This window comes from Prionailurus bengalensis, chromosome B2 (genome assembly GCF_016509475.1).
Source record: "Prionailurus bengalensis isolate Pbe53 chromosome B2, Fcat_Pben_1.1_paternal_pri, whole genome shotgun sequence".
Taxonomy (NCBI): domain Eukaryota; kingdom Metazoa; phylum Chordata; class Mammalia; order Carnivora; family Felidae; genus Prionailurus; species Prionailurus bengalensis.
In genome coordinates, this window is record NC_057349.1 from 34,514,271 (window position 1) to 34,568,665 (window position 54,395).

General features: G+C 47.3%; 1 protein-coding gene across 2 annotated transcripts; it reads right to left on the reverse strand.

Moving 5' to 3' along the window:
* Nucleotides 1-1,040: 1,040 nt before the first annotated feature.
* ETV7 (ETS variant transcription factor 7) lies at nucleotides 1,041-27,944 on the reverse strand. Of its 2 annotated transcripts, none has more exons than XM_043592983.1 (8): nucleotides 27,209-27,944; nucleotides 25,517-25,646; nucleotides 11,357-11,521; nucleotides 10,857-10,982; nucleotides 8,543-8,758; nucleotides 5,523-5,665; nucleotides 3,611-3,711; nucleotides 1,041-3,497 (listed from the first exon to the last, which is right to left on the reverse strand). In XM_043592983.1, the coding sequence occupies exons 1-8, from the start codon at nucleotides 27,701-27,703 to the stop codon at nucleotides 3,392-3,394; spliced, it is 1,482 nt and encodes a 493-aa protein (XP_043448918.1). In that variant the 5' UTR covers nucleotides 27,704-27,944; the 3' UTR covers nucleotides 1,041-3,391. The 2 variants fall into 2 exon arrangements, with proteins under 2 accessions (XP_043448918.1, XP_043448919.1); XM_043592984.1 differs by lacking the exon at nucleotides 27,209-27,944 and adding an exon at nucleotides 26,312-26,739.
* Between the last annotated feature and the right edge of the window lie 26,451 nt (nucleotides 27,945-54,395).

Below are 54,395 nucleotides of genomic sequence, written 5' to 3' on the forward strand. Positions count from 1 at the left end.
TCTATATATATATATATAATTTTGTTAATGTTTACTTTTGAGAGAGAGAGAGAGAGAGAGCCAAGGAGGGGCAGAGAAAGAGGGAGACACAGAATGTGAAGCAGGCTCCAGCCTCCGAGCTGTCAGCACAGCACCCGACGCGGGGCTCGAACCTACGGACTGCGAGATCATGATCTGAGCCGAGGTCGGACGCTTAACCCACCGAGGCACCCAGGCGCCCCAAAACAACATACTTTTTTTTTAATGTTTATTTATTTGGAGGGAGGGTGCAAACAGGGGAGGAGTGGAGAGAGGGGGACAGAGGATCTGAAGCAGGCTCTGCACTGACAGGCTGACAGCCGAGAGCCCCACGTGGGGCTGAACTGCGAGATCACGACCTGGGCAGAAGTCAGATGCTCAACTGACTGGGCCACCCACGTGACCCCAGAACAACATACTTTTTAAACTCTTCCCCTAAATCGTGGAGCTATCCCTGTGGCAGCTGAGTCCAGAAGTCCCAGTGAGGGGCCAAGCCAGCACAGAGGAGGGGACCGGGCTCCTTCTGAGCCAGGAGCACCTTCACGTTCACCGCCAGATGCTGGAGAGTTGGGGGTATGAAGACCTTACTCTGGAAACGTACGTGTTTTCTGTTCATGTCTACAAAACTTCAGAGAGAACACTTGGGTAGAAAATGTGGATTAACCTCATGGGGAGGGACCAGAGGAAGAAGCCAAGAAAGGTCGTCGCCACTAGGCTCCTCCGCGAGAGATGATGGGTCGCCGGCATCGAGGAGCCCGAAGTGCGGCAGAGTCACCAGGGTTGAAGGAAGCGCTAGATGTCGTCACAAACGTACACCGTGTTACATGTCAATCATCCCTCAGTAAAGCCAGGGGGGTGTGGAATTTCTTTGCGAGGGAAAAAGACTGTTGGCAAGAATCCACATAGCAGAGAAGATGGAGAACAATGGAGCCTGTGCTCCTGGGTTAGTGTGGTAAGTGGTTTGACCGGACGGAGAGAGTGACTGGTGTCATTTATTTCATTAATGAACCTCTTAACACACGCACTTTTGAAATAAATTGTTTATCGACTGTTGACTTTAATAGTATCTGGCAAAAAAAGAAAAAGAAAAAGACAGACATGGCTGGCTACTTTTTCAAATCATGAGCATATATTTCCTGCTCTGTAAAATCACTTGTGAGGAAGCCCATTCTGACATGGTTCCAGTGACCCATCACTTTTCAAGAATCCGACTATGTAAAAACTGGTTGTAAACCCAGAGCCTCCCCTGACGCCAGGTACACAGCAAGTGCTCCATTGATGCTGGTGGAGGGAAGGGCTGAATGAATCCCGAGGTGTATGTTCCAGACCAGCGCCTGGGGAGATGGGGAAAGGGTGGAGATCCCCCTCCCCGGGAATGAGTGGAGAGGCCAGGGCTCCGGGCTCCTCCGGGGTGGTAGACTTCTGCCCAACCCAGGCCCCAGTGGTCCCAGCACTGGGGTGAGATTCATCACCCCCTGGGTGAAGAAGACACAATCACTGGGATAAGCAGCTGTTAACAACCATTAACAAACACATCCCCAGGCGATTGCCAACGGTTCCCTGGAAGAAGTAACCGATGAGACCCCATTAGGAGTCAGCAGGCTGAGCTGGGCTGTGTGTCCTTGAGCAGGTCAGTCCCCCTCTCTGGCCTCAGTTGCCTTATCAATAAAAGGAGTCTGGACACGCTGACTGTGACAGTCTTTCCCAGCCCAGTTGTGTAGTTGTGGGTTAAAGAGGATGAGAAAAGCTATGGGGCATGGGTTCATCCTGGAACAAAGTCAAGGAAATGGAACAGTCTGAAGGAAGATGACAGCGGCCAAGGATTTTCTTACTGAACCTTTTGGACAAGGCCACTTGCCCGGCCTCCTCTGGTGTGGAACTGTCGAGGGCCCCGGCTGGGGGGGGTGGGGGGGTGCGGGGAACTAAGCCAGGACATAAGCCCCGCTCAAGAGTGGTCACAGTTCTGAGGGCCAAAGTCTGAGAATCCTTATCAGTTTCTGCACAGTGATTCAAAGCCAGTTCAGGCTCAGCCAGAAGGGGGATTTCCTGGCCTGCTGGGGACGAGAGGCAGGAGTGGTTTCCTCCTTCCAAGAAAGAAGATGTGACTATAAGAAGTTCTGTTTTCAGCGAAGTGAAAACACTCCCTTCCCTTTCTCCCCCAAACCTTACTGGACGGGTCGCCGGGCAGAGGTTCTGACCCCCTCGGGAGGCTCCAGCCAGTCTGGAGGCAGGGGGAAGGGGGGGGGGGTATGGAGCAGAGAGAAGCTGAACCCATAGCACAGAGGCATTTCCCTGCTTTAGAGCAGCTCTGGGTTTGCAGAGTCCTCTTGGCTAACACGGATTCCGTACTCCTTACAGAGCAGGTGCCCACTAGGCATGTCACAGACGCTGTCTTAGGAAGATTTCCTGCAATGCTGAGAGGTCAGGGCAGGACTAGCCTCTGCATTTTGTGGCTGAGAAGCCTGAGGCTCCAGAGAAATGAAACAACTTGCCCAAGGTCACACGGCAGGTCCAGGAACGGGCGACAGGAAACCACAGGTGGAGAGGGAGTGGAGATCTTCACTCGGTCACTGTCACAGAGGCACCAAAGTTCCGAAAACTCGGGAAATGGAGGTTGGGCCAAGTGAAATGAACTGTTCAGCAGAGACGCTGAGGGCAGAGAGGTAGGGCCACGGCCTTTGCTTGAGAAGTGCCCAATACATTCAGAGTCACTAAAACCAGCCAACCAACCAAGTAATAGCACTGGGTTTTGGAGACACATCCCAGCTCTGCAAACCTCTGCCTCCATTTCCCCATCTTTAAACTTCAGGGGTTTGGAGTGTGAGTTGAATGACATAAATTATAGGAAGGACCCTTAGCACAAGGCCTGGCACATAGTAAACACTTAAATGTCAGTTACCATTATTATTACTAAGACTGACAAAACAATACTCCTTTTTCCCAGCCAGGATCAGCCCCCTGAGGTCAGGTTGTCATGAGCTCGTCCCTTTCACAGATGAGGAAACTGAGGTCCAGTAAGGGATCTCCGCTTCCTTCTTCTGTAAGTTGAAGGAATTGGGCTGGATGCTCTCACTCCCAAGCTGGGCAGGCAGCAAGGGGTAGGGCAGAGAGAGGGATCACTCCCTGCCCTCCACTGAGCCCCAGGGCTGCCCTACCAAAGAATGATGCCCCCCGACCATGTCCTGAATGTGAGGCTTTCCAGTTCCCAGCCTCCCAGGTGCCCAGGCAGCTTTGAGGTCAGAGACAACAGCTGTGATCCCTTGAGTGCAAAACCTGCTGGGGATCCCTGCTGCCCTGGGAGGGAGGAGGAGGCCACCGTGCGGCCAGGTGCCTTCCCGGGAGACTCGGTTGGTACCCAGAATCCACCTGCCCCTCAGGGAGAGACTTGCAGCATCTCCTCGTTGAAATCCAACCTGCCCTGCTCCGGGCTCTCTGGTTGCTCCCTGTCCTGGACGACCTTCCTGGGCGTCTTCAGAAATCTGGAATTTGGGCCCCAGGAGCAAATCAGCCCTTGCCCTAGCCGCAGAGAGTTTCCAGCCCGCCCAAGCCCAGCCCTGTTTCCCCTTTTCACCTCGGCCCCTAGGCTATTCACCTGAACAGGAGCTTCTGCCCAGGCTCTTTCTTGATGATGTTCAGCTTATAGTAGTGTCGCAGGGCACGTGACATCTTCTCGTAGGTCATGTTCACCCGGTTCTAGAAGGCAAAGCAGTCCCACGTCACCCTCCGCTCCCTACCTTGCTCCTTCCAGGACTTGGTTTCCACACCTGGAAAGGAGCAGGTCGAACTGGATGGTTTCTTAAGCCCCTCAGCCCAGGGTTCTGTGAGGGGTTACAAGAGTTCTCTTGAGTTTGGGAGGAGAAAGGCAGGGGAAGGTCGGAGGACAAATACGGGGCTGGAAACCATGGGGCAGGAGTGACTCACACATTGCTTTTAAATAGCCAATGTCACAAGTAGTAACAAATAAGTATATATCTAGTTGGAAATGACGACGGCCGGCTCGGTAAGGGGCATATAGTAAGAATAGCTCCCCACAAGCTGCGTGACTTTAGCCAAGGTATTTCCTTCTTCTCTCTCTGAGGGGTGGGCAGTGCAGAGGAAGGGCAAAGAGGCTGGGTTTTGGGGTCAACATAAAGCAGCTGCGTGACCTCGGGTAAGTTTCTTTACCTCTCTGCATCTGTTTCCCCGGCTATAAAATGAGGATAAGAACATCCATCCCACAGGTTTGTTTGAGGATTAAATTAGCTAATCCATAGAGCACTTAGCACAATGCTTGGCAGGTAGTACACGTTCATGGAATGGAATTGTTGCTCTCTGGGCCTCAGTTTCCCTCCCGGTACTATTTGGGGATTGGACCAGGTAAGCACGCCCAAACTTTAGTCCATTGCATCCTTCCAGCCCCCAGACCACTGAGAGGCAACAAGAGGGGAGCATTGAGCCACACTCTCTGTGTTCAGCCCCCGCTCTGCCATCCACTGCCTGCAAACTCTGGGAAAAACTGCTCTGTGCCTCCATTTGCCCTCTGACGCCTACCTCATGACGTCACCTGGGAATTAAATGAGTTACTACGGGGAAAGCTCTCAGAGCAGCGCCTAGCAATCAAACGCTATGCCATTTTAAGAAATGCCATCTCCTGTAGATCACCATTATTGCTAATAGTTTTTTTTTTAAGGCTCCTTTTTTAGTTAAATGACTTTATTTATAGACAAGGACACTTGCTTTATATCACCAGTGTCAATCAAGAAACTGACATCGTAGTTAAAACTTTTCATCTTCCTTCTTACTAAAATAAATACTTAATTATTAGAATTTGGAGCCAACCACCTAAAGTCGTCTGGCAGGTGCCCTTTTTAGGTATAGGCGTCCCTCACACCGGGAATGCTGGCCCCAGGGGTTCCCAGGCCTTTCCAGCCCTGACGCCTGATGCTCCCGCAGGGCCTGAGACCGGGATTTCTACCCCAGCTGCCCCCCGGAAACCAGTTTCCTCATCTGGCCCAGCCGCCCCGCAGCAGACGTGGCACCACTCATGGAAACATGCTTTGAAAGTCTCATGGGGCGCCTGGGTGGTTCAGTCGGTTAAGCGTCTGACTTCAGCTCAGGTCATGATCTAGTGGCCTGTGGGTTCAAGCCCCGCCTCGGGCTCTGTGCTGACAGCTCAGAGCCCGGAGCCTGCTTCAGATTCTGTGTCTCCCTCTCTCTCTGCCCCTCCCCAGCTCACACTCTGTCTCTGTCTCTGTCTCAAAAGTAAATAAACATTAAACAAAATTAAAAAGGTCTCAAGTGCTAAACAAGTAGAAGGCAAGATCCCTGAACTTCCCCATCCTCAAGAAGTAACTTCCTGTCCCTCAGTCTCTCCTAAAATAAAACCATCCCGACACATCTGGAGCTGCTGGTGAAGCCCCCGTCCATTGAGGACCATCCCTTAGTGCTGATGGGTCCACTCTGACCCCCTACCCTGTCCTCTTCTGGATGTGTGGAGGTCATCCCACCTGGTGGCTGAGGTTTACCTTGTGGTTTCCCCAGAGTCTGGCAAGCCCGTTTGGATCCACAACTCTGAAGATCTTGGCGTTCTTGTCTTCCCACCTGATGTAGGGCTCGTACCTGGTGTCAGAGAGCAGCTGGTACACATAATCCCACAGCAGCCGGCAATCTGCAATAGAGCACAGAGGGTAGGGACAGGGCACTCTCCTGGAGCTGTGAGGACAGGCATTAATTAGTAAGGTGCTTTGGGGCTCATAAGGCCCGGGCCCAGCCATGCGGCAGGATGGTCAAGACGACAATACTACCAGAAACAGCCACTTGTGGGGCGCCTGGGTGGCGCAGTCGGTTAAGCGTCCGACTTCAGCCAGGTCACGATCTCGCGGTCCGTGAGTTCGAGCCCCGCGTCGGGCTCTGGGCTGATGGCTCAGAGCCTGGAGCCTGTTTCTGATTCTGTGTCTCCCTCTCTCTCTGCCCCTCCCCCGTTCATGCTCTGTCTCTCTCTGTCCCAAAAATAAATAAACGTTGAAAAAAAAAATTAAAAAAAAAAAAAAAGAAACAGCCACTTGTGGGGGCTTATTGTCTCTTTGATTCGCCTTAACTCTAGGAAATGGCTACCTTTATCCCCAGGAAGACATAAAGAATTGGGCTCAGAGAGGGGTTGGACATGTCCCGGGCACGGAGCTCCTCAGCGGCAGGCAGACCAAGGAGTCTAACTGTTAAACCCATCCTGTCAAGCACCCTGGTGAGAGGCCTGGGAAAATCAAACATGCCATCGTGGAGAGCAAGCGGCAGAGGGAGCCTGGGAACAAAAGCTTAAGTCCCCCTACCTGGGCCACCTGGCTGGGTCATTTCAGGCAGGTTCCCTAACCTCTTCCGAGCCACAGTTTACTTGTAGGGGATGATATGACAATTAAGTAACATAATATATCCCAAACTCCTTAGCACGGTGCCTGGTACAGAGTAAGTGCTCAAAGAATGTTAAGCACTGTTCTGTAAAAGATCAAATACTTGTGTCTCAGTGATCCCCAGTTGTTTTTGATCCAGAAGCCAGGCTCCTGCCCCCTCTGTGGTGTCTTAGAATAAATGGAGTTACTCTGCCATGGCTAACCAACACACCTTTGGAAAGGCAGCCCGTTTATCTGTCAGTCTGTCTGGCAGCCTGTTAGTCAACCCTTTAACGATGAATGTAGAAGGAGCCAGACCGCCTGGGTTCACGTCCCAGCTCTGCCACTTATTGCTGTGTGATCGATCGTGGGGGAGTCCCTGAACCTCTCTGTGCCTCATTTTCCTTACCTGTAAAATGGGACTAATAAGACCAGCCTCAAAAAGCCAACGTGGGATTAAATACAAGCCTCAGAATCGCACGTGGCACATAGGAAGCACCCAACCATTTATAGATAGATGAATAAATAAATAAATAAATAAATAGCCAGGGTGGCTTAGTCAGTTGAATGTTCGACCTTGGCCCGGGTCATGATCTCGAGGTTTGTGAGTTTGAGCCCCACGTCGTCTAAAGGAGAGGAACACGTTTTGCACTGCTGGTGGGAGTGCAAACTGGTGCAGTCACTCTGGAAAACAGTTATGGAGGCTCCTCAAAAAATTAAAAATAGAACTAACCTGTGACCCAGCAATAGCACCACCAGGAATTTATCCAAAGGCTACAGGAGTGCTGAGGCATAGGGGCACGTATACCCCAATGTTTATAGCAGCACTTTCAACAATAACCAAATTATGGAAGGAGCCCAAATGTCCATCAAGTGATGAACGGATAAAGAAGATGTGGTGTAGGGGCGCCTGGGTGGCTCGGTCGGTTGGGCTTCCGACTTCGGCTCAGGTCACGATCTTACGGTCCGTGAGTTCGAGCCCCGCGTCAGGCTCTGTGCTGACGGCTCAGAGCCTGGAGCCTGTTTCAGATTCTGTGTCTCCCTCTCTCTCTGCCCCTCCCCTGCTCATGCTCTGTCTCTCTCTGTCTCAAAAATAAAATAAAAGCATTAAAAAAAAAAAAAAGAAGGGGCGCCTGGGTGGCACAGTCGGTTAAGCCTCCGGCTTCAGCCAGGTCACGATCTCGCGGTCCGTGAGTTCGAGCCCCGCGTCGGGCTCTGGGCTGATGGCTCAGAGCCTGGAGCCTGTTTCCAATTCTGTGTCTCCCTCTCTCTCTGCCCCTCCCCCGTTCATGCTCTGTCTCTCTCTGTCCCAAAAATAAATAAACGTTGAAAAAAAAATTTTTTTTTAAATAAAATAAAAAAAAAAGAAGATGTGGTGTATATATACAATGGAGTATTACTCAGCAATCAAAAAGAATGAAATCTTGCCATCTGTAGCAATGTGCGTGGAACTAGACTGTATTATGCTAAGCGAAATAAGTCAGAGAAACATAAATATTATATGAGTTCACTCATCTATGGAATTTAAGAAACTCAACGGATGAGCATAGGGGAAGGGAAGCAAAAATAAGATAAAAACAGAGAGGGAGGCAAACCGTAAGAGACTCTCAAATACGGAGAACAAACTGAGGGTAGCTGGAGGGGTGTTGGGTGGGGGATGGGCTAAATGGGTGATGAGCATTAGGGAGGGCATTTGGGAGGGGCACTGGGTGTTCTCTGTAAGTGATGAATCACTAAATTCTACTCCTGAAATCATCATGACACTATATGTTATCTAACATGGATTTAAATTAAGAAGAAAAAAAGAAATTTCACTGAATATCTAACCAAAAACTAAAATAAAATATATAGAAAATTAAAAAAAAACAGATTTTTAAAAACAAAAACAAAAGAATAAAGGAGCGGAATACTCACCCGTGCCAAGCTCACTGTCTGACTAGGACTGGCTGAACTGGAGACAGGGTGGGCTTGGCAATCCTGGGGAGCCCTGACTGCTGTGGCTAGATTATGGCCAGTACACAGGACAGTCACCCCACACTCCAATAGCCCAGCACAGACCCTCTCATCACCCAGCTCGAAACAACCCTCCTCCCTCTCACTCATAACCCCCTGGGACTTGGCCTCCTCCCTCCTGGCCAGGGGCACACAAGCCTCCTACTCACCAGCGATCCTGCCATCAATGGGAGCCTCCGGCATCATGGGGGAGGAGCAGGCTCCCTCAGCCCTGCAGCTGAGCTCTGAACAGTGAGATACGTTGAGGGAGTCCTCCCTGCCAAGGGGCCACCTGGCCAGGTGGCTCAAGGAGCTGGCAAACCCCAGGTGTGGTGGCTGCTGCAGGAGACCCGTTCGGGGGGCCAATTGAGGTCGCCCAGTCCCCTCTGCAAGCAGATGAGCACCGTTGATTCTGCGGGCCCAGGGCCTCCCCCAGCCCCTCCATGCATGCCTGGGATCCCCGTGGGGCAGCACTCCTAATGCTTTTCGTCCGTCCAGTTCCCAGCTGGAAGGTCAGGGAGGCAACGGAGGACATGGGGGAGGGCCAGACAGCCCAGTGCTAACCCCAGCTCCCAGCAGGCAAGTGACATAATCTCTCAAACCTGTTCCCTCATCTGTAAAGTTGTTTGCAAAGCCAAGGGGTGACAGAGCCACATCCAGAATCCAGGTGCCTTGTATCTCAGTCCTTTGTCCTCTCCATCCACCCAACAAATATTTACTGAGAACCTTCTGTGAGCCAGGCATTGTTCTAAAAGTCTTGGGGACATATCACTGAACTCAAAACAAGCCCCTGCCCTCATGGAGCTTATATTCTAGCAGTGGGGGAGTGGGAGATTGGAAAGGGAGGGAGATGGTTGAAATAAAGAAGAAAATAGGAAGAGTATACAATGGGGTGGGGGGCGGGGCGCAGGAATAAAGCACTCTAAGGCAGATAGGGAATCCCAGGAAAGATAGAGAGCTACGTGATGGTAAGGGAAGGCCTCACTGACGTGTTAACATCTAACAGACATCTGAAGAAAGTAGAGGAGTGAGCTATGTGGGTATCAAGAGGAGAGAATGCCAGGCAGAGAGAGCAGCGAATGCAAAGGCCCTGAGGCAGGAGTGTCTCTGGTTTGTTCCATGAACATGGAGGCCAGAGTGGCTGAAGCAGCAAGAGCAAAAGGGAGAGGGGCGGGAGAGGACAGCAGAGGGCAGGAGGTCATTGTAAAGACTGTGGCTTTGACTCTGAGTGTGATGGGAGCCATTGGAAGATTTTGAGCAGAGAAGCGACACGATCTGCCTTATGAATCTCTCTGGCTGCTCTATTGCGAATAGATCATAGGAGGTCAAGAGCAGAGCAAGGAGACCAGTGAGGAGGTTCTCTAGAGGTGATAGAGGCTGGGCCACGGACAGCAGTGGAGGTGTGGGAAATGGCTTGGTTCTGGATAGATGTTTTTAAGTTTATTTATTTTTGAGAGAGAGAGAGCAGGGGAGGGGCGGGGGGGGGGCGGGTAGTGGGGACAAAGGATCTGAGGACGGCTCCGCACTGACAGCAGACGGCCCGATGCGGGGCTCAAGCTCACAAACCACGAGACCATGCTCTAAGCCAAAGTTGGACACTCAACCAACTGAGCCACCCAGGCACCCCTGGATAGATTTTGAAGGTCGAGTCAACAGGACTTGTTGATGGTTGGGATTCTGTGATTTGGGCAGGAAAGAGAGAAAACAATCAAAAGTGACATCCAACGTTTTGGCCAGAGCAATTGGAAGCATGAAGCTGCGGTTTGCTGAGACAAGGAAGCCCAGGAGAGGAGCAGGGTTGGGGGGAGGGACAAGAATCAGGTGTTTGCTTTAGGAGCTTTTAGGGTTGAGATGTCCATTAGACATTCCAGGGGAAGTGTGGGGTGCAAACGTCTGGAATTCACAGAGGTCCGGGTATCTGTAGGAATCATCAGTACCAGATGGTATAAACACCCGATACTACATGAAATTACCTAGGTCTGAGTGCAGATAGAGGAGAGACCCCCTGAGTCTGGGGCTACCCCAACATTTAGAAGTAGGGGAGAAAATGAGAAGCCAAGAGGCTGAGAAGGAGTGACCGTGGGGTGTTCTGGAAGCCAAGGGAAGAGTCTGCGGGGCGGTCATGAGAGGTGACAGTGAATAAGGACCAACATTGGACGCGGACATCCCCACGTTCAGGTCTCTAGAGTCCCTGACAAGAGCAATTTCCACAGGGAGATCAGGAGGAGAGGAAATAGGGACACCAGAAAACAACACTTCGCTAGACAGGAGAGCAGAGAACTGAGGAGATGGGAGGCTGCAGCCTGGAGGGCTGCCAGGAGGCTCACAGGGGCCAGAGGTGAGGGTTGAGGAGGCAGGGCAGAGGGAAGCGGGGGCTTGGCCCACACAGCTGCCTCTTCCATTCCTTTGCCTGGAGGAAGGCCTGCCCTCCCAAAGAGGCCGACTGAGGGGAGGTCCCAGAGCTCCGAGAAGAGCCTCCCTCACCTTCCAGGAGGCAGGGGCAGCGCTGAGGGGGCATCTTCTGCCTGAAGGCCCCTCCGAAAAAGGGCCCACACACCAGGGCTTGCCGCTGGGTCTTGATGTACTGAAGCAGCTCATACAGGACGTCACCTGGGGGTGGGGGCAGGGGGCAGGTCAGTCACCTGCCTCTCAGGGGAGGGCCGGCGTCAGTCACAGCTTCACGCAGACGAGATGAGAGGTGGCAGGATGGAAATGGGTAGGGGAGATGAGAGCCACGGGGAAGGGGAGGGGAAGCGACAGCAGGACAGGACACTGGGGACTCTGCAAACAACAGCCAAACAGCTTCCTGCAGGCCCGCTCTAGCGAGGGCCCCCCCCCCCCCGGGAAACATTTACGGAAAAGGGGACATCTGCCATGCTGGGAGGTGAGCAAGCTCCTCCAACCAGTGCGTCCATCATCCCCCCCTGGGCCTACGTGGGTCTCTGTCAGCACGTTTTAGAGGGAAGCCAGCGAGTTTCCCTGACCTGAACCAGGTGCACGAAGCCGGAAGTCATCCTTGGTGAGGATGCAGAGGGCTCGGCCGTTCATCTCGAAGCCGTGCTCCCCCGTGCGCTGCAGAGAGTACTCCTGCTCGGCCCAACGCAGCCAGTGCAGCACGTCCTCCCTGCTCCAGAGTGCCGGCTGGATGCCTGCAACCACCGTGAGGACAGGGACTGGGAAAGGGCACAGGGTGGGGGCAAGGGCTCTCCCCTCAATAATCGCTCATGCTTGCTCTTCAGGAGTGTCACCTCCTCCGAGAAGCCCACCCTGAACGCTACACCTGAGCAGATGCTCTTCTGTCCTGCCCCCCACTTTGTCACCACGTCCTGTTCTTTTCCTTCCTGGCACCTTACTCTCCTTGTCATTACATTTGACGTACATGTTTAGGTTTGTCATTATCTATGCCTTATGTTTGTGTTCAGTTATTTTTTTTTTTTATTTTTTTAGTTTCTTTATTTTTGAGAGCGTGCGCGAGAGAGCATGAGCAGGGGGAGGGGCAGAGAGAGAGGAGACAGAGAATCCCAAGCAGGCCCCGTGCTGTCAGCACAGAGCCCTATATGGGTCTCGAACTTACAAACGGTGAGATCGTGACCTGAGCTGGAGTCAGGAGTCAGACGCTTAACCGACTGAGCTACCCAGGTGCCCTGTGTTTGCCTATTTTGTTTTTGGTGGCTCCTCCTACCAGCCCAGCCCGCTTTCCAACTATTAACTCAGCAAATGTTTACTAAGGAACTATTATGTGCCAGGCACTGGGCGGGGTGTGCTGGGGCACGTTGTTGTATGTATTCAGCACCCAGGACGGTGCCTGGACCGTAGGAAGTGCTCCCTAAACAGATGTTGACCGATTGCATGTATGATCAAACGGTCCTACAAAGAACGCGTGTTGCTGTTACTGTTTTCCCAATGAGGAAGTTGAGACTCCCAGAGGTTAAGTGACTAGCCTCGGGTGACACAGGTAGCACAAGGTACGGCCGGGCCCAGAATCCAGGTCTGTCTGGCTGCCGCACCCTTCAGCTCTAATGAGCCAGCTCAGGTCTGGGCTTGCTCAGGGAACCGCCCAGCGGACAAGAAAGTCTCCTACACCCATTTCAGCGTGTGTGTTCTTCTCTCTGGAAATACCCAGACAAGCAGTTGCTTTATTTGATTCCTTCCTATGCTTCTACTCCGCCTGGGTCTATGAGGCAACCAATGCCAAATATTTACCCCACTAATCTGGGTTGTGTTTAACAAGGCCACATTACGGCTTCCTGGACCCTTGGGACTCTTGCCTTCCTAGGCCCCTTCCTCCACTAAAAAATATTTAAAATTATATTTTATGACTGCATTGCATAAAGGCGAGTGCATCGTGATATATTAAAACGTTTTCTTCTGCCTAAAAGTTCATATTTTTTCTCTTGATTTCATTTTATTTTTTAAATTTTTTTAATGTTTATTTATTTTTGACAGAGAGAGAGAGAGAGAGACAAAGTACGAGCAGGAGAGGGGTGGCAGAGAGGGAGGGAGACACAGAAACCGAAGCGGGCTCCAGGCTCTGAGCTGTCAGCACACGGCGTGATGTGGGGCTTGAACTCATGAACCATGCGATCATGACCTGAGCCAAAGTTGGAAGCTTAACCGACTAAGCCACCCAGGTGCCCCTCTCTTGATTTTAAAAGCAGTCAGAACATTTTTGTGGGCCCCTAAACGTATTGGAGCCCCCCAGCCTTGTGCCCACTGTGATGGCAGCCTGGTGCTGCACTTTGTGTGGTTCTTGTCCTCCCGAGAGCTTTTCGGCCCTGTCAGGACCCTGGCCACGTGACAGCGGAAGGCGCCCAGCTCATCAGGGCTGGTGTGCCAGGTAGGCAAACTGAGACGGAGGAGGTAACTGTCCAAAGACTAAACCAACCTGTGACTGCCTTGGTCCCAAATTAGCGCAAGAGAGAAGACCAGTTTTCCCGTTTACCAAAAAAGAAAACGTGCATCTGCTTGATCATCGATTCAGCCAATATCTAATGAGCACTGGCCATGTGCCAGGCACTGTGCCACGGCTGGGGACATGGCCCAGGGGGAGGCTGGCAGGAGCGAGGCAACCAGTGACTAAGGACCATTCCTGCTCAGCTGCACAGAGGGACGGGGCTCCAGGCTACAAACGCAGAAAGCAGGGCAACACAGCCCGGCTTGAGTGGAAGGAGAGGCTCCCCTTACTTTATTTTGGGACCTGAGAAGGAATAATAAAGAAGAAATATCTGAAATTGAGTAAAAATTTAAGGGGAAAAAAAAGAATAGAAGTGGCAACTGACGGGGCGCCTGGGTGGCGCAGTCGGTTAAGCGTCCGACTTCAGCCAGGTCACGATCTCGCGGTCCGGGAGTTCGAGCCCCGCGTCGGGCTCTGGGCTGATGGCTCGGAGCCTGGAGCCTGTTTCCCATTCTGTGTCTCCCTCTCTCTCTGCCCCTCCCCTGTTCATGCTCTGTCTCTCTCTGTCCCCAAAATAAATAAACGTTGAGAAAAAAAAATTAAAAAAAAAAAAAAAGAAGTGGCAACTGACCTTTGCGGTATGCAGCACCATCAAGATCTGATGCTGTTACCTAAGACTGGCAAGTAGCATTGGGACAGAAGGAGCCAGGAGATGTGTGTATATTTGCACGCGTGCACACGCGCGCGCGCGTGCGTGTGTGTGTAAATTTAATACATGATAGAGATGGGATTTTAATTCAGTGGGAAAGGTTAAGACAGGGTAAAACCATGACTGGTTTGCCACCTGGTAAAAATATATTTGGATCTTCACCTGTCACCATTTATCGAAAGCAGTTCCAGGTGGATTAAGACCTAATGAATACAACGATAGAAACCTGAATAGAAGTGGAAATAGGGGGTGCCCGGCTGGCTCAGCCAATGGAGCATGTGACTCTTGATCTCGGGGTTGTATGCTCGAGCCCCACATGGGGTGTGAGGTTACTTAAAAATGAAATCTTTTAGGGGTGCCTGGGTGGCTCAGTCGGTTGAGCATCCGACTTCGGCTCAGGTCATGATCTCGTGGTTTGTGGGTTTGAGCCCCTTGCCGGGCTCTCTGCTGACAGCTCGGAGCCTGGAGCCTGCTTCCGATTCTGTGTCTTCCTCTAGCTGCCCCTCCCCTGCTCACACTCTGTCTCTCTGTGTCTCTCTCTCAAAAATGGAAAAACATTAAAAATTGTTTCAAGGGGTGCCTGGGTGGCTCAGTCAGTTGAGCGTCCGACTTCGGCTCAGGTCATGATCTCGCGGTCCATGAGTTCGAGCCCCGCATCGGGCTCTGTGCTGACAGCTCAGAGCCTGGAGCCTGTTTCAGATTCTGTGTCTCCCTCTCTCTGACCCTCCCCCGTTCGTGCTCTGTCTCTCTCTGTCTCAAAAATAAATAAACATTAAAAAAAAAATTTTTTAATGTTTCAAATAAAATCTTTTACTTTTTTAAAAAAAGTTTATTTATATTGGGAGAGAGAATGGGAGCAGGGGAGGGGCAGAGAGAGAGGGAGAGAGAAAATTCCAAGCAGGCTCCGCACTGGCAGTTCAGAGCCCAATGCGGGGCTCAAACACACGAACCCTGAGATCATGACCTGAGCCAAAACCAAGAGTTAGACATTCAACTGAATGAGCCACCCAGGCACCCCTTAAAAATAAAGTCCTTTTGTTTTTATTTAGAAAAAAATTTCTTAATGTTTTATTTATTTTCAAAAGAGAGAAAAAGAGAGAGTGAGCAGGGGAGGGGCAGAGAGAAAGAGAGAGACACAGATCTAAAGCAGGCTCCAGGCTCTGAGCTGTCAGTACAGAGCCCAACGTGGGGCTCGAACCCACAAACCCACAAACCGTGAGATCATGACCTGAGCCGAAGTCGGACACTTTACCAACTGAGCCACCCAGGTACCCCTAAAGTCTTTTTTTTTAGGTGTAAATAGGAAACCCATATGCATTAAACATGGGTAGGTGAGCCCTCAACCACGACAGGAAATTCAGAGGCTGTAACAAGTGAAAGATACATTTGATTACGTAAGTTGTGTGTGTGGTAAAAGACACCATAAACGAAATTAAAAGAGGACAGAATAAAGAGAAATATTTACAATGCAGATAACAGATAAAGGGCTAATGTCAGGGCGCCTGGGTGGCTCAGTTGGTTAAGCATCTGACTTCAGCTCAGGTCATGATCTCAAGGTTCACGTGTTTGAGCCCCTCGTCAGGCTCTGTGCTGACAGCTCAGCGCCTGAAGCCTGCCTCAGATTCTGTCTCCCTCTCTCTCTGCCGTTCCCCTGCTCTCACTCTCTCACTCTCCCTCTCTCTCTCAAAAATAAATAAACATTAAAAAAAAAAGGGGGGGGCTGGGATGCCTGGGTGACTCAGTCGGTTAAGCGTCCAACTTCCACCCAGGTCATGATCTCGCAGTTTGTGGGTTCAAGCCCGCTTCGGCCTCTGTGCTGTGTGCTGACGGCTCAGAGCCTGGAGCCTGCTTCGGATTCTGTGTGTGTGTGTGTGTGTGTGTGTGTGTGTGTCTGCCCCTCCCCCGCTCATGCTCTGTCTCTCCCCCCCTCTCAAAAATAAACAAACATTTAAATAAATAAATATTTTTTTAAAAGGGCTAATGTCTATCACAGAGGAAGAGCATCTCTACACTGATTTTTTTTTAAGACAAAAAAATCTTACCAGCAATTCACGGTGGAGCAGGATTTCTCAGCCTCAGCACTACTGACACTTTGTACCTGATAATTCCTCCCTGTGGAGGCTGTGCTGAGCTTTGTGGAATGCTTCCCAGCATCCCTGGCCCCCTGCCCACTAGATGTCAGCAGCAAACACACACACACACACACACACACACACACACACACACTGCCCAACAAGAGTGACAACCAAAAATGTCTGCAGACATTGCCACATGTCCCCAAGGGAGAGGGGCAAAACCACTGCCAATTGAGAACTTCTGCAGTAGAACAAATCCACTAATACTCATGTGGCAGGACGTGACACCTCACTGGTCCCCGACAGGCACAATCAGAGAAGAGTGAGATATCATTTGAACGATAGCACCCACAGCTGGCAGGAATGCAGGGAACGGAATGCCTGGCTGATGGAAATAGAAATGAGGAGCCTCCAAGGGAGGTCAGTCCAGTGGCTGCAGAAGTGACCGAGACACAAAAGCTGCGTGGTGTGAAAGCTGGAGGCCACCCGACAGTGAGATTCAGGAGTGCCAGGGGCAGGCCTATGAGCCAGCCAGGGCTTCTGGGGCTCTGGGGGCCAACTGGCCATTGCATTTTTCTTGTGGGATTGCCTATTCCATGATCTTGGAGGCTGTCGACCTGAAAATTCAAAACTATGATCCTGAGTCAGAAGGGTGCGTTGTCCCGTGTGTGGCCAGAGGGCTGGGATGGATCCCACACCCCTCTCGCTGTCCTGCCTCCATGGAAACACTAACACTGCACGAAGGCGGGGACATCGTGAACTTGGCAGACAGTATCAACCACAGGTATGGTCCTGCTACCAGGTCCAGAGACATGGGCGGGGGACTTCCCATGCTGTCCCCGAGGGACTCTGAGGTCCCACAGTAGCACTTGAAAATGAAGCCTGTCATCACCCTGCAGTGGGATTTGGTTTTTCTTTCACTACCTCTTGCTCACTCCTACCCTCACCTTTCATCCCTTTACTGCCAGCTTCTCAGGTCCAATAAATACAGAAAAGGGACCTTCCTGTTCCTTATGTCTTCAAAGAATCCCCAGGTCAAAAGGCTTTCCAATAGGACTCGAGACCCCAGGGAAGGACCAAGTTCCAAGCTCGGATGAGCCACCCAGCTCTGGGCTAAATCTCCAACCCCAGGATCTGGGTCCCAGCTCGGCCCCTTGCTAGCCAAGTCACCTACAAGCTGCTCAGACTCGCTTAGCCTCAATTTCCCCCTCTGTGAAATGAGATAAAACACTGCCCCACTGGGCTACTGTGCTGTTTGAGGGGCAGGGTGGCGTAGGGGTTAGGAGCCCAGGCTACATCTGTACAATCCAGCAACTCACCCCTGAGTGAAGACCTAAGAGCCGTGGTGGGAATACGCCCTCCGGAAGACGTGTATGCGAATGTCCAGTGGCTCTAGTCATAGTAGAAAAGAACTGGAAACATCAGGCAGAGGACGGACGATCAAATCGTGATGTTTGCGGACAATGGAATGCTGCTCGACCATAAAACAGAGCACAAGGGGCTGCTACATGTGACACGTGGATTAAAGCTCACAGATACTACGGTGAAGGAAAGAAGCCAGATGTAAAAACACAATCAAGAATAGACGCTAGTCTAGGGAGAGAAGACAGAATAGTGGTCGCCCTTTGGAGGGGAGTGGCCTGGGGAGAGGCGCAAGGCACCTTCCTGGGGCACTGGAAATGCTCTAGCTCCTGATCTCAGTGGTGGCTGCTCAAGTGTATACATGCATAAGCATTTGTACACTCAAGATTTGTACACATGACTGTATGTAAAGTATGCCTAAAAAAAAAAAAAAAAAAAAGGAAAAGGAAAACCATGCAACAATAAGGATCGAAGCTGGTGCCAGGCCAGCTGGAAGCTGGCTAAATGACCGTGTTTCCATTTCTTCACCTGCAAATCAAGGGTGACAAATACAGTACTAGCGACGTGGGGCTGTCACAGGATTCTACGAGATAATCAATTTGAAGACCAGGGCCTGGCAGGTCGTATGCACTTTCCAAGGTGAGCGGAGCTCTTGCTGTTAGCTGGGGTGACACGGGTAAAGTGCTTGGCACAGGGCCCAGCACACCTCAGAGCTCAGCAATTGCTGGCCAGTGTGATCTAAGGTGCCCACCGCCCCCCCTCCTCCAAGACGTCTTCCTGACCTGGTTACTGGGATGAGCCCAACTGAGTCTCCCCTTACTGGTACAACCACACCCAGGGGCTTCACCCCAGAGCAGCCCATGCTTCTCCCTCTCTTGGCTGTGACCCACCGTATTTTCAGTTCCTCACACCAACCATCTTTGCCTCTCAAGACTCCAGCCTGATATCGCTTTCCTCTCCCTGCCCCAGCCACTGGCTCCCTGGGGATTTCCAGCTTGGCTAGTTCTAAGCTTCTGGGACAGATCTGGACAGAGACCCTAGCAGGGGAAGCCGGAGGGGCTGTGTATCCAAGACACCATTGGGGGGTTTGAGTATCTCCCTAAAGAGTTAGCACTGTCTCCCATGCACACCCAGAACAGGGTGGGACTTGAAGGCCCCCCTCCCCATCCTGGGCTGCATCTCCCTCCACTGCCCTTATCACTGAGCTTCCAGCTTCCTTATGTCGTCACTGCAGCCCCCGCTAGAATGTCAACTCCTTGACCACAGACTTTGCCAGTCTCAGTCACTGCTCTCTCCAGCACCTACAGCAATGCCCGGGACATAGTCGATGCTCAATAAATATAAATGGCCTACATGAGTGCACTGAAAGACTTCCAGGCATCCTGATCTACCCCTCTCTGGCCCCCCAGTGCCACCCCAACAAGGTCTCTCTTCCCACAAAACCCCTTTCACTCTTTTGCTCAAGAAACTGACGTGGCGGAGCGGCTGGGTGACTCCGTCAGTTAAGCGTCTGACTCTTGATTTTGGCTCAGATCATGATCTCACGGTTTGTGAGTTCGAGCCCCGCATCTGGTTCTGCACTAACAGTGTGGAGCCTGCTTGGGATTCTCTCTCTCTCCGTCTCTCTCTGTTCCTCCCCCACTTGTGCTTTCTCTCTCTTTTTTAAATTAACTTAAAAACAGGAAGGAAGGAAGGAAGGAAGGAAGGAAGGAAGGAAGGAAGGAAGGAAGGAAGAAAAGAAAGAAAGAAAGAAAGAAAGAAAGAAAGAAAGAAAGAGAAAGAAAGAAAAGAAAAAAGAAAACAAAACAAAACAAAACAGAAGAAAAGAAAAGAAAAAAAAAGAAACTGACATGGCTCTCAACTCTCCACCCCAGCAAGTCAACACTCCTCTGTCCTTGTTTCAAGAGCCGCCTCAAGCTGCCCCTCCCCCCCGATCAAAGCTATTTCCCGGGTACTCTCCTCACCACACCCCCACAGTCTGCTAGACAGAGTGACTTCCAGAACAACAGAGCTGGGCCTACCTTTAACAATCAAATCAGAACTACCAAGTTGGCTTCTACCTCCCTGGCAGGGTTCCAGGAGGAACGTGGGAGACGGTAAAGTGCTTGGCCAGTCCTCTAAAAATGGGAGCTGTCATCATCCCACATTGGAGGCTTTTGCTCAGCCTAAGTGACAGCCGCAGGTTTGGAGGTACCTGGGTTTGAATCCCAGCCCCACCAGTTTCCTGGGGGGTGACTATGGAGAAGGTAATTCCCCCAATTCCAAGCCCAGTGTTCACATCTGTAAGGTAGGAATAATAAAAGAAGCCACCCTCCAGTCCTATTTAAGTGTATTCAATCAGTGCGTATGATATGCCCGCCATAATGCCTGGTCCAGAGTAAATACTCAGCAGATAGTATTCATTATGATTATCAGCATCCTCATTGGTGGAGCCCGCCTGGAAATAGAGGGACTAGCTGGTTTCTCTGCCACAATGACTGCAGTTTAGCAATCGCCATTTTCCGTGGTTTACTGAGTGTCACTGTCTGTCCGGAGTCCCCTCAAATCCATCACCCTATTGTCTATCCTGGTCGTCCTGGCTGATATTGCTTTTCTTGGTAACCACATTCAGTTTTATGGTCACCAGGCCGTGGGGCAGGGCCCGCGCATACGGTTGTGTGGTGTCCTACACAAAGGCACCACTAGAGAGAAGGAATGGGAGGGTGTGGGAGAAGCCAACCCATGCCCTGGCTGGGTTTGGCTTGGCTTCTTCCCAGAGGACGGGTCTTTTCAGTCTGCACAGAGATGCACATGGTCTAGCCCAGGCCCCGACTTTAGGGAGCAGGAGGCTCTTTGTCCCGAAATTGCTGGCTTTGGGAATCTCCCATCCGTTTGTTGTTTGCCATATTCCCTTTCACTGGCAGGTGACAACATCACTGTCAATACTCAAAGCTTCCCAAACACCCACTTCTAGTCTCCAGCCTCCCCACTCCACCCCACCCCGCCTCTCCCTTGGCTCCGGCTTCCACCTAACTTACTGCTTCTCTTGCCTTGATCTAGGGCAGTTCCTCAGACCATTCTAATTGCAACCCGCAGTAAAAAAAAAAAAAAAAAAAAAAATGCATTTTACATCATGACCCACACAAGCATGTACTTATAACGAGCCAAAACAAAGTATTCATGAGATCACAGCTACCTTTACTATTTATGATGTACTGTGAAATGTTCTATTTCATTAAAAAAATTTTTTTTTAATTTTTTAAAATTTATTTTTGAGAGAGAGAGCATGAGTAGGGGAGGGGCAGAGAGATAGGGGGACAAAGGATGTGAAGCAGGCTCTTCGCTGACAGGGGCAAACCCGATACAGGGCTCGAACCCACGAACCGTGAGATCATGACCCGAGCCAAAGTCGGACACTCAACTGACTGAGCCACCCAGGCGCCCTGTTCTATTTCATTTTTTTAAAAATGCTTATTTTGACCCACTAAACTGATTTTACTCCTTCGTCCTGGCCAAATGCTTCGTTTTTTGTTTTAAGAAGATAGAAGTTTATTGAATACACCGCAACGAAGGGGCAGGCAGGACAGCAGAGGAGGGGCTGTCTGCCCTGACCAAACACTTGGGAAAGCACTGTTAGGACACAGCTGTATAAAACGTGGCCCTTGAATGTATTTCCGGGAGCAGTGGTGTCACCCAAGAGTTTACTAGAGGCATAGCTTTTACTAGAGGCTCACCCCAAACCTACCGAATCAGAATCTGCATTTCTATAACGCTCCCAGGAGACTCACGTGCACACGAAAATTCGAGATGCCCTGGTCTAGGATGGCAAGAAGCCACTCTGTTAGAATTGACTGTTGGGGCGCCTGGGTGGCTCTGCAAGTTGAGCATCCCGCTCTTGATCTCGACCCAGGTCATGACCCCGTGGCCATGGATTGGAGCCCTGCATCAGGCTCCATGCTGACAGTGCGGAGCCTGCTTGGGATTCTCTCCCCCTCTCTCTGCCCCTCCCCCACTGACACTCTCTGTCTCTCTCAAAATAAATAAATTAATTAAAAAAAAAAAGAATTGTACACATTAACATAAGTGCCTGGGGACTCTCTATAAGTGAAGGCTATGAACTTGAGCAGCAGCATGAACACCTGTCGGAATACCCCAAGGGACCTTCTCCCGTGTTGTATGCTGCGAGGGCGTTGCAGAAACGTGTCCTCCCTCTGCCCTCGACGTCTGAAAATCAGACGTGGCGCTCTATGGTCTCCGCCCGTGGCTTGTTCACAACTAGGAGCTTTGAAAGTCAATTTCTAAACGCAGAGATCTCAATTCTTCTGCATTCAACCGTGGGAAGTTCACAGAGATTTTTTTTTTTTTTTTTTTTTTTTTTTTCCCCAGAGAATCAGCTCCAGGAAAATGTGGCAGCTCAGGACCAGGAACTGAGAGTCTGAGGCATGAGGCCTCATCTGGCCGCTAGCTGCACAGAGTCTCAGTTTCTCTGTCCTCAAACGCGGCTGTGCTGGTGACCATCTCAAAACTGCCTCCCCAAAATCCCCCGAGCTGTCCCTAGAGGCTGCATCACCGCCCCCAAGACCCTCCCTGGGACCTCAGCCCGGCTCCCTGGGACCTCAGCCCGGCTCCCGCAAGTGGTCCCAGGGCCTGTACTGCCTTCACGGCTCCCGACTCACCCCTGACCTTGGGGAGACCCTCACGGATGCAGCCTGGGGGAGGGAAGGTATGAATCCCCTTTCACTCTCCACTTCCGCAGAGGGAAGCCTCACTGTGAGTCTCCTTTTGTGCGTGCAGAGCCTGGGGGATCCAGCCCCTCCGTCTCAGCCCCCTTCCTGTCACTAGACAGGACAGTCACCCCCAGAGTGGACTCTGCCCTGCTCTACCGCACATCTTTGTCGGGCAAACAAACACGGAAACGTAAGCTCTGCAGGGAACTTGTGTGTGCCACTTGGCACCCACTCACAAAGCTAAGCAAGATTTGTTTTGTTCGTTCACCTTCCTGCTGAGGCAAATCACCCTGCTGATGAGAAGAGGAGCTGGAGGTGGAGGAGGGAAGGGGGGTGGGTGACGGGGGATAAATGTCAGAGAGATGCCCAGAGACGGAAACTCAATTTCCAGAAATGTAAGAAAGGGGCATGACATCACCACAGCCATCTGAAAGGTCAACCCCTCACGGGGCGGGGGGGGGGGGGGGGGGTCAGCAGTTCGCTCATCTGGGACGCTGTTGACAGGAAAATGAGTCATTTAGCGCTCCCAGTCTTGGAAGACTGCTAGATATTTACCAAAGGCCAGGACTTGTTGCCTGAATACTTTCAGAAGTAAATATGAGTCATGAAATCTAAGAAGTACAGAGGACGCTGCTGGTGCCCTGCCCATGGCCCTTGGCTCTCACCTCTACTCTCTGATGGCCGCCAGATGTCGAATGTCAGCACCTGACTCTGCGCCTGACTTAGCCAGCGCAAAGGGCAACTTGGAAAGGGAAGGTGGGGATGAAGCCGAGCCAAGCCGGCTGGGTTTGCTAGCTCCTTCCCAAAAGGGGGTCTTTTCAGTTTGCAGTGGAGTCAGTGGAAGCAGCCTCACCGCATCACGGATGGGAGGCAAGTGAATGAAAACCCAGCTTCCTTCCCCCCGGGCTGGGATAGCTCAGGGTGTGCTCTCACTGTCCCCCACAGGTCCCCACTGGTAGTGAGCCCCCGTACAATTTACATTTAAGTTGGATTTCAGGAGCACCTGGATGGCTCAGCCGGTGAAGCGTCCGACTTCGGCTCGGGTCATGATCTCACAGTTCACGAGTTCGAGGCCCTCATCAGGCTCTGTGCTGACAGCCCAGAGCCTCCTTCAGATCCTCTGTCCCCCTCTCTCTGCCCCTCCCCAACTCGCACACACACGCACTCTTATTCTCTCTCAAAAATAAATAAACATCAAATCAAATAAAAAATAAATAAATTGGATGTCCTTCGCTCCTCTGTGGGGAAGTACTTCAGGGCCTGTTTCTGGAGAAATGTAGCCGGAGGCAGTAGGACTAGTACCCCAGGAGGTCTAAATCGGCACCCTGAGTTGAGTAACCAGGGAACAGGCTGGCTGAAGAGAAGAGGAAATTCTTGTCACTAGAAACGTGCAGGAACACCTGGTGACCGACTCAGAGCGGCCCCACCGAAACGGGCCTCAAAAAATGAAAAGTCTGGTGTCGTTGTATTTGCCAAGGTGATGACTACATTTTCTAAAGCCCCACTCCTCTTATATCCTCTTACCCAGTAACTCTGAGCTAGGCACCCCAAAAGAGGGAGGTAACTGAAGGTTACTTGACTTTGGGCAGAACACAACTTTCTGGCCCCCAATTTCCTTATTTGGAATGCAAGTGAATTACCTGAGGGACACCTCAGGTCTCTGCAGTGTTGATCTTCTAGGACTTGGTGTGCCAGTTAGGAGAGTGGACTTTGAATATTGGGGAGGTAACGGGGGATGATAGAGGGCCTCGTGGGACCTGCAAATAAGCCCCCCCAACCACCACTGAGGCTTGGTGTCCTCAGCTGCCATGAGATGTCATCAAAGGTCCTTCTTCACAGCAACACTCAGGGTCTTCAGCTCTGTCCCCAAAGTCCCATTTTTCCTCATCACCACGGTTTGGGTTGTGAACAGAACCCAAATCCTACCCTCTATGTAACTGTTGCCAAACATCTCCTTGGAACAGCCCTGAGCTCCAAGCTACCTACCGGTCAGGGCTTGCACTCGGACAAGACAAAACAAGAGAGGTTCCTCACAGAGCCCCTTGTCCCTGTCCCCACAGCACACTCCCGCTTCCCTCCACTGCTGCTCTGAGGCGTGAGGGCATCCATGTTCTGTGGTTCTCTCGTATCCATGAGTCCCCGTCTTCCCACAGGCTGCATTCCTCGCTAAGAGAATGCCACACTGTTTCCAGCAAAGGCAGCCAGGTCCCCCCAAGGCCTGTGAAGTCATGCCCGCTGCTCAGTCCTGTCAGCAGCTCAAAAAGTAGGTTGTGGCCAGGAAATCAGAAGGGTATGAAATCAGTTAAGCAGTGTTCCAGCCCCTGGATGAGCCGAGCAAGAAGTGGCCTGGATGCTTCACAATCCCAGTCAGATGTACCCGCCCACAGCCGCCCCAAGAACCGCCTCCCCCCACCCCAGATTAAGACCTCCTACTGGCAGTCAGCTTGCTGCCTATCTTATGATTCCCTTGGCTTAGGAAGTACATTTAAAAATCTCTTAGAGGATTATCAGCAGGACCAAGGGTTGGCCTTAGCATGGAGAGCCCATGTGCTCTGGAGCATGTCACTTCGCTTCTCCACCCCTCAGCTCTGGCAACTGAAACAATCTACAGCCTGTTCTATGGTTAGGAGTTTCCTCGGGAAAATGAAATAAAAAGATATGGCCAATATGTCTCCCATGGCTCTCCTTGGGTGGGTTTGATTGTTTTACATATTCTTCTGCTTCCCTGCCATTTCCCAATTTTTGACAATAAGCATATGCTACTTTAGGAACAGTAAAAATGAAGCACAATCATTTAAAAGAGAGTTCTACATACATACAACTATGGTTCACTGTTTCACCTCATCTGGCTTCCTCATTGGCAACATCCCCAATCCTTTGTCTTTAGGCTGGAAGAGACCCCATAGCTCATTTGATCCCAACCCTCATCTTACTAATGAGGAGACTTCTCGTCTTCACCCTTGACCATGGCAGCTGCCTCACCGCAGTGAGAATTCACATTGACCTCCTCTGACTTCCTCACCAAGGAAAAGTTACAGAAAACCCAGGAAAGAAATAGCAAATGGAGGGAAGGTATTCTCTTGGGTAAGAAGTCCATGTGTCACATTTATGTCCTTTAAAAACATCAGCCTCTGGGGCTCCCGGGTGGCTCAACTGGTTAAGCATCTGACTTTGGCTCAGGTCAGGATCTCACAGCTTATGGGTTCAAGCCCCACGTCAGTCTCTGTGCCGATAGCTCAGCAGCCTGGAGCCTGCTTTAGATTCTCTCTCCCTCTCTCTCTCTGCCCCTCCCTGGCTTGCATCTTGTCTCTCTGTCTCTCAAAAATGAATAAACATTTAAAAAATTTTTTTCAATAAAAAATATAAAAACATCAGCCTTTCTCCTCCCCTCTACTCACGGAGTCTTCCTGGCAGCTTGCAGATTCCCCCTTCACCCAGCAAGTCCATTCCAGCTTCACATTTGGCCTGGGTGCCTGGGGGTGGTGTGGCTGCCTCAGGGCTCACAGAAAAACTGGCCAACTCTCCCTCCTAGAAAGTAGAAAAGCCAGGGCAGTCAAAGAAGAGCCTTCTTGGTGAAGGCTCAGCCATCCTTACATGTATTAAGATTTTTTTTTTTTTTTCCAATGGAAAGAGCAACCATCTCTGCATCTGCCTTAAAGGCAGGAACCGTGTATGTCTTCAGCTTGGTTCCTTCGACATCTTGTACGCAGTGGGCACTTGATCAATTTCACCTTTCTGATTCAAGTTTTTCACGAATGTGCCGAACCCCACCAGAAGGCTCCCCTGCCAAGATCTGATTGTACGCTGAAAATCTAAGAGCCTAGGGATGCTCTCTGGGACCTTGGTGAGAGGACACAGGGGACCTGAGGGGCCAGGATAAAAAGATCTGAAGTCAGAAATAAACAAGCAACCAAGTAAATGCTGTTTTCAAGAGAGAAAAGGGAAGGATAAATTTCTAAATCCCAAGGTCCCACCAAGGGAAGCCTATATCTTTACAATTTTACAACCAGCTTCGCCCCAGAGGTATTCGGTTCATCTGTTAGGATGAGGGCATGACAAAAGTGACAGGATTTTGTAGAAACAGGAGGATCCTTGGGACTTATGCCCAGTCACAGGTGCCACCCTGTGAAAAGCAAAAGTGAAACCAGTCCCAGCAAGTCATTTTCCCGATCTAGGATCTTCAAGAGCATTACCTTCATCTCTTGGTGTCTGAGGAGGGCAACCTGCAGTGAAAGACTGGGGATTTGGAGCCACACAGCAAACTCCAGAAGCCTGCAGAGGAGGATTTGACAACTTTTGGGGTAGCTCTGAGGGCATTTCTGGCTGGGACCCAGCCCCCCTGCTCCCATGGGTGCTGTTTCCCAGGTAATCCAGCCTCCAAGGGAGGGAGGGCTTGCCAGGCTGGAGAAGGGTCTAGGGTCTAGGGCCTGATACTCACAGGAAGCTCCTCGTGGACTCTTCAGCCCTCTTCCAAGCATTCTAATACCAGCCAATTCCGGGGTTTTAACTGCCTGGGAAATGCCAGCCAGGGAGCTACTGAGAGGGGTCTGGGCCTCAGCAGGAAGGCCAGGGAAAGGTCTGATAAAATATGGATATGTATCTGAAACTTGATCATGGAGAGAGGAGGTGGAGAAAGGCCTTGGAGGTGGGAAGAAGAGGGAGCCCAGCTCTGGGGCGGTTCTGAGGCTGCTGGGGAAATACGGCAAAGGCGGCAAAGGCGGAGGGACTGCTAAGGAGTGAGGGGGGTGGGGGGAGGCCTCCGCGGTCGCGTTTGCCAGCTGTGAGGGTCTGGTTTGTGCAGGAACCTCCTGGGACATCACAACTGGTTGATGGAGGGGGTGAGAAGAAGGTGTGGAGGAGCAGTACATAACACAGAAGGGCTGGAGGTGAGTTAGGAGGAGAGAGGGCCGGCGAGAGAGGGATGGAGGGTGAAGTTTGGTTATGTGTTGGAAAGCGAGATTCCAGCCAGGAAAAAGTTCTGACAAAATGAGTATGGAACTTGATTGAGGTAATGGAGAAGGGATGGGGGGCAGGAGGCTCAGTTCGCGCACTGCGCACTGCGGGCTTCAGCCCAGCCGCTGGGCTCTTACCTGCATCACAGGTGGAGAGGTGAGGGAGCCACCGGCTGTCCGTCGTGAGCGCTCCGCCGGCTGCGGCTGCTGGGCCTCCTTCCTCCAACCCCTAACTCGACTCCCAAAACTGGAAGGTGGCCTAGGAGGAAATCTCTTTCGAGAAGAGAAGCGCCGGGTGGCCTCGGGTTCCCGGGCGAGCAGGCTCACAAGGGCGCTCCGGTAATCTCTATCCTTCCGGGAAACGAAAACGAAAGAGCGGGATCCGGCTTCCACTCCCGCCCCGGCGGGCTCCGGGGAGGCAGGGGCCGGCCCTTGCGGGAGCAGAGCCGCGGGCGCTGTCTGCTTGCCAGCTCGGAGGCGTGGGTCCTGCCGGCGTGCCCCCGCCAGTGGACGGACCCTCCTCGGGCCAGCCTGGCCCTGGTTCCCAGGGGCATGGAGGTGAGATGCTGCGGGATCGGGGGAGCCGAAGGAACCCCTGGTCTTGGGCTCAGGACAGCAACAGACCACCTTCATGTCACCCCTGTGTGTCTCCGCATTCGGATGGGGACGGGTCCTCCGATGCTGTCCGCCTGCACCAGGTGCCTCGCCCCTTAGGGATGGGTGACTTTCTTGGCCCTGACCCCGCCTCTGCCTGCCGTTTGGCCCGGCGGAGCCCCACCATCAGAGGGGCTGTGGTACCCCCTGCTGCCTTAGACCCCAGTACTCAGTGGAATCCCCCTACACCTTTTCCCAGGCCGCTGGCTTCTCCAGGCAAACCAACACACTCACCCGAGGAAAAGGAGAAAGCCTGACCTTGTGCAGAAATTCCCAAGGGGTAGATGCTGTGGCAAATGCTTACTTAGCACTGATACGCCATGAGCTCCTAGAAACTAGTAAGAACAAGGCCAGAAACCCAACAGAAAAAGGAGCAAAGGATATGAATAGAAAGTCCTCCTAAAACAAAATGCTGAATGGCCCCGGAATATAGAAGATGCTCAGACTCACTCATTATTAAGGTGTGCAAAATAAAGTTTTCTGAGGGGCACCTGGGTGGCGCAGTCGGTTAAGCGTCCGACTTCAGCCAGGTCACGATCTCGCGGTCCGTGAGTTCGAGCCCCGCATCAGGCTCTGGGCTGATGGCTCGGAGCCTGGAGCCTGTTTCCGATTCTGTGTCTCCCTCTCTCTCTGCCCCTCCCCCATTCATGCTCTGTCTCTCTCTGTCCCAAAAATAAATAAACGTTGAAAAAAAAAATTTTAAAAAAATAAAGTTTTCTGAGATACCACTTTTTTTACGTGTTAATCGGGCAAAAATTCAAAAGTCTAATGACATAATCCACTGGAGAGGCCGAGGGGAACAGAGAACATTGGGCAAGCCCACGGAAAGTATTAAGACAAGATCTGGCAAAGTTACAAATGCACGTACCCTTCAGCCAGCAGTCCCACTGCCGGAAATGTGTTCAATGAATCCAACGCACCTATCCAAAATGTACATGTTGTTTATTTCAGCATGGCTTATGATAAGGAACAATTAGAAACGATCCAGGCATCCATTAAAAGGGGGCTGATGAAATAAATTATGGTAGATCCATTTAACAGAACACTGTCTCATCTCTCTGTGAGGGATGGCAAGTTCTCCAAGAGGCAGTACAGCACAGTCTTTAGGAACCTAGACTCAGGACAGTCCACCCGGCTTAGAACTCCAGCTGTCACGGGGTGCCTGGGTGGCTCCGTCGGTTAAACGTCTGACTTTGGCTCGGGTCGTGATCTCCTGGTTCGTGGGTTTGAGCCCCACATCTGGCTCTGTGCTCACAGCTCAGAGCCTGGAGCCTGCTTCGGATCCTGTGTCTCCCTCTCTCTCTGTCTCTCCCCGACTCACACTCTGTCTCTCTCTCTCTCTCAAAAATAAACATTAAAAATTTTTTAAAAAAAGAAAAGAAGAGCAAGAGTTTTCATTGAAGCCTTTTTATATGTTTTGATTTTTAACCATGGGAACAAATACCTATCAAAAGAGTAAAAATAAATAAGAAAGATGTTTAAAATTTTGTTTAATGTTTATCTATTTTGGAACTGTATAGGCATGGCCTGAGACAAACTGAAAAAATGAAGACGTTTCCCTTTGGAAGGGAATGCTACATATGATCAAAATCTACAAACTTTTGAACCCATATGCCAGAAACCAGTGGAACCCCTCCTTCGCAAAAGGAACATGCACAGGTGTTTCATGCTCAAAAATATAACAATATTTATTTCATTTCTTAAATTATTAATTTTTAAAGAACACTCTTCCCACAAAGAACTCAAAATGTATATATAGGACTTATAATTTATAACCAGAAACTTTCTTAATGCTTCCAAAAGGGGGAGAAGAGAAGGAAGGTGAGGTAGACGGAGAGGTCTAAGAACAGGGCACTGCAGGTCTGGACACAGGCAACAAGGGTGGGGCCAGCAGGTTGCTGGAGGGCCCAGCACCCAGGGAAGGGCCAGGAGAAAGCACCCATTTCCGTGACCTCTGCTTTGAGAACAAGGTTCAATTTCACTCATGAAAGAAAATGCTTCAGGTTGCTTTACAAAGAGCACCGGGGACCGTCCACAGCACTGGTGGTAGAATTCTAAGTGGCAAGGACCCCTGGGGCTTTACCGGGGAGGCAGTCACAGACGTCTCGCGGCAGGTGGCTCTGAACGGACAAACGGCCAGTGAGTCTGCAGTCCTCCAAGAAACCGGGCGTGAACCAACAGTGATGAGTAAAAAGAGAGGGAGACAGAGAAGGGTCTGCTTCCATCTGCCCCAGTGGGATTCTTGTTTTCTCAGAGGTTAGAAGGTGGCATTTACATTTCTTTCACATCCAACGGATATTCCAGAGAAAGTGCTGCAGTGCGTGAACTCCTCCAAAGAAAACCAAGACACAATGAGCCAGTGCCTCCCTGACTTCCTGCTGAAGAAGATCCTGTTGAACAGAAGAGCGAGAGAGAGAAGCTTTTTTAAAAAGTCAATAGATGGGGCTCCTGGGTGGCGCAGTCGGTTAAGCGTCCGACTTCAGCCAGGTCACGATCTCACGGTCCCTGAGTTCGAGCCCCGCGTCGGGCTCTGGGCTGATGGCTCAGAGCCTGGAGCCTGTTTCCGATTCTGTGTCTCCCTCTCTCTCTGCCCCTCCCCCGTTCATGCTCTGTCTCTCTCTGTCCCAAAAATAAATAAACGTTGAAAAAAAAAATTTTTTTTTTTAAATAAAATTAAAAAAAAGTCAATAGAATAGGGGCGCCTGGGTGGCTCAATGGGTTAAGCGTAAGTCTGACTCGGGCCCAGGTCATGATCTCACAGTTCGTGGGTTCAGTAGGACTCTGTGCTGACAGCTTGGAGCCTGGAGCCTGCCTCGGGTTCTGTGTCTCCCTCTCTCTCTCTCTGCCCCTCCCCAGCTCATGCTCGCACTCTGTCTCTGTCAAAAATAAATAAACTTAAAAAAAATTTGTTTTAAATCGATAGAATAATCCAAAGGTAGAAACTCAATATTAATTCAACGAATGCCACAAACAAGCTTCCTGGGCTGCTTGATGAATTGTATGAGCAGGAGGATATGTGGGTCTGTTCCTCCACCCGCCTTGGGAAGCTTCGTCTGGATTTATCTTTTCCATCCGAACCATCCGCACATGGGGGCACTCTTTCCGGGGCTGGTAACCTCTGCCTCTGGCTTTGCAGGGCACTTTCTTAGTCCTTTCAAAGAAGCCAGGTGTTTGCTTTGGGGTTGGAAGAACGGATAGGACTTAGATGAGCGTAGGGGGGGAGTGAGTATGAGCGAAGTGGGAGGTGACAGCACAGCAGGTTTGTGGAGGAGTAAGTAAAGGCCGCTGTTTATTCTGGAACATCAGAGAAGAACACATGGCTCTCCCTGGCCCTGCCCCTCCTCCTGCAGTCTATTCACCACACAGCAGCCTTGGCGAACAGTGAAATGTGCCTCCTGTGCTCAGTGCTCTCCCATGGCTCTGCTTCAGTCCTCAGGGGGACCTGGGATCCTGCCTACCCTGCCCCAACCAGCCGCTCTGACCATACTTTTTACTACTTTCTCCCTTACTCGGCTTCCTTCGCTGCCTCCTTGCTCTTCTTCAAACATGCCAGACATGCTCCTGCCTCCACGTCTCTGCTTCCCACCCCCCTTCCGCCTCCACTGCTCTCCCCCTCCAGAGATGCACGGCTCCCTCCTACACCTCTGTCAAGGTTTCACTCAGAAGTCATCCTCGCAGGAGTAAGGCCTTCCCCCTCTACTTAAAATTGTAAACCCCCCAACACTCCTCCTTCCTTTCCTTGCTTTATTTTTCTGCACAATATTTGTCATGGACTGATAAACTGCATACTTTATTTGTCTGCTTATAGTCTGTCTCCCCTTTTAGGATGTAAACTCCAAGAGGGGCCCCTGGGTGGCTCAGTTGGTTAAGCGTCTGACTTCAGCTCAGAGCATGACTTCACGGTTTGTTCAAGCCCCACATCGGGCTCTGTGCTGTCAGCACAGAACCTGCTTCAGATCCTCTGTCCCCCTCTCTCTCCACCCCTCCCCTGCTCTCTCTCTCTCTCTCTCAAAAATAAATAACATTATTTTTTTAATGTTTAAAAAAAACAAGCATATAAGCTCCATGAGATCAAGGAGTTTTCTCTCTTTTAATCACTGCTATATCTCCAGCACTTAAACGGATCCTGACACATAATAGACAGTATTCTATAAATATTAGTTACATAAATGAATGAATGAATGAATGAATGATAAACCAACAGTGGCAAGCTAAAGAATTTAGACTTTGTCCTGTCAGCAACTAGGAATCATTAAAGGTTTTTTTTTTTTCTCTTTTATAGTTGGTATCAGTTAGGAAAATGGAATGGATTTCCTTCCAGCAAGGTAGATGAGAAAAGGTACAGAGCACCAAGTCTCATATATTTAAATTCCAGCTTTAGCACTTAATTGCCAAATGACCTTAGGTCACCTAATCTCTCTGAACCTCAACTGCTTCTCATGAAGTACTAATCCACTAATCCATAGAGTTATTGAGAGAATTGACTACAACACATAAGAGTCTCTCAAAGAGTACCTGGAAGAAATTGTTTAATAATAAATGTTAGTTTCCCTTCCCTCTTTTAAACAAACTAAGAAATTCCGTATGCATTACTGTACCAGTCAGGGTCCCAGAGGAGACAGATGGCACACTCAAATTAGGATAATTCAGGGACAGTTAAATAAAGAGACTGTCTACAAAGGTGGGGAGCACACAGGTGGCGCAATACCACGTGGGCTGGTAACGTCTGAGTTGTTGCCTGTAGTGTTGGGGATACGGGGTGGCACAGTTACTAGAACCCAGAAGGAGAGAGTCCTATGGAGAAAAAATTCCAAAGACACATTTAAGATCCTAAAAGCAATGGGAAGACTATTTTAAAACATAGTTTATATCTAGGAAAAGTACATGCTCCAGATTTAACAAAAAAAAAAAAAAAAAAAAAGACCAGGTCCTTGAACCAAAATCCCTCCAAAACCCTAAATAGCAAAATAGAAGACGTTATTTTGAGAATCAAGGCCTGCTTGAAAACAAAGAACACTTGCTTACGTGAAAAGAACAAGAGACCAAGCTTTGTAGCAGCTCAAGAGAGATCTACTCGCAGACAAAAGCAGAACTTGGTGAACTCCTTGCTAGGGAGCTCCAAGCGCAAGAACGAAAGTTTCCTTACGCCAAAAGCAGGAAGACATCCGGAGGATCAGTGTGACCGCTTGATTAAACAGAATACAAAAGGGGAATCCGCGATGACTATATACAAAAGAAATACATCATTCCAGATTTGAAATTCTGCTGCAGTTGCTTGATTTAAGTCTTGAAGCAGCAGAGTAAAAAGCCTTGAGCATTTTAGAGCCACACTTAGGAGGAATTTTTACTATTATTTTTTAGACGCACCGTGAGCTACTTAAAGGTGACCTAAAATGCAATTTTGTGGTCCAGGCCAAGGTACCTTTCAAAGCCTAGGGCAAAGCCGACTTTGTGAAATGCTGCAGGAAACGCTAGGGCAGGCATAAGGATAGACATGTAGATCAATGGAATAGAATGGAGAGCCCAGAAATAAACGCTCACATTTACAGTCAATTAATTTTCGACAAGGATGCCAAGGCAATCTAATAGGGAAAGAATGGTCTTTTCAACAAAGGGTTCTGGGACAACTGGATGGATACCCACATGCAAAAGAATGAAGATAAACTTTTAACTCACAGCATACACAAAAATGGACCAAAGACCTAAATTTAACAGCTAAAACTATAAATCTCTTAGAAGAACACATAGGTGTAAATCCTCATGACTTTGGATTAGGCAATGGTTTCTTAGCTATGACCCCTAAAGCAGTAGAAACAAAAGAAAAAATAGGTAAATCGAACCTCATCAAAATTTAAAAGTTCAGTGCTTCAAAGAACACCATCCAAAAGTGAAAATGGGAGAAAATATTTGCAAGTAATATATCCAATAAGGAACTTACATCTAGAATGTATAAAGAACTCCAACAGCTCAATCATAAAAAGACAAATAAGCCAATTTTAAAATGGGCAAAGGATCTGAACAGACATTTCTCCAAAGAGACATCCAAATGAGCAGTAAGCACATAACAAGATACACAACACTAGCCATCAGGAAAGTGCAGATCGAAACCACAATATGAGGGGCGTCTGGGTGGCTCAGTCAGTTAGGCATCCAACTTCGGCTCAGGTCCTGATTTCTCGGTTCCATGAGTTCCAACCCCACATCGGGCTCTATGCTGACAGCTCAGAGCCTGGAGTCTGCTTTGGATTCTGTGTCCCCCTCTCTCTCTGCCCCTCCCCTGCTCGTGCTCTCTCTCTCTTTCTCTCTCTCAAAAATAAATAAACATTAAAAAAAATTTTAATGATAACTTTATGGAAAAATAAAATTTACATACCGTATAATTTTCCTGTTGAGTAATGTACAGCTAATGGTTTTTAGAATATTCACAGAGCTGTACAACCATCATCAGAATCAACTTTAAGTTCAGTTATTTATTTTTAAGAGAGAGAGAGAGTATAAGTGGGGCAGGGGCAGAGAGAGAGGGGGACAGAGGATCTGAAGTGGGCTCTGCTCAGAGAGCCCGAGGAGGGGTTGAACTCACAAACTGTGAGGTGCCCCTCATTTTTTTAAAAAAAAGCTAGGGAGTTCAGTGTCAACTTATTAAGCTGTAGGGGTCAATTTAAGACACAAGTAAATTATAACTTCAAAGGCAAGGGAAAGAAAGAAAGGGAGAAAAATGGAATAGGAGGCTACAGAGAGCAGTGACCTCTTGATTGGGTTGAGGCAAATACAGAAAATAGTTGGTTGTGATTTGTCCTCTGTCCTCTTCAGAGAAAAAATTAGAAGGAACCATGAGTATTCAGAATTAGCAGATAAAGAGGCAGGGAAGATACACTAAGGGCTTTCTTAGAATGCATAAAGTCCAGTCATCAGTGAAAACTTTCCTACAGAGGAAACTGTAGCATAGAAAGGAAATGGTAAATATCTCGAGCCTGCTGGTAAATGATCCATAGCCCAGAGGTGGTCAACTCCAACTGTTTTATGGTCCAGGGCACAACTATTAAAAGGGCAAAGGCAGGAAACAATTTTTTGTTCGAGTTAACATTTATTGATCATTTTCCGTGGGTCAGGTTCTGTTCTAAGTGATTTACAAAGATTATCTCATTTAATTTTCACAACAGCCTACTCTCTGCTCGGCAGCCAGTACCCATTCTAAATGTGAATCAGCTCACAAAGCTCTCCTGCTCTCCCTCTCCAGAAGCTTCCTTATGTGTAGGGTAAAACCCAAACACCTTATCATTGCCTCTACTACTGAAGCCAACTCCTGGACCTCAACTCACTCCATTCCAGCTACTCTGGCCCCCCTCGCTCTTCCTTAGGCCTGTTCCTATCACACGCGCTCCCTGTTCCCCTGCCTGGAACACTTGTCCCCCAGGTATTCCCATGGCTCACTCCCTCACTTCCAGTCTCAGCTCAAATCTTGCCTCCCCAGGGAGGCCTTCCCTGATCACCCATCCAAAGTCACTCTCCATCACTCGGTATCCCCAATCCTGCTTTGAGCCTGCATCCCTGCCTGACTAGTCATCCGCTTTACTGTTCAGCACGAGTTCAATGAGAGCAGGCTCCCCTTCTGTCCGGCTCTCTGCTGTAGCTACCAATGCCTGGAACTGAGTCTTGCATATAGTACGCACTAAATAAAATTTGCTTGGATGAAATCGGTCCGTCAGGTATTTTATTTGACTCTCTGTGTTTCTTCCCTCTTTGTTTCCTTCTTACTTTCAGTAGTGTTGTTGTTGGGACCGTTCATTCATGTTTTGTTTCAGGGAACGTTTTACCTGGGGGAAAGGCTGAGTATTAGCCACATTTGAACCAGAGCATAAAAGAGGACATGGCATCCCTGAAACCAGCATGATGGCAGCAGCAGTGATGAATCCTCACAGGACAGGTACTTTTGAGGGGAAGAAGTCGGGCTCTGAGGGGCAGCCCCCTCCCCCGTGGAGCCTCACATATCATCCTCTCTCCACTGCCGACTATAAGTTATTCTAGTGGACTTGAGCTCCTCTAAGATCTCAAACAGTAACCATTATTCTTTCCCTTATTATCTCATATAATAATCAGGAGAAACAAAGAAATCAGCAGGAGTGGGGCTTAGATCATCACCTCTGGGTCCGTTCAAGGAGGAAAACCACAATTAAGGGTTTTCTCCTCCCTGAATGGGCATTAGATTCACCTGTGGAGCTTTTAAAGTACCTGATGCCCAGGCCACACCTCTTGACAATAAAATTAGAATCTCTCAAGGTGGGGCCCAGGCATCTGTAGTTCTTAAAACTTCAACGGTGATTCTAATATGCACCCTGGTTGGAGGGTGTGGAGCAAAGTCTCTCGCACTTTAATGTGCATGCAAACCTCTTGGGGTGTGTGTAAAAAAGTAGATCCTGACTCTGGCATTGTGGCTGGGGCGTGAGCTTTTGCATATTTGACCAGATGCTACATGATGCTGATGTTGCTGTCCACGGACCACAGTTTGAGTAACAAGTGTGAGATCAAATATTGGCTTTGACTCAGGTTCACAATTTTCAGATCTAATGTTTCAGCATTTGGACATTATTAATCCTCATGTTCTGCTAATTCCTGGGCGTCCCAGCCACTCGGCAGTCATTGTTCTGTTTGCTCTTCCTTCCTACCTGACTGGCTGTTTCTGGGGAAACTGAAGACGTACCTCTTGAACCATCCCACGATCGATGCTGTCCCCAATGTTTCTTAACTGCATGGCCAACTTGTGGATTATTTCCTCCTGGTGATGGTTCTGGCCAATGCTACTCTCCTTGGGCTGAGAAGGCAGATTGTGATCTACGTGGAACAGTAAAGAGTTCAAAAGAGAGTATTAACTATAAATCACTCACCACTAGTCACTAAAAACTGTCTTAGACAATGAAAGGGATGAAATCTCATCATCGATGACTATAGAAAAGCAAAGCCTTGCATTGGAATAGATTAGTTCTGTTCAATGGGAACATAATTCAAACTACACATTAATTTTAAATTTTCTAGTAGTAACATCAGGCAAAAATATTTTAGTAATATATTTTACTTAAGACAATACATCCAAAATATTATCATGAAACATATAATCAATACAATTTTTTTTGAGAGAGAGAGAGAGAGAGGGAGAGTGAGAGCAGGGGAGGGGCAGAGGGAGAGGGAGAGAATCTTAAGCAGGCTCCATGCCCAGCATGGGCTTGATCTCACGACCCTAATATCATGACCTGAGCTGAAATCAAGAGTCAGACGCTTAACCAACTGAGTCACGCAGTCATCCCCAAATTACCAACAATATGTTTTGCATTTTTTATAGTTAAGTCTTTCAAACCCAGTGTTTATTTCATACTTACAGCACATCTCAATCCAGGTGCTATCTTTTCATTGGAAAACCCTGATTTGTATTTGTATTTCATGAAACTTACAGTTTAAAAGGTAGAATCATATATCCAAGTTGTTTATATATATATATATATATATATTGTTCCAAATGTACTTAATAGTTTTCCAACAATTAAATCAAGTATCAGTTTTTAAACTTTAATTGAAAATAAATAAAACTTAAAATTCAGTTCCTCAACTGGCCACATTTCAAGCACTCAAGAAACAAACACAGTTAGTAGCTATCATCCTGGACAGTACAGATCTGTATCTTTATAGTTTTGTAAGATAGAGCTTTCCATTTTAATGCTTATATCCATGATCCTTGAATGAGTTCCTCCAAACTTTATTTGCTTCCAACAACCAATAAGTGTGTTTTTTTAACACACACACACACACACACACACACACACACACACACACACACAGAATGGGGGAGGGGCAGAGAAAGAAGGAGACACAGAATCTGAGGCAGGCTCCAGGCTCTGAGCTGTCAGCACAGAGCCCAGTGAGGGGCTTGAACTCACAGATCGCAAGATCATGACCTGAGCCAAAGTCTGATGCCTAACTGACTGAGCCACCCAGGCTCCCCTAACCAATAAGTGTTTTTAAGCAACACTATGAGTAAACTACTGCGCTGAGTGCTTTGGGGAACTTATAAAGACAAGGTTTCTGTCCTTACGTTGCTGATAACCCACTGGTTAGGGATTAAACAATTAGCAAGTGCTTCAGGAATACAGAGGAGAGGAAGATAAATCTGGGCTAAAATAGATATAAGCTGTATCATAGATACAGCAAATTATGCATTGAACCTGTTTTGTTTCAGGACTTTGAAAATTTGAAGGACTTTGATTTTTCAGGCTTAGTACTGAGAGATTAAGTCCTGTCCTCAAAGAGTCTAGCAGGAGAGAGACACGAACCACAATTCAACATGTTATAGTAAGTAAAAGTAAGGTCTGTACAGAGGAGCCGGGGCAGATGTCCCAAAGAAAATGATAACTGAGTTCAGCATTGAAGAAGGAAGGATGAATAAGAATTAGCCAGGAGAAGAGAGAGATGGGGAGATGGGGGCGGGGCCAGCTGGGAAGGAGTGGACCGAGACCTTGCCAACAGCAGCAAGTGTCACATGAGCAAAGGCATGGGGGTAACAGACAGTGAGGCTTTGTACATAACCTCTAAGTAGTGCTACTGTTAAAAGGCAGCGAATGATGGGAGAAAAAGGTAGGTAACAGAGTAGGCAAGAGCAAAATCATGAAGGCACAGTGAAAGGCTGGGACTTCATCCAGTAGGGCAGGGGACCCACTGAAAGGTTTCAAGCAGGAAATGACTTGATCAGAGTCGCTCCTAGCTCTTACCCTCTGGGATCAGAGTGAAGATGGGCAAGACTTAAGGCAGAGAATGCATTAAAAGGCTACTGCAGGGGCGCCTGGCTGGCTCAGTCGGTTAAGTATCCGACTTAGGCTCAGGTCGTGATCTCACGGTTCGTGGGTTCAAGCCCCGCATTGGGCTCTGGGCTGACAGCTTGGAGCCTGGAGCCTCCTTCAGATTCTGTGTCTCCCCCTCTCCCCCCCCACCCCTCCCCCGCCTCTCCAAAAAATAAACATTAAAAAAAAATTTTTTTAAGGCTACGGCAAAGTGCTGCAGAGAGATGATAAGGAGTTGCCTAAAAATAACTAGCATACTTACCACATGCCAGACCATATACGCATTATCTTACTGACTACTCCCTCACAATGACCCCCATGAGGTCATTACCCCATGCTACAGATGAGAGAGTTGTGGTTTAGAGCAGTGCTTTTCAGACTTGGTTCCACCTTGGAATCCCTTTGGGAGGCTTTTAAAACTCCCACTGTTCGGGCCTCACTCCATTCCAGCGAAATCAGTTGAGCCAAGAATTGGTATTTTGTTTAAAGCTCCGCAAGGGGTTCCCATGTGCAACCAGGCTTGGGGATGGGGGGGGTGGGGCGGAGGGGTGGGGTTAGAGGGAATGAGTAACTTGCCAGTGGCTGAAAGCGTGAGAGCCAGGATTTAAACCCAGGTCTGCCTGGCTCCAGAGCCCATGCTCTTAAACCTCAGCATACAGAGCCTGAACTGGTACTAACCTGAAATAGTACTAACAGAGGTGGAGTGGGGAGAACAGATTCTATAAATGTTTAGGAAGCAGAATAGGCTGGAATTTGGCAAAAGATTTGCTGAGAAAGGTGAGGGAAAGGGAAATTCTTACTTTGCCAGCTCAGGAGACTGGAAAGGTGATGGCACTGTCAGCCTGTACAGAGAATGAGGGTCGAGGGAGGACAGGTATAGAAGGCAGAGGAGGCAGGCAGAAAGAGGAAGAAGAAAATTCGAGTTCATTTATAAATTTAAGGTACCTGTAGGACATCTTAGCAGACATCTGGAATATATCTGAAGCAAAAAATAATAATAATTAATAATAATAATAATGATAGGAATATACCTGAAGCTCAAGGGATGTCAGAACTTAAAGATTTAAGAGTTATCATTTATTTATTCAATAAAAATGCAGGCGTGGATAAGATCTTTCAGAGTTTATGTAGCTGATGGATAAGACTGATGGCTAACAAGATAGGCAAAGGAACAAAAGCCCACAAAAATGACTGAGAAGGAATAGTCAGAGAGGTACATGGGGAATCAGGAGAAACACTATAACAGTATTTTCTAACCATCTTTCAACGCTTGTTGAAAATTTCCTTCTAAACTGTACTAATGGGCATTGTTACTTGGCTAACTATGGTATACAGAATATGACTGTGTATGTGTCAGTGTGTGTGTTGTTGTTGTTGTTGTTGTTGTTGTTGTTAATGGTGATGATTCAGAATGATTCAGGTGATTCAGAATCCTGAAACACACCTTAAAGTCCTTTCATTAAAGATGCCAATCATTGTCTGACTTGCCCACACCCCCTTCCAAAAGAATCTGCCATATTGCCTAAGCAGTCTAGCTCCTTCTCCCATGTCCCCATCCCAACCCCAGACCACAGCTGTTTAGATCAGAGATGGACACCTGAGCCAAGAACATATCATCCACTGGCTGGCCAAAAGAGAGCAGGGTCCCTTCCTCTCTGTTCAATGTTTAGGAGACTAAGTTCAGGAGACTAAAGGAAAAGTTGGCAGTGGGACCAGGAATGCCACGGGATTATGTTGGGCCCAGGATAAGTCAAAGCCTTTGCAAGTGAAAATTATGAAGGGGAAGGAAACATTTGAAGGAGAGATGGAAGAAGCTGGCTGATAGAGAAGACCTAAGCAGAGCAAACACTTATAAAGAAAGCAAGAAAAGAAAAGACTGGCCCCAGAACTGCCTTAGAACTTGAACCCTCCAAGTTCAGTTCTCTTTCACAAGCATCCTCACCAGCAACCACAGCTTTCTGGAGGTGACCGGAGTAGGTTTCTCTTCCCTGTAACCAAACAAATAATCATAAATATCTATGTCAATTATCATTGTCCAGAGCTGTTGAATATAGATAAAACTGTGTAACTGTGTAAGAAATAGCGTTGGCTATACATTGGCTTCAGGATAGACTCTGAAAGTAAAATTTAAAAACTAGGTTCCTGACGCTAGAGGCTTTTGTTTTTGCTTCTGGTCATTTACCCACTCCTCACAAAAGTCGAATGCAAAATGGATTCAGGGCTCTCTTGTACTCAACCTATTTGGTCAGAATTATTTGTTGACTAAAGAGAGTCAGTATACCTCTCCTACAGACATTTACACAGCAAAACAGTTATACCACCACAGTATAAGAAATATTATAAGATTACAGGAAAGAAATTACTAAATCAAAGCTCTACAATAGTCATATGTTCTCTTAAATACAGAGAACAAACTGAGGGTTGCTGGAGGGGGTGGGGGTGGGGGGATGGGCTAAATGGGTAAAGGGCATTAAGGAAGACACTTGGGATGAGCACTGGGTGTTACACATAGGGGATGAATCACTGGAATCTACTCTTGAAATCATTATTGCACTATATGCTAACTAACTTGGATGTAAATTAAAAAGTAAGTTGGGGCGCCTGGGTGGCTCAGTCAGTTAATCGTCCGACTTCGGTTCAGGTCATGATCTCACAGTTCATGGGTTTGAGCCCCACATACGCCTCTGTGCTGACAGCTCAGAGCCTGGAGCCTGCTTCTGATTCTGTGCCTCTCTCTCTGCCCCTCCCCTGCTCATGCTCTCTCTCTCAAATATAAATAATAAACATTAAAAAAAATGTTAAATAAATAATAAATTAATTAATAAATAGTTAATTAGAAAAATAAATAAATAAAAATAAAATAGGCATATGTTGGAGAAGTGAGAAGTCTTGTGACAAGATAATCAAAATGAATTAAACAAAAAAGTAAACCTTTATTATTTTCCAAGTATTGAATTTTTACTCTTTTCCTTTTTTTAAAAAAATGTTTATTTATTTTTAAGAGAGAGAGCGAGTGTGCATGAGCAGGGGAGGGGCAGAGAGAGGGGGACAGAGGATCCAAAGCGGGCTCTGTGCTGACAGCAAAGAACCCGATGCAGGGCTCAAACTCATGAACCATGAGCTCATGACCTGAGCCAAAGTCAGACACTTAACCAACTGAGCCCCCCAGGCACCCCCCAAGTATTGAATTTTTAATACAGAGGGAGATATATATCCCCACACAGAATTCTGAAAATAAAATCATAGTCTAAATGGCCTACTGGGAGATTTGGGACAATCATGTGGTTAATCCTTTTGCAAGAATAATTCCTTCATAAAGCAAATAATAAGCCTCAATGTAGTGGAATTTTAAAAAACATTGCTATGTGTTGTGAGTCCTACATAAGCAACTTTGACCAACTGTCCCTTCAGTTGCATTTTGGAAAACTTTTAAGCAAACATGCTTCTACGATTTTATAAGTGTTTCTCTGCTGCTAACTATAATGTGAATACTTTATTTTCTCATATGGTGATCACTTTCAGAATCTTGATTTTGTTCACTAAAAATAGAGGCATAGGGACTTCTGGCTCAAGAGTGAGCACAAGCATTGGTCTCCCGTTTCCCCTAATCCCTCCCAAGGCACAACCAAAATGGATGTATAAAAAAAGAATAAAACCACAACAGTGAAAAGAACGGGAGACTGGGTCAACAGCAGATGAGAGATGTGTACGTGTTTCTGGAAGGCAGAGAGCAAATGAGACAAGAGGACAAATGAGCCAGACAGAGAAAGCGCCAAGACCCCACCACACGAGCTCCTGAGGCTTGGAAGCCCATTTACTCACTAAAACCCCAAAGCTGGGAGAGGGAGATGAGAGATTGGAACTCTGATGAGGATCAGCTGTACCAATTGGTCCCTCAACACCCCCAGGCCGCTATGCCCACCACAAGCTTCAAGCAAAAAAGAACCCCAGACACTCTTCTCTAACAGAAGAGAACGAATCTTGTGAAGGAAGCTAAAGCCTTTTTATGAATATTGGTGCCTCAAATTAAAGGTCTCCTTGGCGGAAGGGAAAAAAAAGGTCTCCTTGTTCTAGCATTTAGGGGACCTGGGGCCAGAAAATGAGCTCCCTAATTCATGTCCCTAATGCCCACTGCCAAGTCAGAGCCCTCCTATGCCCCCATATGAGTCCCTACTCATTGGGGAGCCAGTTAAGCCTAGTGGTAAAATCCTGAAGCCAGATCACTTGGGTTCGATTGTTAAATCCACTACAGATAACACTATGTAACCTGGGACAAGTTATTTAATCTCTCTATGCCTCAGTTTCTCCAACTGTAAGATAGGAATAGTAATGTATTATCTCATCAACCCTAAGCTTTTTACTGCCTCCAGACTCAGAATGCGTTTTACATCCTAGGCATGTCATATCTCAACAACATTTACCTTCTTAGTAGTAAACAAAATGATGGTATATTTTACAGTTGATGGAATATCAAACTTAATGAAGTATCGTAGTAACTACCTCATAGAGAGGTCGTCGAAATGATAAAATGAGTTAATACATTTATCCCCCACAGGGCAGTGCCTAGAACTTGGATAAACACTACATAATTGTTAGCTACTGCTGCTAAGAAAACAGTCCTACTCACACAACAGCAGAAAAAACCCACACCAGCTACACAGTCCATATTTCTTTAAAATAACAAAGGATCACCAGCAACTGATAAGGACCACAGGATGCAAGAGAAATACCAGAAAACAAATAAAATTAACCCCAAGAGAAACATAGAACTCAGGGAATAGAAGAGTAAGTTTGCAAATTCTAGAGTATATATTTTGAGAGATTTCAGAAAGTATTACATTCGAGAAACAAAAGAGAACGCTATGGAAAAAAGAATAATCCCCAAACAAGATCTTACCAATTTTAAAAATATGATTTTCAAAATCAAAAATAAAATGGGTGGTCCAAAAAAATAAAGTCAAGGAAATCTCTCAGAAAAAAAAAAAAAAAGAAGATTAAAAAATATGAGAGAAGGGGCGCCTGGGTGGCGCAGTCGGTTAAGCGTCCGACTTCAGCCAGGTCACGATCTCGCGGTCCGGGAGTTCGAGCCCCGCATCGGCTCTGGGCTGATGGCTCAGAGCCTGGAGCCTGTTTCCGATTCTGTGTCTCCCTCTCTCTCTGCCCCTCCCCCGTTCATGCTCTGTCTCTCTCTGTCTCAAAAATAAATAAACGTTAAAAAAAAAAAAATCACCTTAAAAAAAAAAAAAAAAAAATATGAGAGAAAAGATAGGTGATATAGAGGGCCGATATGGAAAGACAAGCCTTTGATGTATGGGAGTACCAGAAAGAGATCAATAGAGGGGGTAAATTTCAAACCAAACAGTGTAAGACAGCTTCCCAAAGCTGAAGGTCACCAAACTTCAGACTAGAAAGTCCCATGTGCATGGACGCAAGCACACACACACACACACACACACACACACACACACACACACAAGCCCCACCAAGTTCTCAGGACCACAAATGGGGAAGTAAAAACCTCACTTCTAGAACATATTGAAATTTCAAAACACCAAGCATAGGAGATGCTAAAAATCTCCAAAGAGAAACATGGATTAATTTGGCAACTGACTTCCCAACAACAAGAAATACTAGAATATAAAGGCACAATTTTTGCCCCAGAATTTTATAAAAAATTATTTTCTTTTGGGGCACCTGGGTGGCTCAGTTGGTTAAGCATTCAACTTCGGCTCAGGTCATGATCTCATGGTTCGTGAGTTCGAGCCCCGTGTTGGGCTCTGTGCTGACAGCTCAGATTCTGCTTCAGATTCTGTGTCTCCCTCTATCTCTGCCCTTCCCCCACTCATAATCTGTCTCTCTCTCTCTCTCAAAAGTAAATAAACATTAAAAATTTTTTTTAATTTTTTTATAACGTTTTTATTTATTTTTGAGACAAAGAGACAGAGCATGAATGGGGGAGGGTCAGAGAGAGAGGGAGACACAGAATCTGAAACAGGCTCCAGGCTCTGAGCTGTCAGCACAGAGCCCGACGCGGGGCTCGAACTCCCGGACCGCGAGATCATGACCTGAGCCAAAGTCAGCTGCTTAACCGACTGAGCCACCCAGGCGCCCCCAAAAATTTTTAAAATAAAATAAAATAAAATACGGGGCGCCTGGATGGCGCAGTCGGTTAAGCGTCCGACTTCAGCCAGGTCACGATCTCGCGGTCCGTGAGTTCGAGCCCCGCGTCGGGCTCTGGGCAGATGGCTCAGAGCCTGGAGCCTGTTTCCGAATCTGTGTCTCCCTCTCTCTCTGCCCCTCGCCCGTTCATGTTCTGTCTCTCTCTGTCCCAAAAATAAAATAAACGTTGAAAAAAAAAAAAGTTAAAAAAAAAAATAAATAAAATAAAATAAAATAAAATAAAATAAAATAAAATAAATATTTTCTTTCCTTTAATAGATTTCATGCCCGGCATGGAGACCAACATGGGGCTTGACGTCACAACCCTGAGATCAAGACCTGAGCTGAGATCAAGAGTCAGACGCTTAACTGAATGAGCCACCCAGTACCCCTAAAAAATTATTCTCAACCTAGAATTCTATGTCTAGCTGAACTCTCACTTATATGTGAGAGGTGAATAAAGACATTTGCAGATACGCAAGGGCTCGGGAAGATTTTCCTCCCATACAGAATTTCTTAGGAAGTCTCCCGAGGGAGTATTCCAGAAACCCAGAGTATGGCGAAACCAAGAAAGAGAAAGGAGATTTAGCAGAAGGTGAATTCAACCCGTGTGAAGGGAAGTCCCAGGATGACAGAGGCACAATAGGCCTACAGAGCACCGAGATTGGAGCAAGAGAACAGCCCCAGGAGGGAAGTTCCGGGGGCAAGAGAGACTTGCTAAAAACTGGGGGAAACTCAAAGCAATCGTCACTACAAATCACGTGGCGGAAGAGAAGGAAAGGCGGTGAGCAAGTCCAGAAAACAATGAAAGGTCATGCAGGAAGTTTATGGTCCGAATGTGAAGCAAATTAAACTGTGGCCTAAGTTGAAAATGAAGGAACTGCTTTATAGTCCCTTCCAGCAGGATAGTCCTGTGTGTTAAACTTCACGGTACTCTACCTGTACGACCGGGCCAAATTTTAAGCAATCACCCTTTCAGTTCCTTGTTTCATTACTGGGAAGTGATTATTCTCAGGAAAACATCATTCCAGTACTTATCGATTTGATTCCCTAACTCCCAGAGTCTTGCACAACCTTTTACCTTTGGATGCTGACACAACAGGTGGACAAAAACGAGTGTGAAGGTTTTGAAGTCTTGGCCTCTCTGCTTCCAGATTGGAAAACACCTCCCCTTTGCAGAGACAGACCGGTTCGCCAGAACACAAGGCCTCACCTCAAACTCGGTGTGACCTTTTCTCTTAATTGAGGAAAGCGGCTTCTTTCAGGAGAGCTTTAAGCCATTAGCTAGTGCTTTAGGTTCAGCCACTTTCAACATCTAAATCTGTCGAGTGCAAAGTCAACAGCAACTGCCTCCTCTCAAAGGACAACCCTTTCGTAACCAGTTAAACACATTGTAGTTGAATGTTCTGTCGCTAGCAATCCCTAATAATTTCAAAGTTTGCAATTGAAGTTTGCTTCAATTTAGCGAGAATACTAATCAGCCGCAAGAAGGCTCAGAGCATCTTACCAAGGTCAAACTGCTCTTTTAAAAAAGGACCTGCTGGGGGCGCCTGGGTGGCTCCGTGGGTCAAGCGTCCAACTCTTGACTTCAGCTCAGGTCATGATCCCAGGGTTGTGGGATAGAGCCCCGCATGGAGGTCAAACTCCACGTCCGGCTCTGCAACGGCAGCGAGGAGCCTGCTTGGAATTCTCTCTAACCCTCCCCCCGCACCAAATTGTTGAGGCAAAGTCCCAGAGGTTTGGGAGCCAGGAGAATGAAAGCACACAGAAAGATTAACTGTATGTTTGCTGTTGTTATCGTTGTTGTTGTTTGTTTTGTTTCGTTTTGAGAGAGAGAGAGAGCATAAGCAGGGGAGAGGAGCAGAAGAGAGGGGGCGGGGGGAGAATTTTAAGCAGGCTCCATGCTAGCCTGGAGTCCTACATGGGGCTCCATCCCACAACCCTGGGATCATGACCCAAGCTGAAATCAAGAGTTAGATGCTCTGGGTGCCTGGGTGGCTCAGTCGGTTAAACGTCCAACTCCAGCTCAGGTCATGATCTCATGGTTCCAGAGTTCAAGCCCCATGTCGGGCTCTGTGCTGACAGCTCAGAGCCTGGAGACAGCTTCAGATTCTCCCTCTCCTGTCCCTCCCCTGGTCTCACACACACACACACACACACACTCTCTCTCTCTCTCTCTTTCAAAAATAAATAAAACATTTATTTTTTCTTTAAACATTTTCTTTAACTTTTAATGCTTTATTTATTTTTGAGAGAGAGAGAGAGCAGGAGTGGGAGAGAGGCAGAGAGAGAGGCAGACACAGAATCGGAAGCAGGCTCCAGGCTCTGAGCTGTCAGCACAGAGCCTGATGCGGGGCTCGAACTCACAAACCGTGAGATCATGACCTGAGCCGAAATCAGCCACTTAACCTCCTGAGCCACCCAGGCGGCCCTGGAAAGATTAACTTTGAATCAAAGGCGAGGGCCAGTAGTTCACCCTTCCTTAGAGACAGAATCGAAGGAGGTACGATATGACGTTCCCATAAAGAACTCTGGATTACGGGAAAAGGAGGTTCGGTTGTTCACCCCAACGACATCAATTTTGTACATGCAGCAGGAAACTAGGCCATCTGCTGAGAAAGAGGGGGATCCTGAAGTGGCTGAAATTAGTCACTAACAGAAATGGAAAAACATAACTGGCCAGAGTTGTATAACAGGAGCTAAAACAACCATAACCATGCCCCACCCCACAAAAAAAAAAAAAAAAGAGAGAGAGAGAAAGAGAAAATATGTATATAACCTTGATGTGCATTCTCTTTCCAGCTAATGGTGTCCTAAACTTAAATCTAAAGAGAAGAAATTTTGGGGCTGCCTGAGTGACAAGGTCGGTTAAGCACCGACTTTGGCTCAGGTCATGATCTCTCGGTTCATGGGTTGGAGCCCTGTGTCCAGCTCTGTGCTGACAGCTCGGAGCCTGGATCCTGCTTCAGATTCTGTGTCTCTCTCCCTCTCTCTTTGCCCCTCCCCTGCTCTCTCTCTCTCTCAATAATAAAATAAACATCAAAAATTTAAGAAAGAAAGAAAGAAAGAAAGAAAGAAAGAAAGAAAGGAAGGAAGGAAGGAAGGAAGGAAGAAAGAAAGAAAGAAAGAAAGAAAGAAAGAAAGAGAGAAAAGAAATTTCTATCCTATCCTCACATAGGGGAGGCTTCAAGGCTTGGCCCAGTTACTTTCTAATTTCCTGTTCTTAGGCAAGATACTCAGCTTCTCTGTGCCTCAGTTTCCTCACTTGTTAAAAAGGACTTTAAGATGGGAATGCAAGCTGGTGCAGCCACTCTGGAAAACAGTATGGAGGTTCCTCGAAAAACTAAAAATAGAGGGGCGCCTGGGTGGCGCAGTCGGTTAAGCGTCCGACTTCAGCCAGGTCACGATCTCACGGTCCGTGAGTTCGAGCCCCGCGTCGGGCTCTGGGCTGATGGCTCAGAGCCTGGAGCCCGTTTCCGATTCTGTGTCTCCCTCTCTCTCTGCCCCTCCCCCCTTCATGCTCTGTCTCTCTCTGTCTCAAAAATAAATAAACATTAAAAAAAATTAAAAAAAAAAACTAAAAATAGAACTACCCTACGACCCAGCAATTGCACTACTAGGCATTTATCCACGGGATACAGGTGTGCTGCTTCGAAGGGACACATGCACCCCCGTGTTTATAGCAGCACTATCAACAATAGCCAAAGTATGGAGAGGGCCCAAATGTCCATCGATGGATGAACGGATAAAGAAGATGTGGTATATATGTATACACACACACACACACACACACACACACACACACACAATGGAGTATTAGTCAGCAATCAAAAAGAATGAAATCTTGCCATTTGCGGAACTGGAGGGTATTGTGCTAAGTGAAATTAGTCAGTCAGAGAAAGACAAAAATCATATGACCTCACTCATATGAGGACTTTAAGAGACAAAACAGATGAACATAAGGGAAGGGAAACAAAAATAACATAAAAACAGGGAGGGGGACAAAACAGAAGAGACTCATACATATGGAGAACAAACTGAGGGTTACAGGAGGGGTTGTGGCAGGGGGGATGGGCTAAATGGGTAAGGGGCATTAAGGAATCTACTCCTGAAATCATTGTTTCACTATATGCTAATTTGGATGTAAATTTAAAAAAATAAATAATAAAATTAAAATAATAATAATAAATTAAATAAAAAGGACTTTAAGATTATTATGAATATTAAAAAATTATGTTCACAAAGTGCCTGGTATACAATAAGCCCTATATTCTAGGTCTTCGCTTCTACCACTGTACTTGGTATTAGGCGATTATTTCCATAGGTACAAAAATGTAAACTGAGGCTATCAGTTTCTAACTTTCAGAATCAGCTGATAGACAAAGCATGGAAGAGTTGCTTGTGGCTGAAGGTCAGAATGTAAATACTAACAACTCTGGCCATATAAAAATAAAAAAGTATAAGGGACAAATAGCAGGATGTAGAAAGCTGAGAGAGAAAAGGACAGGAAACTTAGTATCTGCATCTTATAAAATGGGGAGTCATGTGAAATAATAGTGAAGAGTGACTAATAGTGCTGGAAACACATGAAATAATAAAGAGGAGTTTAAGTTACTTAAGTTTACAAAGATAACACAGAAGTATTGTAATAATAATTTAACTATCAAACATGAGAAGAGAGGGTATATAGAGTATGAACTAAACCTCATCCGTCATGTTAAAGAATCAATGAGAAACAAAAGAACCAATGAATGGCACCAATTCGATAAACCAAGAGACAAAGAAATAAACACATTATTTGAAACAGTAATTCTCAACTCCGGTTGCACATGACTACCTACTTGGAGACTTAAATTTTTTTTTTTTGTTTTGGGGACTAAAACTACATATAGGTTTTTTTTTTTAAGTTCCACAGGTGATTCTAACATGCGGCCAGGGTTGACAATCACTAATCTACCCAACTGGAAAACACAGCCAGTTAAAGAGTTTCCCTTCCGGAAACAGGACAGTGGGATAGGTGTGGAGGTGAAAGGAGATGATTGATATTAATTTAGCCTTCATTCATTCATTCATTCATTCATTCCTTCATTCAACAAATATTATAGAAGGTCTTCTATGTGGCAGGCACTGCTTCGGGCCCTTTTTCACCATAAACTCTCTAGTACCGTTTGATTTGTTTTCATGGACATGAGTGCTTGGAAAAAATGTTTCCAATGCAACAAAAACACAGCATTTTTACCTGAATCCTCATGTTTAAATACACTGGGCAGCTAGCAAGAACCACTTCTGCCTGAGTAGAAAGTGTGTCACTAATGCAGGGTGGTACACGTGGAAGAAAACAATCTTTCACAAGGGGACAGCCATGCTGTGACCCGGCTGAGAAAAGACAAAGGGAATAGAGTAGCCACCCCACTGCACAGGCCCCCTTTCCCTGCTGTCAGATGCGACTGACACAGGGCTGCCTGGCTGGGTTCAAAAGTAAAGAGCTCTAAAGGCAATGGTCCCCAGAGTCCCTGAACCCTACAACAGAGTAAAGTGGGAGGGAGAAGATAGGAGGTAGGGAGGGCCAGGGTCTCAGTGCATTAACTCACCTCAACCAAGAGTAAGCCCCAAGTAGGTGGCTTACATAGTAGGTGAAATATATGGCCCTTTGATAAAAATTGCGACCATAATGCCTGTCATTTCAGTTTCTGTTGTTTTCAGCAGCAGCATGAAACATATACACGTTAATGAGATTCTTATCTCAGGCCATTTTGTAATAACACCCTAATGATTAGTGGACACCCCACCAAGGGTTATTTGAGCGTACCAGTGAGGGCTGAGAACTCATCCAAGAAAGAAGGTGCCCGGAGAGAAGAAAAGGCAAGTGAGTAGGGAGACCCTCCAAAGGGAGCACACCTACTTCGAAATGGGTTTAGGGCCAACCCTGCCTGTGCCAATCAAAAGCATAATGATTTACATCTGTTAGTTTAACTGATCAACTAACTGTCACCCGGGAAACACGAAATCTAGTATTTGCGTTAGGAAGACGGAATACAAGTTGGATCCATGTCAGTAATGGACATTGGGAGAAATGAGGAGCTGTATGGAAGCCAACAAGACTTGGGTAGCTCCGTTGGGTAGGCAAAGGTGCAGAAAAGGAAGAACGTGGAGATAGGACGCCACAAAGGATTGAGTGTGCCAAAGCAAGAGATGCATTTTGCATTTTGGAACTCAACATAATAACTATTTACACTTTGTGCATGTCTGAGGACTGTATCTATTTCATAACTCTGGGACCTAGCTCAGTGCCCTATACATAGAAGGTACTCGACAGATATTATTGATTATGATTATAAAGATGCAGTTACATAGGGGGTGGAGAGATTGGGACCGAAAGTAAGCTGACAGTCCAGAACCTGGAGCCTGTTTCGAATTCTGTGTCTCCCTCTCTTTCTGCCCCTCCCCTAATCATGTTCTGTCTCTCTCTCTCTCTCTCCCTCAAAAATGAATAAATGTTTATATATCTATATACATATATGTATATATATATGATTGGAAACAACCCATATGTATATTAAGAGTAAAATATTTAAATAAACTATATGTTATATTCACACAATGGAATATTATGCCATTGTAAATAAGAATGACATTCTGCAAGTATTAATGCACAAAGATCTCCAAATCATATTGTTAAATGAGAAAGCAAGTAAAGATAGTGTGCTTTGCATGCTACCTTGCCTCTAAAAAGAGAGAGGGTATAAAAACCTATATTCGCAATTGTTCATATTTGCATAAAGAACCTCTAGAAGAATGCCCAAGAAGTAAGAACAATGGTTGACTAGAATAAGGAGTGTTAAGAGTGGGATTTTGAACAGACGGGGAACAAGAATACAAAAAAAAGACTTTTCACCATATGCCTTTTCATATTCTTTAGTTTTCCAACCATGAAAATATTTTTTTAAGCATTTATATAGCACTTGGCGTGTCAGCCACTGTTGCAAGCCATTTAAAATTAGTAACTCATTTATTTTTAATGTATTAACACAAATACTCAAAAGTTAATTTAAAACACATCTTAGAAGTGTCATAACTGTATTGTGGTTATGCAAAAAATAATCTTTGTTCTTAGGAGACAAATTATTTAGAGATGGAATTATTTAGAGATGAAACTAGTATCTCATAACTTTATCTCATAACTTTCTTTGTAGCAGAGAAAAACATGTGCACATGCATCCATATGTGTGTATATGAGTATGGAGAGAGATAAAAAGATAAAGCAAATGTGTCCCCTCAAAAACTGATAAATCCAGGGGCGCCTGGGTGGCTCAGTCGGTTAAGCGTCCAACTTTGACTCAGGTCATGATCTCACTGTTTGTGGGTTTGAGCCCCACATTGGGCTCTGCGTTGACAGCTTTGAGCCTGGAGCCTGTGTCTCAGATTCTGTGTCTCCCTCTCTCTCTGTCCCTCTCCCCCCCCATCTTTCTCTCAAAAATAAATAAGCATTAAAAATTTTTTTCTAATGATAAATTCATGCAAAGGGTATATAAGTAACAATAGGCTTATTTGCGCAACTTTTTTTGTAGATTTGAAATTTTCCAAGGTAAACATTGGAAGGGAAAAAAAAATCTCAGAAAAGTCCTTAAAAGTTAGATAGAACATTTCTATTTAGTTTCCAAAAACTCTTTGGACTTGTTTTCAAGGCTCTTAGAATATATCTCAACTTATCTGTCCAGACTTCTTACACCGCTTGACCAAATCTTACCTTTGAATCACATCTCAAAATTTACTTTCTCAAGATGTCTTTTTTTGCATTTTCCAAAATAATATGATCTCTCACCACTTTGCATACCTACAGTTTTTTCAATGTTATTGTTATATGAAACAAGAGATGATAATGCCTAATAGATGAGTATGTTAACATACTTAGCTATTTTACACACATTGTCTATAACAATAATTATAGATTGTGAGTTAATCCCCAAGAATTTAACAATTGAAAGAAAAAAGAAGTGTCTCTGATAACTAAGAGGCAAGATTAATTTATGTGTAGTGGAAATGAATGAGATGGGCAGTCATTGGAAGGGGAGAGGCTATCAGCTCTCCCTTGCCCAAGCTTCTCCCTCTGCCTGCAACTCCCACCGCCCTTAACTCTTTCAGTCTCAGTCCAGGCGTACATCTTGAGGAAAGCCTTCTCTAATCTCCCTGCCGGGTTGAAGCCCCATTATAGCATCTGGACCTCTTCTCAGCCCTTAGCACATTGTATTTAACATTAGTATGGGTTTTTTTTTTTAATGTTTATTTATTTTTGAGAGAGAGGAGAGAACAGGGGAGGGGCAGAGAGAGAGAGACAGGGAGACACAGAATCTGAAGCAGGCCCCAGGCTCCGGGCTGTCAGCACAGAGCCTGATGTGGAGCTCTAACTCACACTGGGAGATCATGACCTGAGCTGAAATCGGACGCTCAACCCACTGAGCCACCCAAGCGCCCCCATTAGTATGTTTAATTGACTACTATCTGCCTCCATTACCAGACTGTATGTTCCAGGAAGGAAGGGGCTGTTAATGCTTTTGTTCACCAGTGTCACCCCAATATCTAGCACAGTGTCAAATATAATAGGCCCTAGTATTTTTTTTTTTTTAATGAATAAAAAACTAAAATGCGTCCATCAGGAGGAAGAGGGGGAGAGTTGATGAGCCTTGGAAGAAAAAGAGAGGTCCAAAAATGAGCATCCAAGCACTCTCAAAGGGAAAAAAGAGGCTGAATATCTGAATTCTACTGGCTTCTACAATCAGTATATCCCATTTATACTACTTACATACATACATACATACATACATACATACATACACACATGTGAACATAATTCTGCCCTTTCCCACCAATAATTATCACATTTTTAGAAGTGGGAAAGGCCTCTTTTTGCTTTTACTAACTTTTGTTCTCCCAAGAGTTTCTCATTTCCCTGAAATGACCCTATCAGGGTGGTTGTTCTGGAATTCCCAAGAGCCTACCCATTCCTCTCAACTTTTCTAAGAAAAAACAGCTTTAAGTTTCCCCTACAAAAATTATGTTTTCTTTCTCCAAAAAGGTACGTGTTCATCCGTGTTTATTTCCCAAAAGTAACAGGGACAAATTTTGGCTTCAACGAGTCACTGAATAATGACTGGTGATTTCCATTTCCAGTCTGTGTCGCAGCCTGACACAAAAGCCACTGAGGGGATAACGGGACTTTTCAATAATCAGCTTCCTGAGAAGGAGTTTTACGATGGGCAGTACTTAAGACTTTTTTAAAAATTTTTTAATGTTTTTATTCATTTTTGAGACAGAGAGAGACAGAGCATGAGCAGGGGAGGGGCAGAGAGAGAGGGAGACACAGAATCTGAAGCAGGCTCCAGGCTCTGAGCTGTCAGCACAGAGCCCGGCGCGGGGCTCGAACTCACGGAGTGTGAGATCATGACCTGAGCTGAAGTCGGACGCTTAACCGACTGAGCCACCCAGGCGCCCCCCACCCCTTCTTTTTTTTTTTTTTTTTTTAAGACAACTTCCCCAAACCCTCCGAGCGACCTTCCCTCCACCTCGGGGAGACCGACCACCCGCGGCGCTGCACCCGCCCCTTCCCTGGCGGGAAGGCGCGCGCCCGGCCGGCGGTTTTGGCGGCAGGGGTCACGTGGCCCCGCTGTGGCCAATGAGGGACGCACATGGCG

What these genes read in the sequence shown, in the direction of transcription:
- ETV7 (XM_043592983.1), bottom strand. Translation starts at nt 27,703, where the DNA reads ATGAAGGTGGTCTGTTGCTGTCCTGAGCCCAAGACCAGGGGTTCCTTC. An exon ending in CAAGCTGCCAGGAAGACTCC is followed by an intron (nt 11,522 to 25,516) that starts GTGAGTAGAGGG and finishes CGGTGGTTGCAG; the next exon opens with GCATCCAGCCGGCACTCTGG. An exon ending in GCTTCGTGCACCTGGTTCAG is followed by an intron (nt 10,983 to 11,356) that starts GTCAGGGAAACT and finishes CCCCACCCCCAG; the next exon opens with GTGACGTCCTGTATGAGCTG.